Below are 72,089 nucleotides of genomic sequence, written 5' to 3'. Positions count from 1 at the left end.
TGCTCTTATCGAGAGCTGGCACGGGTATGATGGGCCAAATGGCCTCCTTCTGTGCTGTAGCCGGCCCTGGCAACTGTGGCCACAGATAGATTTTTAAAAAGCACAAACCTCAATATGGTGGCCCCCTCGCAGCCTCCATCCTGTCGCGGCAGCGCCCATGTCTGCCATTGGGGCCACTCTCCTTCCAAACCTGCAGGCCCTATGATTGGGCCTGAAGACTCGGGAACTCAGCTGCTATACCTAATTGGATGGCAGACCCGGAGGCAGCCTCCTAATTGGCCACCTCTGGGAAGATGTCCCAGGCGGGACCCTGATAGCAAGTGTGGGGTCGATACCCGGAAATAGTCCCGAGGCACGATTATTTTTAAAGGGCTTAAAATTTCACCCTCTGTCTAACTCTCTGTCTCTCACTCTCTCTGTCTCTCTCACTCTCTCTGTCTCTCTCACTCTCTCTGTCTCTCACTCTCTCTGTCTCTCTCACTCTCTCTGTCTCTCTCACTCTCTCTGTCTCTCTCTATCACTTTCTCACATTCAGTCAACTCCAGGTTCTCTGTCTTATGATTTCCCAATGAACTGCAGTAGATTTCTTTCAGTGACCAGCATTGCACAGTCTGCTCTCGTAGTTCATTCATTATTTAATTACTGCTGATGACCAGAAGAATATTGAGTACAATGTTGATTTTCTCAGTGTTTGCCTGTTCGACTGAAGCACAGAAATCCACTGTGGCTCTGTTTGATGGACTCTGTCTCTAAGCCAGATGGGTTCAGGTCCTGCTCTAAAGTCTCAAGCACAAAAAAAAATCAAGGCTGGCACTCCTGTGCAGTACTGAGGGAGTGCTGGTCTTCCTTCTAAATGCCCTGTCTCTATCTTCTCACTAGTAGCTATCGACCATGTCAATCCTTACAGGCATTGCCTGTTCATATTAATTGGAAAGTAAACTTTCTTGACCGTCAAGCAAACAGCCTTTTCTCCAGGTGTTGTCTTTCAGATGAGGTGTTAAGCTAAGGCTCCACCTGCCTTCTCAGGTGGGCAATAATGAACCCATGGCACTATTTGAAGAAGAACAGGGGAGTTCTCCCCAATGCCCTGGCCAATATTTATCCCTCAACCAACATCATAAAACAGATTATCTTGTCATTATCACATTGCTCTTTGTGGGAGCTTGCTGTGTGCAAACTGGCTGCCATGTTTCCCACATTGCAACAGTAACTACACCTCAGAAGCACTTCATTGGCTGTAAAGCGCTTTGAGATATTTGGTGGTCATAAAAGGTGCTATATAGAAGCCAGTCTTGCTTTCTAAATGGTAAACCTGGGTTAGAATGGGTCAGATTAAATATTATTTACTCGGTTCTCCAGGATAAGCAGGCAAACTGTGCCGAGCAGAGCTAGGAGAGGGTCCAGGGTCTGTGCAGGCAGGGAGCACACTCTCTGCAACATAATCTCAGCTCATGGCATTGTTTTACTCTGAGAAAGTGTTGCCAGTTCTTGGGTTACCCAACACAAGATAAAAGAAAGAAAAAATTCGCATTTCTATAGCATCTTTCACATCCTCAGGATGTTGCAAAGTGCTTTACAACCAATGAAGTACTTTTGAAATGTAGTCACTGCTGTAATGTAGGAAGTATGGCAGTTATTTTGTGCACAGCAAGCTCCCACAAACAGCAATATGATAGTGACCAGATAATCGGCTTTAGTGATGGCAATTGAACGATGAATATTGACTGGGACACCAGAATGAACTCCCTGCTCTTCTTTGAGTGGCTTTGGGATCTTTTATGTCAACCTGAGAGGGCAATGGCACCTCAATTTAATGTGTCATCCAAATGACACACCTCTGAGAGTGCAGCACTCCCTCAGTACTGCACTGGAACGTCAGCCTGGAATTTGTGTTAAAGTCAGTGTGGAATGGGATTTGAACTCATCACCTTTTAACTCAGAGACAAGATAGCTTTACAGCCTCACATGACAAACATCACACAAAAAGGTAATTCCCTCCCTCTGTCTCTCTGCACTCACTCTTCCCTTCTCTCTCTCTCTATCCACCTCTGTTTCTCTCTCCCCTCCTACATAGAGTCATGGAGTCATTACGACATAGTAGGAGGCCTTTCGGCCCATCATCTCCTTGCCAGTTCTCAGTAGAGCAATCCAATCAGTCCCATCCCACCATTCTTTCCCTATAGCACTGCAAGTTTATTTTCCTCAAGTCCCCACCCAATCGCTGCGTAAAAAAGTTTTTTCTCACATTCCCCCTGCATCTCTTTTCCAAAACCTTAAATCTGTGTCCCCTCGTCCTTGTACCATCAGCTAATAGGAGCAGCTTTTCTTTGTATAACTTCTCTAAACCTGTCAGAATCTTGCACTCCTCTATTAAATCTTCCCTCAATCTCCTTTGCTCCAAGGGGAACAACCCCAGCTTCTCCAACCTAACTTTGTAGGTAAAATCCCTCATCCCTGGAACCTCTCCTCCTCTCTCCTCTTTCTCGCCCAGTCTCTCTCACACACTCTCTCTCTCCCTCCTCTCTCTCTCTCACTCTCTCTGTCTCTCCTTTACTCTGTCTCCCTCACTCTCTTTCTACCCTCTCTCGGTCTCTCTTCCCCTCTCTCCCTCTCCTTCACACTGTGTCAATCTACCTCTCAGCTGTCCGCTGTCTTGTTATGTATTTCCAGCTGTGGGCATCATCCTTAGCCAGTGTAAAACCGAACATGGGTGTTGTCTTCATCTTTGAAACAAGCTGTGCACGTGGGCATTAAACTCAACCCTACATGTAAGCACTCGGCATTTTTAAAGACAGAAATTCAAAAACAGGGTCACAATGTAGAAATATCTGGGTCAGACACCTCCTGAATCCTGAAATCAAATTGTCAGATCCTCATAGGCTGTGGGAGATGGACTGTCTCCTGCAATTCCGAGGAGCTGTCCAGCATTCCTAGTTTCCCATAATGTCTGTGGAGCTCTGGGACACCTGAGCGCCTTTGGGAAGGATTAACCAGAATGATGAAGACTTCAGTTACATGAAGAGACTGGAGGAGCTGGGATTTTTCTCCTTAGAGCAGAGAAGGTTAAGGGAACATTTAATAGAGGTGTTCAAAATCATGAGGGATTTTGATAGAATAAATAAGGGGAAACTATTTCCACTGGCAGGAGGGTCAATAACCAGATCGCAGATTTAAGATCATTGGCAGAAGAACCAGAGGCAACTTGAGGAAGCATTTTCTTTAACATAGCACGTTTTTATAATCTGGAACTCACGGCCTGAAAGGGCGGTGGAAGCAGATTCAATAGCAACTTTCAAAAGGGAATTGAATAAACTCATGAAGTGGAAACATTTGCAGGGCTATGGGGAAAGAGCAGGGGCTGTGGGACCAATGGGATAGCTCATTCAAAGAGTTGGCACAGACACGATGGGCCAAATGGCTTCTTTCTGTGCTGTCAGATTCTATGAATCTATATCTGTTAAATCACATACATTGAGATGATTTGGGACTGGGGAGTATCCTGGAATCACCAGAACGTGAAGATGAATATTCAGGAAATTGCTGTGAGAAAAACCATAGGGAAAAATCATAGGAAGCATTAAATAAAGTTATGTCTGTTTCATTTTCTTCAAACACTTTCATTTGTTAGTTTAAAAAATATTGGAAATGGGGACTAAAGGCTAACAGCCAAGATTAATCCAATTGGACAACAAGTACTCTGTTGCCTTTCCAATTGGCTGTAGGAGAGCAGAGTGTCTGGAGGGTGGACCAATAGCTGGAGTATGAGGGCGGGGCAGCTCGAGGTGGGAGGTCATGTGATGAAACCTCCATGAATTTTCCCAACCAGATGTTGGCAACTCTACCCGGGGGTCTGCAAAAACAGCAAGGAAGGTCATTGAGCTGACAACGTTAGCTCTCCACAGACACTACCTGAGCTACCGATTTCTCCCAGATTTTCTGTTTATATTTCAGATTTCCAGCACCCAAAACATTTTACTTTTATTTGAGCAAGGAGAGATTGAATGAGAGATAGAGAGAGTGAGTGAGAGAGAAAGAGAGGTAGGATAGATAGAGATTGGGATTGATAGAGAGGGACAGATACAGAAAGATACAGATAGAGAGGGAGAGAGATGAGTGTGATTGAGGTTGCAGGTTTGGGAGGTGCTGTCGGATGGGACAGGTGAGGAGGGTAAAAAGGGTCACTGGTTCTTTCCGCTGTGCTCACAGTATGCTTGTGTCCCTGCTCCCCCCACCCGCCATTTTAACAGCTCTGATTTTGGTCTTGGGGAAAAGCACCCACCACAGAGGAAGGGTCTTCATTAAAGTATACAGGGCACAGTGAGTGACAGAGAAAGAGAAATAATGGGAAATAGAGATAGAAATAGAGAGAGATAGGGATAGATAGAGAGGAAGAGAGAGGGAGGTAGAGTGCAAGAGAGACAGAAAGAGATATAAAGTGAAAAAACAGTTTGAGTTGGAGCCAAGCCGTTTGTGAATTCATTCTTTCCCCTACATTTTATCAGTTGGAGCAACTGGAATTCTCCCGACCATTTAAAGTGTTCATTGAAACCTCAACCTCATTTTTTGATGCCCTGTATCGGGTGACTCTATCTGGGGGGGAATAGTCGTGTTGATTCCAGGTCAGCTTCCAAACACACTCTGTAAGAGGTTTCATGTCAGCTTCAAAGAAGGTTCTTTATCTCCTTCCCTGAGCCCCGCAAAACTGGAAGCTACAGACAGGCGGGAATTTATTCATTCTGGGGATGTGGGCATCTGTGGCAAGGCCTGCATTTGTTGCCCATCTCCCCAGTTACAACGAGTCTCCAGCACAGAAACAGGCCATTCGACCAACTGGTCTGTGCCAGTATTCATCTTCACACGAGACTCCCCCACCCCTCTTCATCTCACCCTAACACCATATCATTCTTTTCCTTTCTCCTTCATCTGCTTATACAGCTTCCTCTTAAATGCATCAAAAACTATTCACATGAACTATTCCCTGTGGTAGTGAGTTCCACATTCTCACCACTCTCTGGGTAAAGAAGTTTCTCCTGAATTCCCGATTATATTTATGGCCCTAGTTTTCACTCCCTCACAAGTCGAAACATCTTCTCTACGTCTACCCTATTGAATTCCTTTATAATTTCTAAGGCCTCTATTCGGTCACCCCTCAGTCTTCTGTTTTCTAGAGAAAGGAGCTCCAGCCTGTTCAGCCTTTGCTGATAAGTATATTCTCTCAGCTCTGGTATCATCCTTGTGAGTCTTCTTAGCACCTTCTCCAGTGCCTATATATTCCTTTTATAAAATGACCAGAACTGTTTGCAGTACTCTATGTGTGGTCTAACCAAGGTTCCATATCAGCTTAACATAACTTCTCTGCTTTTCAAATCTATTCCTCAAGAAATTAACTCCATGCATGACTTGGAGTTCCTTTATTAACATGTGGTGTAGGTACACCCACAGTGCTGTTAGGGAGGGAGTTCCAGGATTTTGACCCAGTGACAGTGAAGGAACGGCGATATAGTTCCAAGTCAGGATGGTGTGTGACTTGGATGGGAACTTGCAGGTGGTGGTGTTCCCATGCACCTGCTACCCTTGTCCTTCTAGGTGCTAGAGGTCGCAGGTTTGGGAGGTGCTGTCGGATGGGACAGGTGAGGAGGGTAAAAAGGGTCACTGGTTCTTTCCGCTGTGCTTACTGTATGCTTGTGTCCCTGCTCCCCCCGCCCGCCATTTTAACAGCTCTGATTTCGGTCTTGGGAAAAGCACCCACCACAGAGGAAGGGTCTTCATTAAAGTATACAGGTCACAGTCAAATGACATCATTCAGATCCCCCACTCAATTGTAACCCGAGTGCTGCGTACAGTTTAGGCAATAGTGGAGCCAGGAGTGATTCAGGCAGATTTGATTTATTTCATTTGTTTAAGGTTTTCTTTTGCATGCTGAGAGGGGTTGGAGTGTCTGGGAGACCACATGGGAAATGTGAGGCGGCCTCACGTGCCTTAGGTTTCTCTCACCCTCTTCCTGACACCGCCCCCACCCCGCAACAGCCACCCTGTGTGATCCAACCTCCCCCAACCACTTACGTTAGGTGTTAACTGTGTCACAATCAGAAGGTTGTGAATTTAAGTCCCACTCCAGGGACTTGGGCTCACAATCTAGGCTGACACACCCAGTACTGTACTGAGGGAGTGCTGTCGGAGGTGTCATTATTCAGATGAGGCGTTAAACCAAGGCCCTGTCTGCCCTCTCAGGTGGATGTAAAAGATCTCATGGCCACTATTTTGAAGAAGAGCAAGGGCCAACATTTATCCCTCAATCAACACCACTAAAACAGATAACTGGTTATTAACACATTGCTGTTTGTGGGAGCTTGCTATGCACAAATTAGCTCCATGTTTCTTACCTTACTACAGTGACTATACTTCAAAAAGTACTTTATTGGCACTTTGGGATAGCCTGAGGTTGTGAACAAAGAAAAAAAAAATTACAGCACAGGAACAGGCCCTTCGGCCCTCCAAGCCTGCGCCGATCCAGATCCTCTATCTAAACCTGTCGCCTATTTTCTAAGGGTCTGTATCTCTTTACTTCCTGCCCATTCATGTATCTGTCTAGATACATCTTAAAAGACGCTATCGTGCCCGCGTCTACCACCTCCGCTGGCAACGCGTTTAGGTGCTATCTAAATGCAAGTCCGTCTTGATCCCTCGGGCTCCTGCCACTTGGTGTCCCACTCACGCCCGCCCGCCACATAGTGATGCTTGTCGGGTTTTGGCGGGAGTCTGTCCTCCGCCATGGTGATGAGGCTCGTGAGTTAAAATCCCACCCAGGCCACACTGTGATGCCAATACAGATGAGTGAATACTGAGGCCAGTTAGACGGAGGGTTCAGATAATGTTTACTTTTATGCTGATGGCTGACTTGACATCACTGCTGGTTTCTCACTCTCTGGAACACACACACACACATCATATGAAATCATGCAACTGTGGATTGCCTGTATCCATATTCACAATCTGAGGCCAAGTTAGTATAAAATTATCAATTGCTGACAGCAAGGACACGGCAAATCCCCAAACTTTGCATATTTTTATAATTCGGAGAGACTCGCTGAGTGAGATACCCTCTCAGTGAGGCAGCTCTGCGAATCACAGGCCCAACATTAATCCTACTCAGCAGTGATGCTGGTCACTAAAGCCTCTGACTCAATAAGGAAGCCATTAAACTCTGTTAAAATACTAATGGATTTCAAACACACATTCCTGAATTCAATCAAGCTCCGTCAGGAAATCCCACTTCCTTAATTAAATCCCATTCATTCTGAGATTACAAGTCAATTTCCTGGTTTATTCCACTAGGACCCAAAGGACTTTGATGGATCGACTTTGATAGCTCTGAATGTAGAATTGGAGGGTGTGAACATTTACAAACCAAAATGTGCTGATTCCCCGGGAGATTTAGGCTCACCCCGGGTCCATTTCTTTCACTTATACCAGCTACTGGGGAGGGAGTTGCATTTTTAGTTCAAACGTCTGAATTCTCTTCACACGTATAAAATCCTCATTGAAAAAGATAATAAAACGAAGCACTCACCTAATAGTCCTGATGGTGTTGGATGGGTGACCCGGGATTAGAGGCGAGCCCACAATGTCTAGCCCGGGCTGACCCAGAATTAGAGACTAGCTCAGCTCACCCAGGATTATGTTTATGTTTAGAGATACAGCACTGAAACAGGCCCTTCAGCCCACCGAGTCTGTGCCGACCATCAACCACCCATTTATACTAATCCTACACTAATCCTATATTCCTACCACATCCCCACCTGTCCCTATATTTCCCTACCACCTACCTATACTAGGGGCAATTTATAATGGCCAATTTACCTATCAACCTGCAAGTCTTTTGGCTTGTGGGAGGAAACCGGAGCACCCGGAGGAAACCCACGCAGACACAGGGAGAACTTGCAAACTCCACACAGGCAGTACCCAGAATCGAACCCGGGTCGCTGGAGCTGTGAGGCTGCGGTGCTAACCACTGCGCCACTGTGCCGCCCGGTAGATTAGAATCTACCCCGCACTGTCCTGTTCTGTATCCTGGGACAGCCCTGACACTTCTGTTCTGACATTAACTGGCTGGTAACAGCTTGGTTGCTTCCCCTTCTTTACCGCCGTCAATGTGGCCGCTGCCATTTTGAAAGCCCCCAGCTACCGTGTGTCCAAAGTGTTTGCCTGTTTCAGGAAAATATGCGACATAAATAGATATAAGCTGCTATTTTAGGGTGGTGTTGCTTGGAGTCTGCTTGAGTCTGAAAAACAGACTTAACATTTCTATAGCACCTTTCACAACCATCAGACATCCCAAAGTACTTTGCAGCCAACGAAATACCTTTGAATTATTTCCACTGTTATAGGAAATGCAGCAGCCAATTTGTGCACAGCAAGCCCCCACAAACAGCAAAGTGATAATGATCAGATAATCTGTTTTTGTTATGTTGACTGGGGGATAAATATTGGCCAGAACACCTTGGCGAACTCCCCTGATCTTCTTCAAAGTAATGCCATTGGATCTTTTGCTTCCATTTGAGAGGGTGGACAGGTACTCAGTTTAACATCACATGCAAAAGGCAGCACCTATGACAGTGCAGCACTCCCTCAGTACTGCAGTGGGAGTGTCAGCCTAGATTATGGGCTCCAATCCTGCAGTGGGACTTGAACCCAAACCTCCTATCGCAGAGATGAGAGTGCTACCAACTGAGCCCAGCTGACACCCTTTGCCATGTTCTACCAGTACCTGCCAAATTGACCAATGCCCTGAGAGTATTTGCCTCAGGCTCCTGCCAAGGATCTGCAGGAGACATTTGCAATATCTCTCAGCTGGCTGCCCACAAATGATTCACGCGGGTGACCGATGCCATGGTTGCCAGGGCCAGCAGTTATGTAAACTTTGCCAGGGATGATGCCAGTCAGAATGACCAAGTGCCCAGGTTTGCATCTCTGGCTGGCTTTCCACGGGTGGGGGGAGGCATCATTGACTGCACGCATGTGGCAATCAAGACACCCACAGATCACCCAGGAGTGTTCGTCAACGACAAGGGCATCCACTCCATCAATGAGCAGCTAGTCTCGAACCTCAGAGCAATCATTATGCAGGTGTGTGTAAGATTCCTGGGAGCTGCCATGATGCCTTCATCCTGCACCAATCCACCCTCCCTGAACTCTTTGCATCTTGAAGCAGATTTAACTGGCTGGCTGCTCAGAGACAAGGGCTCCCTAATTATATCATGGCTGATGACACCCATGAGAAGCTCAAGCAATAAGGCCCAAAAGCGCTGTAACCAAAGTCATGTGACAAGCAGATGTATCATTGAGCAAGCAATCAGCATACTGAAGACGCACTTCAGGTGCCTCAGCAGATCTGGAGGCACCCAAACTAATCAGGGTCTCCAGAATGATTGTAGTGTGTTGAGCTCTGCCAGTACAGAGGGGGTGCTGCACTGTTGGAGGTGCTGTTTTATGGATGAGACATTAAACCGAGGGCCTATTTGCTTTCATGGGTGGATGTATAAGAGCTCATGGTACTATTCGGAGAAGAGCAGAGGAGTTTTCTGTAATGCTCTGTCCAATGTTTAACCCTCAACCAACTTGAATAAGAACAAATGATCACCTTGCTGTGGAGTTAACTCCCTGAGGTCTCCCCACACATGGACTGATCCCCCAACTTCAACAAAATGATTTGAAATTGCGTTGAAATTTCCTTCAGTTTTGTGTCTGTCGATCAAAGTCAGACAGCTAATTATATTAATGATTAGTTGGGAAGGTTCTTGTTGATTAGATTTGAAAGTGATTTCCAGCCCTGAGCCTGCCAGTTATGATTATACATATTCATAATGAATTAACTTTTGCTCGTAATTATGAGTTGGTTCTTGAGATTTGACAATGAAGTTTTAGTAAATGAAAAACAAGACAAAAATAATTAATGTAAAATACATGATGTTGTATTGAGCTGTTGGACAGGAAAACCAACTTTAATTTGTGTTAGGTTTGAGTTTTGAAAACATACTATTCTAAGTCATGCAGCTGACAACATCTCCTGTAAGCAATGTCCTTTAGGGTGTCCTTTACAATCTGAGCTCTGAGACTTTCACCTTCTAACCTTGGAGATAATGTAGCCAAAGACTAACAATTAGCCTTGATTATCATAAGCTGCACAATGGTATTTCATAGAATCATAGAATCATACAGCGCAGAAGCAGGCCATTCAGCCCATTGTGCCTGTTGGCTCTTAGAAAGAGCTATCCAATTAGTCCCACTTCCCATGCTCTCCCTCCCACCTTGTAAAATTTCTCCCCTTCAAGTATTTATCCAATTCCCTTTTGAAAGTTACTATTGAATCTGCTTCCACTGACCTTTCAGGCAGCACATTCCAGATCACAACAATTCACTGTGTAAAAAGTTCTCCCCATCCCAGCTCTGGCTCTTTTGCAAATTACCTTAAACTCATCTAGTTCCCTTTTACATGAGTTCCACATTCTAGCCACTCTTTTGAGTGTCGAAAGTTCTCCTTATTTCCCTACTGGATTTATTAATCACTATCTTGTATTTATGCCCCTAGTTTTGGATTCCCACATAATTCTTCTTCTTCTTCTTCTTCTTTGGCCTCCTTGTCTCGAGAGACAGTACAAGTGACCGTGAAGCCTTCAGAGTGGCATAAAAACTCAACTGATCTCCGTTAGGGAGGGAAACCTGGCGCCCTTGCTCAGTTTGGGCCTATAAGTGACTCCAGTCTCAGACCATCCCTCCTAAATGGTTGAATAAGTCAATCAGGGTAATTAGGGGATGAATAATAAATTGTCAGCGATGCCCATGCACTGTGAACGAATGAAATGAAACTCCTTTTAAATCACAATTTGAATGTAGTCCAGATATATGACAGGGTGTTAATGAACTGTCATTTAATTGAAATAAAACACAAGAGGTCTATAATTAAAATAGTTTCTAGCCCTTGGCTAGGAGATAGGAAAGGGTAACATTTAGATTCATGGACGTAACAAAGAGGCTGGAGCCTTCAGCACCTGCTCAATCTACAGTAACAAGCAGCCAAGACTTGAAGGAGGTGAAATATGTTTTGTGAGGCTTTCACCAAAATGAAGATAGGAGTTTACCAAATAGTAACCAGAGAATCACTTGCAATGGCTTCTATTCCAGCTCCCGTACCATTACCTCTGATGTCCCGCAAGGATCTATCCTTGGCTCACTCCTATTTCTCATCTACAGGCTGCTGCTCGGCGATATCATCTGAAAGCATAGCGTTAGTTTTCACTTCTACACTGACGACACCCAGCTCTACCTCACCACCACTTCTCTCGACTCCTCCACTGTTGCTAAATTATCAGACTGTTTATCCGACATCCAGTACTGGATGAGCAGAAATTTCCTCCAATTAAATATTGGGAAGACTGAAGCCATTGTTTTCGGTTCCCACTCCAAACTCCGTTCCCTACCAACTTCATCCCTCTCCATGACAACAGTCTGAGATTCAGCCAGTCTGTTTGCAACCTTGGTGTCACATTTGACCCCAAGATGAGTTTCTGACTCATATTCGCACCATCGCTAAGATCACCTATATCCATTTCCATAACATTGCCCAATTCCACACGTCTCAGCTCATCTGCTGCTGAAACCTTCATTCGTGTCTTCACTACCTCTAGACTTGACTATTCCAATGCACTCCTGGCTAGTCTCCCACATTCTACCCTCCGTAAGCTTGATGTCAAAACTCTGCTGCCTGTGTCTTAACTTTCACCCTCCTGTTCGCCTATCACACCCCTGTGCTCACTGACCTACATTGGCTCCCAGTCAAGCAATGTCTTGATTTTAAAATTCTCATCCTTGTTTTCAAATCCCTCCATGGCCTCGCCCCTCCCTACCTCTGTCATCTCATCCAGACCCACAACCCTCCGAGATATCTACACTCCTCTAATTGCAGTCTCTTGAGCATCCCTGATTTTAATCGCTCCACCATTGGTGGCTGTGCCTTCAGTTGCCGAGATCCTAAGCTCTGGTATTCCCTCCCTTCACCTCTCCGCCTCTCCAACTTGCTTTCCTCCTCTAAGACACTCCTTAAAACCTACCTCGTCGACCAAGCTTTTGGCCATCTGACCTAATATCTCTTTATGTAGCTCGGTGCCATATTTTGTTTTATAACGTTCCCGTGAAGTACCTTGGGACGTTTTATTATGTTAAAGGTGCTATATAAATGTATGTAGCTGCTGTTGTTGAATCAAACAAAACTACTTCAACAAGTCCATTTTCCAAACAGGAATTTCACAATCAGTTCAATGAGAAACATTTTTACTTCCATGGATCAACAAATTCAGATAAAGCAAAACAATCCTGTTGGACTTAAACTCTAAAGCATTAAGTCCAAGCTCTGATTATATGTCACTCATCTATCAATAATTTCCCTATATCCTCTATATCCCCATGAACAATGGAAGCACAGGCACAACTAACCAGTTTTCACCAGTTGAGTTGCAGGACTGACCAGCTCTGGAAGCTTATTCGTTATCTCTGTGTTTCTATCAAGTGATCCAAGGTACGTTCTTGTGAAAGAAGGAGTAGTCCGATTTCAAAATAGTGTCAGCCATGACACTGTGGGCAGTATCTCACCTCTGAAACAAAAAGTTGTGGGCTTGAATCTCACTTCAGAGACTTGAGCACAAAAATCTAGGCTGATGCTCCAGTGCAGTACTAAGAGAGTGCTATACTGTTGGAAATGTCGTCTTTCGGATGAGATGTTAAACTGAGGTCCCATCTGCCCTCTCAGGTGAACATGAAAGATCCCATGGCCAATATCTTGAAGAAGAGCAGAGAGTTCTCCCCAGTGTCCTGACCAATATTTATCCCTTAAGCGACATCCCAAAAACAGATTATCTGGTCATTATCACCTTGCTGTTTGTGGGAGCTTGCTGTGCACAAATTGGCTGCTGTGTTTCCCACGTTACAACAGCGACTATACTTTAACAGTACTTTAATGGCTGCAAAGTGCTTTGGGAAGTCTTGAGATTGTGAAAGTCAAGTCTTTCTTTATTTTAACAAACAGTTGTAAAAACATTAAGGTTTGTTTGAACAACCTTAAACCTACCATCTGTTCTAGATGAGATTGACCAGGAACAATAGTTAATGACCAATTCCATTTATATTATCTTTAAGAAGAAAGGACTTGCATTTATATAGCACCTTTCACATCCTCTAGAGCTTCACAGTCAATGAATTACTTCTGAAGAGTAGCCAGGCAAATGCAGTGGCCCATTTGCACACAGTGAGGTCCCATAACATTAGTGGTGTCAGTGCAGGAATAATTGTCGGCCAAAACACTAGAAGGAATCTTCCTACAGTTGTGCCATGTGATCATTTATGTCAACCTGTGAGTGCAGATGGAGCGTTGTTTTAATATCTTATCCGAAAGATGGTACCTCCAACGGTGCAGCATTCCCTCAGCACCGCATTGGGAGCATCAGCTTGATCGTGAACTCAAGCCTCTGGGAGTGAGGCTTGAAGCCACAATGTTCTGGCTCAGAAGAGTGCTGCCCACTGAGCCACGGCTTACCCTTGTAGGGGATTCAGTGTAGCCACCCAAAAAAAGAATATTGCAGCTCCAAACTCACTGCTCCAGCTGGTTTTCAGATTTGCAGAGCAGTGAGATTGAGAATGGCATCCCTGCAGTATTGCTCTGTCGTGGTGCATTCTGCACAGTACAGCACAGACTCAGACACTCCCAATCACAGGAACACGGCAGTGATGTGAAGCTGCTAGCAGACAGTTGTCAGTGCTTGACGGAAGAGTCTGTCGTAAGTCTCCTGGCTCAGCCAGCACCATCAAGTCAGAGTGTCGGGGCTGAAAATTGATTTGCTTATATTCTGTTCCTTCCCTCGCCATCTCGACTCAAGACTCATTCTTCACAAATTCATTTGGGTGTAACTCTGAGTTTCAACTCGCTGCCTAAGAAATATCTTGGAGTGTGAAGCAGAAGATTAATTTTTATTAAGTGTGTGTGTGTGTGTGTATGTAGCATATTCCAGGATAGTTATTTGTTTGGAGTTGAAAGGGTTCCTGGGGGGATCTGTAAACAGGCTGGGCCAGAGGGGAATATCGCTCACATTCCATCAGGGCTCAAGTGGAGGGATAATTAAAGTCTGAGTCACCAAATCCATCAGTTACACCACTGGAGAGGGAACAGCAGGGATAGCTTATCAAAATATTTCATGTGCCAAGTCTCTGCTGCTTTACTTTGATAACTAAAATGTTTATTTAATACTCCAGGAATTTATATAGGTATATGTATAATTATTAAAAATGCTTGTATTTCTAGACATTTCCTGTCATCCTGAGAATGTGGAATTAGGTATTTATAATAAACACTCAACAGGTCAGGCTGCAACTGTGGCGAAAGAAACAGAGTTAATGTTTCAGGTTAATAAAAGCAAAATACTGCAGATGCTGGAAATCTGAAATAAAAACAGAAAGTGCTGGAAATACTCTGCAGGTCTGGCAGCATCTGTGGAGAGAGAAAGAGAGTTAATGTTTCAGGTCTGTGACCTTTCATCAGAACTGGCAAAGCTTAGAAAAGAATTAGGTTTTAAGCAAGTGAGGGGAATGGTGAGAGGTTTGGTGGGGAAGAGAACAAAAGGGAAGATGTGTGATAGGGCAGAGGGCAGGAGAGATTAAATAACAAAGATGTCCTGGGACAAAGGCGCAGAGTGTGTTAATGCTTGTGGTGAAAGACAAAGCATTAGTCCAGAGAGAGTGTTAATAGCAGAGTAATGAGCAACTCTGTTCACATGAAAAACAGGCACATGGTTAAAAAATACAATAAAATAAAATAATTTTAAAAATAGGAAAAAAGGTCAGTCGTTGCTCTGAAATTGTTGAATTCAATGTTGAGTCCACGAGGTTGTAGAGTGCCTAATTGAAAGATCAGGTTCTGCTCCTCAAGCTTGTGTTGATGTTCACTGGAACACGGCAGCAGGCCAAGGACATAAATGTGGGCATGAGAGCAGGGTGGGGTTAAAATGGCAAGCAACCGGAAGCTCAGGGTCATGTTTTCAGACTGAGCGGAGGTGTTCCACAAAGCAGTCACCCAATCTGCGTTTGGTCTCCCCAATGTAGAGGCGACTGCATTCTGAGCAGCGAATACAGTATACTAAATTGAAAGAAGTACAAGTAAATCACTGCTTCACCTGAAAGGAGTGTTTGGGGCCTTGGATAGTGAAGAGAGAAGAGGTAAAAGGGCAGGTATTACACCTCCTGCAATTGCATGGGAAGGTGCCATGGGAAGTTGAGAAGCTATTTTGCTTTTGTATTTATCATGGGATCAGTCTATGTAAACGCGTCACAATGTAATTATCCCATCCTCCTCTATGAAGGGTCTGTACTCCCCCACTGGTGGGAGGGTACAATTACAGTGTTGGCACAACAACATCTTGCTTTTATCTAACTAGATAACTTCGTCCGTATCCTTGTCTCCTCCTTATCTCTGTATCACCCTTAGGCCCTATAGCCCACTGAGATTGCTACACTCTGACATATAATGCCTTTACTGCAGTATAATGTCCCAAGGCTCTTCACAGGTATGATTATTAAACATAATTTGACACTCAGCCATATAAAGAGATATTACATCAGGTTCTTGGTCACAGAGGTAGTATTTAAGGAGTGCCTAAAAGAGGAGAGGGAGGTAGACAAGCAGGTTTAGGGAGAGAATTCCAGAGCTTAGGGCTTCAGCAGTTGAAGGCACATCCGCCAATGGACGAGCGATTAAAATTGGGGATGCGTACGAGGCCGGAAGTTGATGAGTGTAGAGCTCTCAAAGGGTTGTGAGGCTGGAGGAGGTTGCCAAGATAGGGAGGGGCAAGGCCATGGAGGGATTTGAACATGAAGACGTTGACGGACTGGCAGCCAGTCTAGGTTAGTGAGCACAGAGAGTGATGGGCTAATGGGACTTGGTGTGCGGCGGGAACACTAACATTGAATCAAAGGCTCGCTCCCTGGGAGACATTAGACCTGTGGAAACCCGGAAGACCAGATAGGTTCTACCCTATCTTCCTCCTCTCCCTCACTAGAACTCTGGGCTCATACTGAACTGCACACTGCACATTGCACAGAAAAACTACCTCCCAGTAGCAGCAGTCAAGGATTAGCAAGTGACAGCAACTTACCATGAAACGAGTAACGGGTGTTGCTATGGGAATATCATGCTATCCAATCTAAGTTTAATTATTTATAAGATGTTGCAGACATGGATAATTATGTGTTGGAGGATTTTTACTATCACATCGGCAACTGTGTAATTCGAATTTATTGTAATTAAAACACTGCTTCCATGAAACGTAATAGCTACAGTCACAACATGATGGAACACATGGTGGAAAAATGTTTTAACTCAGCTAATTATCTCGGTTTCTTTCCAGCTTTTATCCAGCAATGGCAAAATGCAAATGATGCGAAACCTTCTAATTACTGCAGAATTTTATCCCCAATTGCAAAGGATGTTCTTCAAAATTATTGCGCATGAATTCTTAATTGTGCTACTGATTAGAGTGAGAGCTTTGAATAAGCTTGTGCTACAACAACAATTTGCATTTATATAGTAACTTTAACAGAGTAAAATGTCCCAAGACACTTCACAGGAGCATTATCAAATAAACTTGGCACCGAGCCACATTAGGAGATATTAGGACAGATGACCAAAAGCTTGGTCAAAGACACAGGTTTTAAGGAGCATCTTAAAGGAGGAGAGAGGTTCAGGGAGAGAATTACATATGGACATACGAGTTAGGGGCAAGAGGATGCCCGGGGTCCATATCTCTCTATTCCCATCCTATTCATGTGTTTGTCAAGATGTCTCTTAAACGTCACTGTCGTTCCTGCTTCCACCACCTCCCCCAGCAGCAAATTCCAGGCACTCACCACCCTCTGTGTAAAAAACTTGCCTCGCACATCCCCTCTAAGCTTTGCCCCTCTCACCTTAAACCTATGTCCCCTAGTAACTGACTCTTCCACCCTGGGAAAAAGCCTCTGACTATCCACTCTGTCCATGCCGTTCATAACTTTGTAAACCTCTATCATGTCACCCCTCCACCTCCGTCGTTCCATTGAAAACAATCCGAGTTTATCCAACTCTCCTCATAGCTAATATCCTCCAGACCAGGCAACATCCTGGTAAACCTCTTCTGTACCCTCTCCAAAGCCTCCACATCCTTCTGGTAGTGTGGATACCAGAATTGTACACAATATTCCAAGTGCGGCCTAACTAAGATTCTGTACAGCTGCAGCATGACTTGCCAATTTTTATACTCTATGCCCCGACCGTTGAAGGCAAGCATGTTGTATGCCTTCTTGACTACCTTGTCCACCTGCGTTGCCACTTTCAGTGATCTGTGGACTTGTACGCCCAGATCTCTCTGCCTGTCAGTACTCCTAAGGGTTCTGCCATTTACTGTATGCTTCCCACCTGTATTAGATCTTCCAAAATGCATTACCTTACATTTGTCCGGATTAAATTCCATCTGCTATTTCTCCACCCAAGTCTCCAACCGATCTATATCCTGCTGTATCCTCTGACAATCCTCATCACTATCCGCAACTCCACCAACCTTTGTGTCGTCCGCAAACTTACTAATCAGAGCAGCTACATTTTCCTCCAAATCATTTATATATACTACAAAGAGCAAAGGTCCCAGCACTGATCCCTGCGGAATACCACTAGTCACAGCCCTCCATTCAGAAAAGCACCCTTCTACTGCTACCCTCTGTCTTCTATGACCGAGCCACTTCTGTATCCATCTTGCCAGCTCACCTCTGATCCCGTGTGACTTCACCTTTTGTACCAGTCTGCCATGAGGGACCTTGTTAAAGGCTTTACTGAAGTCCATGTAGACAACATCCATCTTACTCTTCTAAATTCCAGTCTAGCTTGTCCAATCTTTCCTCACAAGGCAGCCCAGCCATTCCAGGTATCAGTCTAGTAAACCTTCTTTGATCTGCCTCCAACGTATTTATATCCTTCCTTAAATAAGGAGACCAATACTGTACACAGTACTCCAGATGTGCTCTCACCAATGCCCTGTATAGCTGAAGCATAACCTCCCTACTTTTGTATTCAATTCCTCTCGCGATAAACAATAACATTTTATTAGCTTTCCTAATTACGTGCTGTACCTGCATACTAACCTTTTGCAATTCATGCACTAGGACACCCAGATCCCTCTGCATCTCAGAGCTCTGCAATCTCTCACCATTTAGATAATATGCTTCTTTTTTATTCTTCCTGTCAAAGTGGACAATTTCACACTTTCCCACATTATACTCCATTTGCCAGGTCTTTGCCCACACACTTAACCTATCTATATCCCTTTGTAGCCCCTTATGTCCTCTTCACAAGTTACATTCCTACCTATCTTTGTGTCATCAGCAAATTTAGCAACCATACCTTCGGTGTCTTCATCTAAGTCATTTATATAAATTGTGAAAAGTTGAGGCCCCAGCACAGATCCCTGCCAACCAGAAAATGACCCATATATGCCTACTGTTTCCTGTTAGCTAACCAATCTTCTATCCATACCAATATGTTACCCCCTACACCATGAGCTTTTATTTTCTGCAATAACCTTTGATGTGGCACCTTATCAAATGCCTTCTGGAAATTTGAGTACAATACATCCACCGGTTCCCCTTTATCCACAGCACATGTAACTCCCTCAAAGAGTTCGAGAGTTTAGGGTCTAGATGACTGAAAACATGGCCACCAATGATGGAGTGATTAAAATTGGGGATGTACAAGAGGCCAGAATTGGAGGAATGCAGAGATCTAAGAGGGTTGTAGGACTGGAGGAGGTTACAGAGATATGGAGCAGTCAGGCCTTGGAGGGATCTTTATCAATAAGGCTCTTGGACTGTGTCCTGCTCTAGTTTATTCTTTACTTCACACTCTGCAATTTGACTTTATTGATTGAAAATGATAAGTGATGTATAACGGGCGGCTGAATCGAAATCATCCATATTACACTATAGCCCCAAATCAGCCGGAGCTCAGAGGGTAGCACTCTCACCTCTGAGTCAGAAGTTGGGGCATCCGTCCCACGCCAGAGACTTTAGAACAAAAGCCCTGATTGACACTCCAGCACAGTACAGAGGGAGTGTTGTACCTGTCCTGGGAGTGTTTGATGGGGATAGTGTAGAGTGAGCTTTACACTGTATCTAACCCCCCGTGCTGTACCTGTCCTGGGAGTGTTTGATGGGGACAGTGCAGAGGGAGCTTTACACTGTATCGAACCCTGTGCCGTACCTGATTTCACTTGTAGCCTCATGAAAGATGCAAGATAGGAAATAATTTAACGTTTAGCAAAACATAAAAGTGTAATGAGTTCTTTTTATGTTGTCTGATGCAATGCAAATGAAATGTGTAGACTCCAGTCGGTTGAAGATCTCAAAACAGGTTTATTAAACGACTAAACTACTAGATACATTACAGCACTAACTATTTACAGAACCTGCCTCTAGGTGTTACAGCAGCAGAGTGACTCAGGCTTGTAGTCACATGACTGCATCCTGGTTCAAGGCTCATTAGCATACTAAGATCTTAAAGGGACATCACTATTAAAGGCAATCGCACAACAAAAAGTAACAGAAAAATTGAGAAAGAAAATGAAAAATCAAAAGAAACTGCTAATGTGGCAAAGGTTGGTGAGATGACGAGCCCTTTCTGTGCTTTGTTCAATAAGCTCCTTGAACCTTGCAACTGTTTTTAATTGAATTCTAAAGAACACAGAAATCTAGCAACAGTCAGCTGACAACAGGGAAGAGTTTCCAAGAAAACAATCCAATCCAAAAGGGGTGTCCAGTAAGGAGATCGGGGGAGTTCTCCCCACTGTTCTGGCTAGTGTTTATCGCTCAACCAACAGTGTTAAAAGCAGATTACCTGTACATTGATGTCATTGTTGTTTGCGGGAGCTTGCTGTGCACAAATTGGAAGCTGTGTTCCTCTACATTATAACCGTGACGACACTTCAAAAATCCTTCAAAGTGCTGTAAAGCACTTTGGGACATCCTGAGATTGTGAAATATGCTGTAGAAATCTTTCTTGCTTTCCCTGAGCACTGCACTGAATTTACAGCCTAAATTGTGTCGTCATATCCTAGAATGGGGAATCAATGTGTAATTGTTTGGCTAAGAGTTGAAAGTTTGACCAACAGAGTCAAGCTGGCAGTGGGAACACAGCAAGTCTGAACTGCGGAGTGAAATTTCCTCAGTATTTAGCTAGGTACAGCACCCATAAATACTCTTTCAACCATCTATTTTTGCATAGTTTTGCTGAATTACTTTAAACTTAATTTTACATAATGAAAAAAATTATTCAAATCTCAAAATTTCACAGAGCAGAAAATAAAAGCATCTTTAATTATCTGCAGATTTCGTACAAAGCTTCATATAACACTCATCAAATCTGCTACCAGTTTGGAGACTTTGAGTCAGTGGACAGAATTTCATTTTAATAAATTTAATTTCTTACATTAGAATTTGTCATGAAATTCAATACTATCAGTTTGGGGGAATTTTAAACGGCTCAGACTTGATCATTCACCAAACTCATACTTAGTTGTCACATATTGTGATTTATCATCTTCATTTTAACTCACTAATGATATTATTGTTTATTTTCCACTCCCAGTGTAAGCAGTAACATCTCCTCAGACCCACTCCAGGAGGGACATTGTACAATAATTAGATCACACTTCTCTAATCCACCTTCAGTTAAGTAATAATTCCCAGACTTCATTTCTTTTCCGATATTTCTTCTGTCAATTAAAGCTGAGCTATTTCGCTTGATTAATAAAGGACTCGGTCCATCGACTTTCCACTCATGCAGCAAGTGAAGTTCAGGCAGACTCAAGTTTGAAATATCGCTGTAAGCACTGAAGAAAGAGAGGAAAGATAGAACTTGCATTTATATAGCACCTTTCACAACCTCAGGACATCCCAAAGCTCTTCACAGCCAAGTACAGTCATTGTACGGATGTAGGAAAAGCAGCAGCCAACTTGTGCACAGAAAGCTCCCACAAACAGCCACAAGATATTAACAAGATAATACATTTTCAGTGAAATTGGTTGTGAAATAAATGTTGGCCAGGACACTGTGAGAACTCTCCTGTTCTTCTTTGAATAGTGCCATGGAATTTTCACATCCACCTGAGAGCACAGGTAGAACCTTAGTTTAACATCTTATCTAAATGACGGCACATCTGACAGTGCAGCACTCCTTTGGTACTGCACAGCAGTGTCAGCCTGGATCATGCGTTTGAGTCTATGATACCCACTAAGCCACTGCTGCCACCATGGGTCATTACCTTCTTTGCACCATTTTGATCATGGAATGTCACATACACTGTCTCATTCAAGTGATATGGAGATTGGTTTCCACGGGCTAAAAGGCTGCTAATGGTTTTCAGCCAGTGGGTCAAATGTTAATGTCAGTTTTGGGTGGGCAGCTCTGTTAAATCTAAACCACACTGCATTTGTTGACTGCAGTTGAATGCCATTACATGGCATGCAGGTCGAAGTCACGTGTGACTCAGGACTAAATTGGACATAAGATTCACTTAACATGGTGGTAGGTTAATAGCTGAGTGGCATTTGCTCCTACTGTGATGACCATCATTCTTTGGAGGTGAGTTGGAGAATTAGGGACCATGAGATCAGGTAAGGAAATCTCTCATTTTAAAACATGAAACTTAACAATTCGCAGTTATGCAAGACCTTGAACATAGAGAAAAAGATGTCCTAAATCGCTCACAGAGGAACGCAGAAAAATGGATGCTGCGCCAAAGAAAGAGAAATTACAAGGGGTAACCAAAAAACCTTGGTTGAAAAGCTGGGTGTTGAGGAAGGTCTTAAAGGAGAAGAACGAGATAAGAGGTGGAAGGAGGGAGTTCCAGTGTGGTCGATAGAAAGTCAGAGGCTAACACAGCCACCAAAGCCCATTGCAGCTTTGGTCGTCTCTAGACTCAATTTCTCAAATATCCCTTTTGCCGTGTCTCACTTGTCACCCTCTATAATGTCACAAATATCCTGTCCCACACTAATCCTAAACACCCTCCCCTCCTCATGGGCCTAGATTGCCATCTTCCAATCTTAAATCCTCATTCTTCTTTTTCATTCCCTCAATGATCTTCAACTTCCTCCTGCCTCCACCTCAGTCTGTGCCTATTCGTTTTCCCTTCACCCACCATTGACAACCGTGCCTTCAGCTGCATGATCCCACTCTCTGCCTATATCCCTGTATATCTCCTCTCTCTACCTTCACAAACCTTCTCAAAATCTATCTCTTTGACCAATGTTTAAGTCCAGGCTCTCAGCCCTTCCATCACAACCAAGAAACTGCACCTTTAGTCTTTTTCTGTGCATTGTTTACCTCCTCTGCCTGTGAGCACATCGAGATGTTTCCTACATGAAGGATGTTATAATATTTAAATCTATTTGAGGGGGAATTGCATCATTTCACGATGATCTAACCGTCCTTCCCCACTCACACCTCCAGGAGGCAGCATTTGAAGGCAGGCACTATTTATATGCAGTTTCACATTTCCTCTGTACAGTCAGTATTTCACAACCCCGCTGTTCTCACCTTTTTCAAAAAAAAACAAATCTTTTCTAAATTTGTTTAAACGCAATTCGGTAATGCTTCATTATTCAGTGACTGTGGGTGTCAAAGCAGTTTCACTTGTAGCATCATTTAATCCATCTGCACTTTCAGTTTCATTACAACAACAACTTGCACTTATATAGCACCTTAAATGCAGTAAAAGATCTAGAGATTTCACGGGAACATTATCAGATATAATTTGGCACCGAGCCACATATTAAGACAGGTGACTAAAAGCTTGGCCAAAGAGGTAAATTTAAAAGAACATCGTAAAGGGGGAGGGAGAGGTAGAGAAGTGAGAGGTTTAGGGAGGGAATTCCAGAGCTTGGGGCCCCAGGCAACTGAAGGCACGGCCGTCAATGGTGGAGTGACTAAAACTGGGGATATGCAAAAGGCCAGACTTAGAGGAGCGAAGAGATCTTTGTGTGAAGGAATCTGGCCATAATGAGGATTTATAAGGTTAAAGGAATTCTGTTCCTATGAATATGGGGTTAAAAATTTTAAAAAGGTTCATCTTCCTAAAAGGTTAAATGGTATTGGTTTGACATGCCTCTGTGTTGAAGGGCTTGCCTCATCTTGGAACTTGGCAGCTTCTGATAAGAGGGATCCGCTCCTAATGTAACAAACCTCAACACACGGTAAAACATTGATAACATAGTTTTGCAAACTGTCACAAAAGCTACCACAGTGTAATAAGTTGATAAATTTGTTTTATGCTGACAGCCCCAAACCACAGTCAACTAAATTTTTCACAAAACTAACCAAAACCAAAAACTGAACATAACTTGAAACACAGTTAGATGACTAATCAAACATTGACCATCATGACACTCACAGTTAGAAATTAACCTTTCTTAGCAATCAAAGAGGGGGAATCTTAAGTAGAAATTAACAGTTACAACCTTATTTGGGAAATAAAGGGGGACAAACTTACTTGCTGTTCAGGTAACATCCCCATGCATAAGAAATTAGTTATGCGACTTGAAAAACAGTACAAATATTGGAAGCACACTGGATTTTTAGATTTATTGGATAAGGTCTAACATCTCTCAGGGTAACGGTACGGCTATCAGAGTGAGGTGATGATAATTCTCCCCTTAACTGGGACAGAAGCATCTCGCTAACTCTGCAGTCTTCTATTCGGGAATTTAAGGTAAATGTTACTTTAATAATTGATGGATATCCGACTTCAATATTTTACTGTAACAATATTTAGATTAAAAAATTGGCTTCTCTACTAGAAGCAAGATTATACTTTTCTCTTTTCCTAGAACTATTAATGTTGCAATTGACCGTCTCACCAACTGCGAATTGCATGTTCCGTTCACTAATAAACTTTTATACAATTTAGAAATTATACTTCCTCATGTAGTCTTCTGTATCACTAACTCCTGAACCCGTCTCTGTACACTCTTTGGTGGGGAGGTATATTACTGAGGAGAGATTCCCAGACCCTTATTATTGTTATAATCTGGTTGAAATCTGTTAAAAAGGCTATCTGGAGGATGGTAATATCCTTAGCTGGTTCCTTTCCTTTAGGGAGAGTTAGATCCATCCTTCAGACCCATTCAAGTGTCTTTAGGATCTGTCTTTCTCAACCTTAAGTGAGTGTGATCCTCTGAGAAGTGCGCCTGAACTGGGATAACCCTTAAAAGGGGCTAGGATTATAATCCACTCTATGAGAGGTTGTAGGGCTGGAGGATGTTACAGAGATAGGGAGCGATGAGCAATGGAGGGATTTGAAAACAAGGATGGGAATTTAAAAGGCATTTCTGGATAGTAGTCGTGACTGCACCTTAAGTAATTAGGGCTTCACAAGTATTTCCTCCATTCAGTTCACATCCCCAAAGTCAGGCCCCAAAGGTGGCCAGATCACATCTAGTGTGTTCATTCAGTTTTGGACATTGCACCTCATGAGGATATCGTGGCCTTGGAGAGCGTACAGTAAAGATTCAGCAAAATAATACCAGGATTTAGAGCATTAAATTATGAGGGCAATTTACACCAACTTGTCTTACATTCCCTTGTGTTTAGAAGATTGAAGGGTAGTGTGATCAAGGTGTTTAAAAAGGATTTGATAGGGTAGATGTGGAGAAGCTTGGTGGGGGAATCAAGAACAAGGGGCCATAACCTTAAAATTGGTGCTAGGCTGTTTACGAGTAAACAGGAAGCACTTTTTCATACAAAGGGTAGTGGAAATTGGGAATATCTCTCCCTCAAAAAACTGCTAATACTGGGGGTCAATTGACAATGTCAAAACTGAGATGGATGGATGTTTATTAGATACGGGTATTAAGGATTACAGAACCAAGGCAGGTAGCAGGACTATAGATACAGATCGGCCGTGACCTAACTGAATGGCAAAACAAGCTGGAGGAGTTGAATAGCCTCCTCTTGTTCCAAGGGGCATTGACTGAGACAAGTTAAATGTACCTTTAATTGTTCCAGGTTTCTGACAAGCAGATTTCCGTACAAAATTCTTGGCAGTGCCTCATTTCTTGCTGATCTGTCTAATAAAATAAGATTAGTTTGTCAACAAGATCACAGCCATTGATTTGCTGTCACACAAGCCTTCGCGTTAGTTGACAAGATCATGGGCCTCACCATCTCATTTCAATGCTTGGTGACAGCAAATTGGTGAAATATTGCTGATAGACCAATCTTAAAAAAAGCAGGACAAACGGTGGCAATGGGCATTTGTCGATCATTCGCCCTCCTTTGAACCTGTTTGATTCACGCACTGGATGATGACAGCCCTGGCTCAGCTCCCACAGGCTCCGCCTATCGAGACCCAGGCAACGTGTGACCAGCCACCATGGGAAAAAAAATCACACAGAGAAAAAAAAATCAAGGGGTTGATTTTAACCCTTGCCTGCCTGGTACCCTGGGCAGTTGAAAACGAGCTGATTACTTTGTGGTTCGGGTATCCTGACCATTTCCATTATTAAACCATGATTTACAGGCAGGTGTGGCTCCTGCCTAAATCTGGCTGCATCTCATAAAATTGAGTCCCCACACCCTTTCCACCATCTACAAGGCACAAGTCAGGAGTGTGATGGAATACTCTCCACTTGCCTGGATTAGTGCAGCTCCAACACACTCAAGAAGCTCGACACTATCCAGGAAGAAAACTGCACACTTGATTGGCACCCCATCCACCACGTTAAACATTCACTCCCTCCACCACCGACGCACAGTGGCAGCAGTGTGTCCCATTTACAAGATGTATTGCAGTAGCTCACCAAGCCTCCATTGACAGCACCTTCAAAATCCATGACCTCTACCACCTAGAAGGACAAGGGCAGCAGATACATTGGAACACCAGCACCTGCAAGGGGAAGATGGTGGCGTAGTGGTAATGTCACTGAACTGGTAATCCAGAAGAAGGGTCACTGATCCAAAACGTTAACTCTGCTTCTCTTTCCACAGATGCTGCCAGACCTGCTGAGTGGTTCCAGCATTTCTTGTTTTTATTTCAGATTTCCAGCATCCGCAGTATTTTGCTTTTATTATAGTAATCCAGAAGCCCAGGCTAATCTGCTGGGGACATATGTTCAAATCCCACCACGGCAGCTGGTAGAATTTAAATTCAATTAATTAATAAAAACCTTGGAATGGAAAGCGAGTCTCAGTAATGGTGCCATGAAACAACAATCAGATCATTGATTGTTGTAAAAACCCATCTGGTTCACTAATGTCCTTTCGGGAAGGAAATCTGCTGTCCTTACCTGGGAAATCTGCCATCCTTACCTGATCTGGCCTACATGTGACTCCAGACCCACAGCAATGTGGTTGACTCTTAGCTGCTCTCTGAATTGGGCGAGCAAGTCACACAGTTGTCACAGACAATTAAGGATGGGAAACAAATTCTGGCCTTGCCAGCGGCACCCACTTTCAATGAAGGAATAAAAAAAAAAGTTCCCTGTCAAGTCACACACCATCCTGACTTGGAAATATATCACCATTCCACTGTTGCTGGACTAAATCCTGTAGCCCTCCTTCCGAACAGCACTGTGGGTGTACCTATATCACACGGACTGCAGAGGTTCAAGAAGGTGGCTCACCATCACCTTCTCAAGGGCAGTTATAAATGCTGGCTTTGCCATGTCCCATGAACGAATAAAAAGATGTATCATGTTGATGTGAGCTCCAATGATGGACATATGGCTGATTTTAGTGTTCCCTCTGCTTGTAACAGGCATCTGCATCTATCACAGTTGCTGGATTATGTCAGTTGTCCCTGCGATCATACACTCTCCTGCCAGCCAGTCATTCCACCTACAGGTGGTAGGGAAAATACTGCTCATGGGGGATCAGTGGGGACAAGTCTTTGATGGTGAAATGCCATTTCAAAATTCCCGTCACTGTGGCACACTTTTTACTTTTATCCTGTTACAGGTTGACTGATGTGAGATTTCCATTTACTCCATCATCTGTGCAGTCCAGCACTACGTTTACTTATCTGATTCCCACTCTCTCTGCAGGGCCTGATGAGATAAAATAGCATTCGCAACACTTTACTTTCAGCTTAACCATTCGTCAAGGCTTTGGGAAAATTAAATTTGCTGATGGAGCTGCATCAACATCGACCTCTGTCATATTTAGTTTTACTCAACACTTATCTCATTTCAGAACCTTCCACAGTGTTTCACTCACAGAAAGTGCAAAAAAGATTTACAAGGATGATGCCAGAACTGAGAAGTTATAACTATCAGGAAGGATTAAACAGGCTGCGGCTTGTTTCTCTGGAGAAGACGAGGCTGAAGGGTGACCCAATAGAGGTCATTAAAATTAGGAAGGAGTTTGATAGGGTAGACAGAGAGATGTTTCCACTCGTGGGCAAGACCAAAACTGGAGGCCATAAATATAAGATAGTCACTAATAAATCCCATAGGGAATTCAGGAGAAATGTCTTTAACCAGAGAGTGGTGAGAATGTGGAATTTGTTACCACAAGGGGGTAGTTGAGGGAAATAGCAGAGATACATTTAAAGAGAAGTTAGATAAACACATGAGGGAGAAAGGAATAGAAGTATACGCTGATAGGGTGAGATGAAGAGAAGTGGGAGGAGGCTGGTGCGGAGCATAAACACCAGCAAAGACCATTTTCTGTGCTGTACATTCTATGTAATTCCACGAATTTGTTTGACATTTCTTTATCTGCTTATTTAAAGGAGGCAACAGCAATTTCATCCTGAACAGGACTAACAGTTCTGTTAACAGAGGTTGCAAAGGAATGTTGTGCAAATGTATTAAAAGAACAAAGAACAAAGAACAGTACAGCACAGGAACAGGCCATTCGGCCCTCCAAGCCTGCGCCGGTCTTGATGCCTGTCTAAACTAAACCTTCTGCACTTCCGGGGTCCGTATCCCTCTATTCCCATCCTATTCATGCATTTGTCAAGATGCCTCTTAAACGTCATCAAACTTAAAAGGTTAAGTAAACAACGCTGACAGCAATCTCTACACTATGCAAGCTTGGCAGACTGCTCAAGAAATACATATTCTCTTATTAGTTAGCACATTGTATCCTCAGTAGAGATAATTAGAAATTGCATTGGAGACCTTGGATTGTCAGAGATTCCATCATGGTAAAATCTTATCCTCCATCTTGCTGCTTAAGTCTTAATTGATCACTGATTGAGGTTGGGAAAGCCTCAAGTGGAAAAGAAAAAGAAAGACTTGCATTTATATAGCACCTTTCATGACCACCAGGTGGCCTTTCCAGCCAATGAAGTTCTTTTGAAGTATAGTCACTGTTGTGAGAATCGCAGCAATTTGCACACGACAAATTCCCACAAACTAATGATATACACGGCCAGATAATCTGATTTTCAGGTGTTGGTTGAGGAGTAAGTATTGGCAAGGACTCCTCTGCTCTTCTTTCCTATAGCGCCATGGGATATTTTACATTCACCTGCGAAGGCAAATGGAGTCTTGGTTTAATGTCTCATCTTAAAGATATCGCCTCTGACAGTTCAGCACTCCCTCCGTACTGCACTGGGAGTGCCAACCTGGATTTTGTACTCTGGAGTGGAACTTGAACCCACATCTTGAACCTAGACTGGCCATCTGCAAGCCAGTTAGGGTGGGCAGGCGGCCTCTTCACTGGGATCAAGACAGCTGCAGAAAGGGAGGTCGTCGAGGAGGGTTTGTCTACTGAGTCAGTATGGGTGGAAGTCAGAAACAGGAAAGGAGCAGTCACTTTATTGGGAGTTTTCTATAGACCCCCCAATAGCAACAGAGACATGGAGGAACAGATTGGGAGGCAGATTTTGGAAAGGTGCAGAAGTAACAGGGTTGTTGCCATGGGTGACTTCAACTTCCCTAATATTGATTGGAACCTCCTTCGTGCAAATAGTTTGGATGGAGCAGTTTTTGTCAGGTGTGTCCAGGAAGGTTTCCTGACTCAATATGTAGATAGGCCGACTAGAGGGGAGGCTATGTTGGACTTGGTGCTTGGCAACGAACCAGGCCAGGTGGCAGATCTCTCGGTGGGAGAGCATTTCGGTGATAGTGATCACAACTCCCTGACCTTTACTATAGTCATGGAGAGGGACAGGAGCAGACGGGATGGGAAAATATTTAATTGGGGGAGGGGGAATTACAATGCTATTAGGCAGGAACTGAGGAGCATTAATTGGGAACAGATGTTCTCAGGGAAATGCACGACAGAAATGTGGAGGTTGTTTAGGGAGCACTTGCTGCGACTGCTGGATAGGTTTGTCCCGATGAGGCAAGGAAGGGATGGTAGGGTGAAGGAACCTTGGATGACAAGAGATGTGGAACAGCTAGTCAAGAGGAAGAAGGAAGCTTACTTAAGGTTGAGGAAGCAAGGATCAGACAGGGCTCTAGAGGGTTACAAGGTAGCCAGGAAGGAACTGAAGAATGGACTTAGGAGAGCTAGAAGGGGACATGAAAAAGTCTTGGCGGGCAGGATTAAGGAAAATCCCAAGGCGTTCTACACTTATGTGAGGAACAAGAGGATGGCCAGAGTGAGGGTAGGGCCAATCAGGGATAGTGGAGGGAACTTGTGCCCTGAGTCGGAGGAGGTAGGGGAGGTCCTTAATGAATACTTTGCTTCAGTATTCACTAGTGAGAGGGACCTGGTCATTTGTGAGGACAGCGTGGAACAGGCTGATATGCTCGAACAGGTTGAGGTTAAGAGGGAGGATGTGCTGGAAATTTTGAATGATATGAGGACAGATAAGTCCCTGGGGCCAGAAGGGATATACCCAAGGATATTACGGGAAGCGAGAGAAGAGATTGCCGCGCCTTTGGCGATGATCTTTGCGTCCTCACTTTCCACTGGAGTAGTACCGGATGATTGGTGGGTGGCAAATGTTATTCCTTTGTTCAAGAAAGGGAATAGGGATAACCCTGGGAATTATAGACCAGTCTTGCGTCGGTAGTGGGAAAATTATTGGAGAGGATTCCGAGAGACAGGATTTATGATTATTTGGAAAAGCATGGTTTGATTAGAGACAGTCAGCATGGCTTTGTGAGGGGCAGGTCATGCCTCACAAGCCTTATTGAATTCTTTGAAGATGTGACAAAACACATTGATGAAGGAAGAGCAGTGGATGTGGTGTATATGGATTTTAGCAAGGCGTTTGATAAGGTTCCCCATGGTAGGCTCATTCAGAAAGTAAGGAGGCATGGGATACAGGTAAAGTTGGCTGTCTGGATACAAAATTCGCTGGCCCATAGAAGACAGAGGGTGGTAGTAGATGGAAAGTATTCAGCATGGAGCTCAGTGACCAGTGGTGTTCCGCAGGGATCTGTTCTGGGACCTCTGCTTTTTGTGATTTTTATAAATAACTTGGGTGAGGAAGTGGAAGGCTGGGTTAGCAAGTTTGCCGATGACACGAAGGTTGCTGGAGTTGTGGATAGTGTGGAAGGCTGTTGTAGGTTGCAACGGGACATTGACAGGATGCAGAGCTGGGCTGAGAAGTGGCAGATGGAGTTCAACCTGGAAAAGTGTGAAGTGATTCATTTTGGAAGGTCGAATTTGAATGCGGAATACAGGCTTAAAGACAGGATTCTTGGCAGTTTGGAGGAACAGAGGGATCTTGGGGTCCATGTCCATAGATCACTCAAAGTTGCCACCCAAGTTGATAGGGTTGTTAAGAAGGCGTATGGTGTGTTGGCTTTCATTAACAAGGGGATTGAGTTTAAGAGCCACGAGGTTATGCTGCAGCTCTATAAGGCCCTGGTTCGACCACACTTGGAATATTGTGTTCCGTTCTGGTCGCCTCATTATAGGAAGGATGTGGAAGCTTTAGAGAGGGTGCAGAGGAGATTTACCAGGATGCTGCCTGGACTGGAGGGCATGTCTTACGAAGAAAGATTGAGGGAGCTAGGGCTTTTCTCATTGGAGCGAAGAATGATGAGAGGTGACTTGATAGAGGGGTACAAGATGATGAGAGGCATAGATAGGTGGATAGCCAGAGACTTTTTCCCAGGACAGAAAGGGCTATCACCAGGGGGCATAATTTTAAGGTGATTGGAGGAAGGTTTCGGGGAGATGTCAGAGGTAGGTTCTTTACACAGAGAGTGGTGGGTGCGTGGAATGCGCTGCCAGCGGTGGTAGTAGAAGCAGATACATTAGGGACATTTAAGCGACTCTTGGATAGGTACATGGATGATAGTAGAATGAAGGGTATGTAGGTAGTTTGATCTTAGAGTAGGTTAAAGGTTCGGCACAACATCGTGGGCCGAAGGGCCTGTACTGTGCTGTACTGTTCTATGTTCTATGTTCTATGTTCTAAGACTATTGGGATGTGAGATTTGGTCCAAGGAACCTTCATGTCTTGATATCTGCCAGCAGGCTAAACACTGAGAGCAAATGTTCAGCTAGACAGCACTGGTCAATAACATGCTCATTACTTACCATAATGAAATAGAGCTTGAAAGGACCTCTCTGGGGTCTGAACATAACAATCCAATTAGAGCAGAAATTTTGTTTATTTTCTTATAAAATTAATTTCAGATTTCCCCAAATGGTTGACAAGTAGCTGGAATGTAATTGACTCCACTTCATTGAACTGGATTGTATAGGCTTCATTAATTTTCCGTATATACCTAAAAAAAAATTGTTCATGGGACATGGGCATCGCTGGCCAGGCCAGCATTTGTTGCCCATCCCTAATTGCCCTTGAGAAGGTGGTGGTGAGCTGCCTTCTTGAACTGCTGCAGTCCATCTTGTGTAGGTACACCCACAGTGCCGTTAGGAAGGGAGTTCCAGGATCTTGACCCAGCGACAGTGAAGGAACGGCGATATAGTTCCAAGTCAGGATGGTGTGGGGTTTGGAGGGGAACTTGCGGTGTTCCCAAGCATCTGCTGCCCTTGTCCTTCTAGGTGGAAGAGATCGCGGGTTTGGAAGCTGCTGTCGAAGGAGCCTTGGTGAGTTGCTGCAGTGCATCTTGTAGATGGTACACACTACTGTCACTGTGCGCTGGTGGTGGAGGGAGTGAATCTTGAAGGTGGTGGATGGGGTGATAATCAAGCGGGCTGCTTTGTCCTGGATAGTGTAGAGCTTCTTGAGTGTTGTTGGAGCTGCACTCATTCAGTAAAGTTGAGAGTAATCCATCACACTCCTGACTTGTGTCTTGTAGTTGGTGGAAAGGCTTTGGGGAGGCAGGAAGTGAGGTACTCACCACAGAATTCCCTGCTCTTGTAGCCACAGCACTAATATTGCTGGTTCAGTTCAATTTCTGGACAATGGTGACCCCCAGGATGTTGATAGTGTGGGATTCAGTGATAGTAATATCATTGAACATCAAGGGGAGATGGTTAAATTCTCTCTTGTTTGAGATGGTCATTGCCTGGCACTTGTGTGGTGTGAATGTTATTTGCCACTTTTCAGCCCAAGCTTGAATGTTGTCCAGGTCTTGCTGTATATCGACACGGACTGCTTCAGTATCTGAGGAGTTGTGAATGGTACTGCACTTCATGCAATCATCAGCGAACATCCCCACTTCTGACTATATGGTGGAGGGCAGGTCATTGATGAAGCAGCTGAAGATCGTTGGGCCTAGAACATTACCCCGAGGAACTCCTGCAGTGATGTCCTGACTGAGATGATTGATCTTCAACAACCACAACCATCTTCCTTTGTGCGAGGTATAGCTCCTACCAGTGGAGAGTTTTCCCCGTTATCCCCATTGTCTTTAATTTGGCATCCCACTCACCCAGTCACACATCCCACTCACCCAGTCCAATATCCCACTCACCCAGTCCAACATCCCACTCACCCAGTCACACATCCCACTCACCCAGTCACACATCCCACTCACCCAGTCACACATCCCACTCACCCAGTCACACATCCCACTCACCCAGTCCAACATCCCACTCACCCAGTCACACATCCCACTCACCCAGTCACACATCCCACTCACCCAGTCCAATATCCCACTCACCCAGTCCAATATCCCACTCACCCAGTCACACATCCCACTCACCCAGTCACACATCCCACTCACCCAGTCACACATCCCACTCACCCAGTCCATATCCCACTCACCCAGTCACACATCCCACTCACCCAGTCACACATCCCACTCACCCAGTCCAATATCCCACTCACCCAGTCCAATATCCCACTCACCCAGTCACACATCCCACTCACCCAGTCACACATCCCACTCACCCAGTCACACATCCCACTCACCCAGTCCAACATCCCACTCACCCAGTCACACATCCCACTCACCCAGTCACACATCCCACTCACCCAGTCCAATATCCCACTCACCCAGTCCAATATCCCACTCACCCAGTCACACATCCCACTCACCCAGTCACACATCCCACTCACCCAGTCACACATCCCACTCACCCAGTCCATATCCCACTCACCCAGTCACACATCCCACTCACCCAGTCACACATCCCACTCACCCAGTCCAATATCCCACTCACCCAGTCCAATATCCCACTCACCCAGTCCAATATCCCACTCACCCAGTCACACATCCCACTCACCCAGTCACACATCCCACTCACCCAGTCCAACATCCCACTCACCCAGTCACACATCCCACTCACCCAGTCACACATCCCACTCACCCAGTCCAATATCCCACTCACCCAGTCCAATATCCCACTCACCCAGTCACACATCCCACTCACCCAGTCACACATCCCACTCACCCAGTCACACATCCCACTCACCCAGTCCATATCCCACTCACCCAGTCCAATATCCCACTCACCCAGTCCAATATCCCACTCACCCAGTCCAATATCCCACTCACCCAGTCACACATCCCACTCACCCAGTCCAATATCCCACTCACCCAGTCCAATATCCCACTCACCCAGTCACACATCCCACTCACCCAGTCCAATATCCCACTCACCCAGTCCAATATCCCACTCACCCAGTCACACATCCCACTCACCCAGTCCAATATCCCACTCACCCAGTCCAATATCCCACTCACCCAGTCACACATCCCACTCACCCAGTCACACATCCCACTCACCCAGTCCAATATCCCACTCACCCAGTCCAATATCCCACTCACCCAGTCCAATATCCCACTCACCCAGTCACACATCCCACTCACCCAGTCACACATCCCACTCACCCAGTCACACATCCCACTCACCCAGTCCAATATCCCACTCACCCAGTCCAATATCCCACTCACCCAGTCACACATCCCACTCACCCAGTCACACATCCCACTCACCCAGTCCAATATCCCACTCACCCAGTCCAATATCCCACTCACCCAGTCCAATATCCCACTCACCCAGTCACACATCCCACTCACCCAGTCACACATCCCACTCACCCAGTCCAATATCCCACTCACCCAGTCCAATATCCCACTCACCCAGTCCAACATCCCACTCACCCAGTCCAATATCCCACTCACCCAGTCCAATATCCCACTCACCCAGTCACACATCCCACTCACCCAGTCACACATCCCACTCACCCAGTCCAATATCCCACTCACCCAGTCCAATATCCCACTCACCCAGTCACACATCCCACTCACCCAGTCACACATCCCACTCACCCAGTCCAATATCCCACTCACCCAGTCCAATATCCCACTCACCCAGTCCAATATCCCACTCACCCAGTCACACATCCCACTCACCCAGTCACACATCCCACTCACCCAGTCCAATATCCCACTCACCCAGTCCAATATCCCACTCACCCAGTCACACATCCCACTCACCCAGTCACACATCCCACTCACCCAGTCCAATATCCCACTCACCCAGTCCAATATCCCACTCACCCAGTCCAATATCCCACTCACCCAGTCACACATCCCACTCACCCAGTCACACATCCCACTCACCCAGTCACACATCCCACTCACCCAGTCCAATAACCCACTCACCCAGTCACACATCCCACTCACCCAGTCACACATCCCACTCACCCAGTCACACATCCCACTCACCCAGTCACACATCCCACTCACCCAGTCACACATCCCACTCACCCAGTCCAATAACCCACTCACCCAGTCACACATCCCACTCACCCAGTCCAACATCCCACTCACCCAGTCCAATATCCCACTCACCCAGTCACACATCCCACTCACCCAGTCCAATATCCCACTCACCCAGTCCAACATCCCACTCACCCAGTCACACATCCCACTCACCCAGTCACACATCCCACTCACCCAGTCACACATCCCACTCACCCAGTCCAATATCCCACTCACCCAGTCCAATATCCCACTCACCCAGTCACACATCCCACTCACCCAGTCCAATATCCCACTCACCCAGTCCAACATCCCACTCACCCAGTCACACATCCCACTCACCCAGTCACACATCCCACTCACCCAGTCACACATCCCACTCACCCAGTCACACATCCCACTCACCCAGTCCAATATCCCACTCACCCAGTCCAATATCCCACTCACCCAGTCACACATCCCACTCACCCAGTCACACATCCCACTCACCCAGTCCAATATCCCACTCACCCAGTCACACATCCCACTCACCCAGTCCAATATCCCACTCACCCAGTCCAACATCCCACTCACCCAGTCACACATCCCACTCACCCAGTCACACATCCCACTCACCCAGTCACACATCCCACTCACCCAGTCCAATATCCCACTCACCCAGTCCAATATCCCACTCACCCAGTCACACATCCCACTCACCCAGTCCAATATCCCACTCACCCAGTCCAACATCCCACTCACCCAGTCACACATCCCACTCACCCAGTCACACATCCCACTCACCCAGTCACACATCCCACTCACCCAGTCCAATATCCCACTCACCCAGTCCAACATCCCACTCACCCAGTTCAATAACCCACACATCCAGTCCAATATCCCACTCACCCAGTCCAATATCCCACTCACCCAGTTCAATAACCCACACATCCAGTCCTTCGGTCTCCATGGTGCTGCACCAAAAGCATGATGGGATAGCCCACAACTAAGCCCAGTTTCCTTAATAGTGACTGCTCCAATATCAGGGCAGAATCATCTCAATAAAATCCAAACACAGACACACAGGCACAGACCCGCATATCATTCTGATAGATTGAGGGACGCGTTAAAGCTTGGGGTTGCTGCCACAAAGGCTCAGTGGGGAAAAGCCACTGTGTAAGGCCCTCCCGGAACCCGTGTAAAACCCCTCAGGCTGTATGCACCAAAATATGTTTTTGCTGTGTAATGCAAATGCACATAAAATCGAATGGCAAGAGTTGGGAGGCAACTCATGTTCGAAGGAATCTGATTGCGATTGGACTTTCCGAAATGCCAAATTTGAAATGCTTTGAACTGTTTTGTAATGTCATTATTTTTCACAAATTTTTGTGAATAAAGTATATTTTTGTGAGAAAACAATTCTGGTAGGTTGAATGGTGTCACTGACATGTTGTCCTTTTTTGGGGTGGGGGGGTGGTGATCCTTTAACCAGTCTCCTCATAAAATCTGGTGAAAGAATCATTGCTCGGCCCCGCTGTTCCTTGAGTCTGGAAGGATATCCTGTACACTCTTATAAATCTCCTTCTTCATTATGCTTTGTAATTATAATAATGAGACTGTTTTAATTTACTTTCAGCATTGAGTAGATAAGCCTTATTCGACCAAATTCTTTTGTTGTTCTAAAGCCACTCTCTAAGCCTGAGTGGAAGTTCACAGAGTGTTAATGCAGTTTCAGCTTGGGGGCATGAAAAGCTTTGGGATCAGTGTATGCGGAGAGGTAATGGGAATAATGAGTTCAGACAATAGTCTGATCACTGTCCCATTCAACTCAATTCAGTCAAGGAATTACTCCCCCTGGGGTTGATTACAATTGTACCGTTGGATGAAAGGCTTCTGAATCATAGTTATGCCAAAATACAGTAACATAGGTTGGAAAAGTTTTGTGCGTGGGTAGTAAACATATTTAGCAAATTGTTCTTACCCTTCATGAGAAATCAGTCGGCTATTAATGAAACTTAGTTTTAAATCAGAGGGAAGCAGTTTTACCACCTGAGAGGGTCACATGTCCTAGAGGCACCATTACTCTCCAAATCAGCCACACCTTGCACCCTCCCTAAACTTGAGCTTATCCAAAATTCTGCTGCCTGTATCCTAACTCGCACCAAATCCTGTTCACCCATCGCTGACCTACATTGGCTTTATAAAAGTCTTGACATTAAAATTCCTTGTTTTTAAATCTCTCCATGGTCTTACCCCTCCCTATCTCTGTAACATCCTCCAACCCAACTACCCTCTGACATCCCTGTAATCCTCTAATTCTGACCCTTGTGCATCCCCAATTTAAATCACTCCTCCATTGGTGGTCATGCCTTCAGCTGCCTGGTCCCTAAACTCTGGAATTCCCTGCTGAACCTTCTCTACCTCTTACTCCTCCTTTAATGCTCTTCTTAAAACCTACCTTTTTGGCCAAGGTTTTGGTCATCTATCTTAATATCTCCTTCTTAAGTGTCAAACTTTGTTTGCTAACACTCCTGTGAATTGCCTTCTGATGTTCTACTACATTAAAGGCGCTACATAAATGCATGTTGCCGTTGTTGGTGAACTTCCCCATCCACCAGCTCTTTGAATATTAGTATAGAGCTTCTTTGGGGGACAGTTTCTTGAGAATACAGGTCAGAGCGTGTTTCTCTGAAGGAGCTTGCTTCAATTTTCAATCCATAGTTCAGGCCTGGACCTCCCAAGCTGGGGTCCAATTCCTCCAATCGACAGGGGTCTCTAGATAGATCAGGGGGAGGGTCCTTGCCTGATTATGTCCCCACCCCATCCCTCCTTCTTACCTCAGGTATGAGGAGGCCAACTGTGGCCCTCAGAGGGATTGTTTTCAGGCAATATGGAACATGAAGATCAAGAGAGGTGAAGTCCCAGCCTTCCTGCGCATAACTTGTTGGCAGATCTTAGGAAAGGAAGTGATCCAGCAAGGAAAGCTCAGGAATCAGCACATTTTGCCCTTGAAACTGAAGCAAGTAATTGCGGGCGTGAAAGCAACTTAAAATTGGGTCTCAAATGCATCTCTGGTGTTTCAAGTTCTTCCCACACAATCTTTCGCACAGTACGGAAATAAATGGTGGTTGTAAGTTATTTACAATGTATCGAGATTAAAGTTGCAAACTCTGGCTGGACGTATTCCTGGAGATTTCGTCACGTGACCTCCTGCCTCCAACTGCCCTGCGCCCTGCTCCCACACTGCTGCCATTAGTCGTCCACCCCCTCCATACTCCCGTTGCTTTAGTTACATGATTGGATGATACTTGTCTATCAGGACTACTAGCATGCCAAACAGCTTAAGCAGCATCTAATGCAATCGCACAACCAACAGATCAGATCTAAGCTCTGCAGTCCTGCCGTATTCAGTCGTGAATGATGGTGGACAACCATTAAACAACTAACTGGAGGAGGAGGCTCTACAAATATCTCCATCCTCAATGATGGGGGAGCCCAGCACATCAGTGCAAAAGACAAGGCTGAAGCATTTGCATCCATCATCAGCCAGAAGTGCTGAGTGGATGATCCATCTCGGCCTCCTCCTAAGGTCCTCAGCATCACAGATGCCAGTCTTCTTCAACCAATCCGATTCACACCACGTGATATCAAGAAATGACTGAAGGCACTGGATACTGCAAAGGCTATGGACACTGACAATATTCCAGCAATAGTACTGAAGACCTGTGCTCCAGAACTTGCCGTGCCCCTAGCCAAGCTGTTCCAGTACAGCTACAACACTGGCATCTACCCGGCAATGTAGAAAATTGCCCAGGTATGTCCTGTACACAAACAACAGGACAAATCCAACCCGGCTAATTACCGCCCCATCAGTCTACTCTCAATCATCAGCAAAGTGATGGCTGGGGTCGTCGACAGTGCTATCAAGCGGCACTTGCTTAGCAAAAATCTGTTCACTGACGCCCAGTTTGGGTTCCACCAGGACCACTCAGATCCTGACCTCATTACAGCCTTGGTTCAAACATGGACAAAAGAGCTGAAATATAGAGGTGAGGTGAGAGTGACTGCCTTTGGCACTGAGGCAGCATTTGACCGAGTATGGCATCAAGGAGCCCTAGCAAAACTGAAGTCAATGGGAGAAAACTCTCCGCTGGTTGGAGTCATACCCAGTAGAAAGGAACATGGTTGTGGTTTTTGGAGGTCAATCATCTCAGTCCCAGGACATCACTGCATGAGTTCCTCAGGGTAGTGTCCCAGGCCCAACCATCTTCAGCTGCTTCATCAATGACCTTCCTTCCAACATAAGGTCATAAGTGGGGATGTTCGCTGATGATTGTACAATGTTCAGCACCATTGCAACTCTTCAGATACTGAAGCAGCCCATGACCGTATGCAGCAAGACCAGGACAACATCCAGGCTTGGGCTGATAAGTGGCAAGTAACATTCGTGCCAGATAATGACCATCTCAAACAAGAGAGAATCTAACCATCTCCCCTTGACATTCAATGATATTACCATCGCTAAATTCCCCACTATCAACATCCTGGGAGTCATCATTGACCAGAAACTGAACTGGACCAGCCACATAAATGCTGTGCTACAAAAGCAGGACAGAGACTGGGAACTCTGTGGCGAGTAACTCACTTCCTGTCTCCCTAATGCTTGTCCACCACCCACAAGGCACAAGTCAGGAGTGTGATGGAATACTCTCCACTTGACTGGATGGGTGCAGCTCCAACAACACTCAGGAAGCTCAACCCCATCCAGGACAAAGCAGCCCACTTGATCAGCACCCCATCCACCACCTTCTACATTCACTCCCTCCACCACCGATGCACAGTGGCAGCAATGTGTACCATCTACAAGATGCACTAAGGTTCCTTCGACAGCACCTTCCAAACCCATGACCTCTACCACCTAGAAGGACAAGGGCAGCAGATGCATGGGAACACCACCACATGTAAGTTCTCCTCCAATCCACACACCATCCTGACTTGGAACTATATCGCCGTTCCTTCACTGTCGCTCGGTCAAAATCCTGGAACTCCCTTCCTAACAGCACTGTGGGAGTACCTACCCCACATGGACTGCAGCGGTTCAAGAAGGCAGCTCACCACCACCTTCTCAAGGACAATTTGGGATGGGCAATAATTGCTGGCCTAGCCAGTGATGCCCTCATCCCAGAAATGAATAAATAAAAAAAAAGTCAAGCAACCTTTTCTTTCCCAGCTCCAACATTTTTATAACTAATGCACAAAAATATAGTGATAATTGTTCTTTTTGAATGCTGTCTGTGACTTTTCTCCGGTTTTGCTCCAAGCAGTACCCTAGGGATTAATCTCCTGGAAATGCCATGCCAATCCTGGAGGGTTTGGCAACCCTAAGCAAGATCCTTGTCTAAATCTGACAAGAGACACATTTCACTTCCTGTGTCATGGAGTCCAGCCTTTCTCGAGCGAATCACTTTCATTATTCAAGGTCGAGAGCTCTTGGTGCCTGTTTACAAGAAGATTAGTATCCAATTTTATTTAATGCGTTCTCTGTTTACATCACTAAAAGGGATATCATTAAATTAGAGTGTAATAATCTCAGAAAAGGACCTCAACATGAAATATCTGCTCCAATCAGCTTCTCTCTATGACCTTTGAAAATCTTGACCCCCAGGGAGAGGTGTTAACTAGAACTTTTAAAAAGCAATAGTTGCATTTCTGCAGCACCTTCAAGGCCAGTGAAGTACTTTTTGAAGTGTAGTCACTGTTGTAATGTAGGAAATGTGACAGCCAATTTGCGCATAGCAACTCCCACAAAAAGCAATGTGATCATGATCAGATAATCTGTTTTGGTGATATTGTGTGAGGATTAAATGTTGGCAATGCTTAGTTAACCCATCACCCATTCTGCCTCTTTCTTGTCAATGTGTGGTCATTTTGCACCCATGTTGCCTGAGATACCAATTCCCTGGAGATTAAGGTAGGGTTGACATGTCACAGAGCTCATTCTCTCAGGGTTTCTCATTTGATCAGCTAAGAGAAAACACTCAGTTCTCACATGCCGACGAATATAAATGGTGCATTTTCCATCACAGTCCAAACTCAGATTGTCATTGTTCTGGTGACTATGTGTAACTATCTAAGTGCTGGAGCAAACTGTAAACCACACAGTAAAGAGGCACAGCTTTAAACATCAGCCTCACTGGAAATAAACTCTAACTCTTCGCTCTTGTTCAAAGCCTCCTGTTCTGATGCACTTAATAGTTGTCACCAGTTTCAATACAGAATTACCCAATCATTCTTTAGCGATTTCAAAGCTGTATCCATCATTAGGTCTCAACCCGCTGATTCCAGATATCCCACCAGCTGTAAAGTGTACAAACAGGAGAGAGTGACAGACAGTTACTGTAAACAGGAGTGAATGCAACACAGCCAGAAATCTCCACACTGAGCCTCTTCTTGGCCCAGCAGTGTGTAAATGGTATGAGCACCCACCCAAAATATTTAACTGTCCAATCCAGGGATGCTGGACAGGGTCAGGAGTGCAATTAGAGGGCAGATGGAACTCCTGGCCCTCCATGCTTATGGGGGATAGAGCAGTATCTGATGAAATCTGGGACCCAGCACAATATATATGTACACCACTGTGTGGGGCTGTGGGCCCCACTTGGAATGGGGGCCTGTGGTTAATGGACCTGTTGGGAAGATGCTGCATGAGGAGCTGAATGTTCTCCTTGAATCACCGCACATTCCTATACCCGGGCTCGGCCTCACTCTGGGATGTAAGCCACTTCAGAGCACTGCAGGTTAAATATTCACTTTTCACAATCAGTGGTGCTGAAGGACAGGACACACATGGAGCAACGATACCTGCACAGGGGACTCAGGAGTCACAACTACGATTCACATGTACCACTTAAGACTTGCTGTGCCAAAACATACAGCCTGCGTGCTAGGTTGTTCACATCATTGCAAACACAGGACCATGAGTAACAGAACCTTTCCCATATAACACCTCCCACTCCACTTTTAATCACCTGCCTTTATTGGATAGTCTATGCATTACCTAGAACAGGAGGAGGCCATTCAGCCCCTCTAGCTTATTTCATCATTCAATTAGATCCTGGCTAATCTATATCTCAACCCCATCTACCTGCCTTTAACTCCATATTCCTTGACACCCAACTAGAATCTGTCAATGTTATACCTCATATCTGGGTAGTTGTGCTGAATGTAGCTCATTTACACATTAAATTCACTCATAACACCATAATTACATCATGTATGATCAACCAGACTGGAATACCTACACTCCAAGCATCCAGCCACACATACCCTCTGGTTTCTCATCAATTTCTTACTCTTCATTTAACTATTGTACTTTGCACAAGTCATTGAACACCATCTTTATCCATGGCCCCAGTTGGCCACAAACACATGCCTCATCGTTTTGGTTAATTTACATCAGGCATGTTAACTCTTGCTATGTGGGTTTATGTCATACTCAAGAGATTTGAACACAAAATCCAGGCTGGCGCTCCCAGTGCAGTACCGAGGGAGTGTTGCACTGTCAGAGGTGCCGTCATTCAGGTGAGGTATTAAACCAAGGCCCCATCTTCCCTCTCAGGTGGATGCAAAAGATCCCATGGCACTATTTGGAAGAAGAGTAAGGGGGTTCTCCCTGGTATCCTGGGAAATATTTGTCCCTCAACCAACATCACGAAAAACAGATTATCTGGGAGCTTGCTGTGCGCTAAGTAGTTGCTGCATTTCCAACATTACAACTACACTTCAAAAGTACTTTATTGGCAGCAAAGCGCTTTGGAATGTCATGGGATTATGAAAGACGCTATATAAATAGAAGTCTTTCTTCTTAACAAATTGTGACACAGTGATTCTTGTTGGAGAAAATGATGACAGAATGTCATCTAGCTAGACTAGCACTGACACTTCCACTGTTACCGGCCCACAGTGCTCTCCTTTGATACTGTAGATCCTCCATGTTCCTTATTGGATAATGTTTGTCCCATTGCACATTCCTGAATAAAAGTCGTTTCTAGTTGAACATTCTTTGGTGGTTTTTTTACAGACTATCCAACTCACTCCTGCTACCAGTGAGTGTCTACAGTAAAAGTTCCTTCTTTCCAAAGGTTGAAACATGTATTTAACCAGCCGTAGCGCGTACCATGGAATAAATGATAGTCATCGCACAGTAATCGAATTGGGGAAGGAGTTACTAGGGAAGTACTTTGAGGCTCCACTTTGATGGATGGGTATCATTATTAACTTATTAGCATCACTTACGCACATAAACTCCCATTACGCAGCACACCAAGTGTAAAACCTGCAACATTAACGGCATCCCAAAGCTGGTGGGAACAGCTGCAGCAATCTGCAGGGAGAACGTAGAGTTTGCAGTCAGAACAAAGGCAGAGACAGAAATCAAATCTTCAGTTCCAGTGGGATGGAAATTTAATGAGTGTTAATTTGTCATTATAATAAACATTGCTTTATGAGGTGTTGTATTCTCTCTGTCTCTCAATGTCTGTCTCGTTCTGTCAATCTCTATTTGATCTCTGTCTCACACTGACACTTTCATTGTCATTTGTCTCTCTCTATCTCTCTTGCTGTTTCTCTATATCTCTCTTCCATCGCGCTGTCTCTTTCTCTCATTCTCTCCTGCTTGTTTGCTCACTCACTCTATCTTCTGCTGTGTCTCTCCCTAGCTCTCTCATTCATGTTGTGTCTCTCATTCACTGACCCTCTCACTTTCTCTCCCCATCACCCTCTTCCTCTGTCTTGCTCATTCTCTTCTGCCATCTCTCCCTATCTCTCATTTACCCTTTCTCCCCCATTAGCTCCATCTCTGCTTCTACCCCTCACTGTCTTTCATGCCTGCTCTTTCTTCATTCCCTCTCTCTATGTCTACTTTATAAAATTGATCTTCGATGCGCCCATTTTACAGACCAATGTTGGGGTACAACATCCAGCAATTCAAAAAGGCCTGAAAAACACTCCACACCATTGTCCAGGGGCCCAGCGCGGCTCCCCAACAGGCACAATGCCCCCTTCCAATGCTAACGAGGGTCGAGTCCCAGAGGAAAGTTCCTGGGGGCATTGGGTAGGGTTTGTGACTGGGATTATTGGGGGAATGATAGGGGCTGACGGTGACTTGTAGTTGTCTTGTGGATCCAGAAGGAGGCACTCTTACTGCGGGCCCTTTTCTCATGTAGTTCCCTCTAAGAACCTGCAGGATTTTACTGTTCAATGTTCGTCGCAGGTACTGACTCGGGCAAACCAATTTACCAATCCTGCTCTGAACCTTTCAGTATTAAAAAGTCCTTATAAATTTAGCAGCAACTCCTGTGCAGGTCTCTGCTCTGCTGAGCAGCTTCGCATACCCCCCTGTTTTATGCCCATAAAACGGGCACAACAATGTTATGTTTAGACCCTATTGTTTTTGCCCCCCCCGCTGAGCAGGTTAAGTTTTCTAACATCCTTTTGAAGGTAACATTCCTTTAAGGGATTAAATATTGGCCTGACTCTCAGAGATTTCTTTCCTTGAACGTGTTAAACTGGCAGCGTGGCTGCCTCATCAAACCGTGCTGGTCAAACCAAATAAATTACAAAATAACTTGATTCAACCTTGTGGATAAAGATTGCCTCTGCTTGCAAAAGTGATTGATATTTAGCAGGTGGGGCAGGTTAAATTGGAGTAGAGGCGTGGATCCAAGATCGATAGAGTTAACAATGGCTACTACAGAGCAGGACTTCTAAATATTGAATGGCATTTAGTTTTAAGAGACTTTATTGATCCTGAATGTTTTAGCTCCAACAGAGAACTGATAAAGTATTGAGTTTGGAGCAAAATGCGCTCATTGGTCTGACTTAAGCACACAAGAAAAAAAAGATAAATTTATATAGCACCTTTCACATCCTCAGGATATCAACAGTACTTCACTTCAGTCGATGAGAGATACACAATCCATCTCAGTCCAACTTCATACACTGATGGAATGTTTGTCCTCACTGCCTGGGTGGTAATCCAGTGGGGGAGATTTAACAACATTTTATTGAATGTTTGTTCCATTGATTCAACCCCAAAGACACCTTTTAAAACCTTTAACAACCAGAGGGTTGAATATCGTTCTCTATAACCTGGTTTAATTATTTATGTTCTATTTTTATCTTTATTTTATTATTATTGCAGACACGAGGAAAGAGTAAAAGTCCCACAGTGCAGGGCACCACGAGGAAGGACACCTCCGTGCAGGAGTTAGAGTTAAAAATACTCCTTAAAATGTACTTCTTTGACAAGCTTTTGATCACCTGTTTTAATATCTCCTAATATGACTCTGTGTCAATTTGTTTTCTGATAATGCTGCTTTAAAGAACCTTGGGATGTTTACTATGTTAAAAGTGTTATGTAAACACAACTTCTTGTTGTTCAAGGTTTTACCGAAAAGGTGCAGTTTTATTGGATTTTATGATAATTAAACTTCTTGACTCGTTCACATCAGCATTGGTGACTCTCAGGCTGTTAGGCCTTTCAATAGTTTATAAGAATCCAACGTGATCATTATCACATCAATCTGCAAGGTAATGTTTGCAACCAAGACAAAATGTTCCTGCTGTTCAAACTCGTTTTGCCAAATGCTCCTCTACTTTATTTGTCGTTCATTAGTGGGACTTTGTTCTGATCAATAGAACTCCATCTCTTCATCTTCAAAGGTTTGGATGATGTGATTCAAGTGAGCCCAGACCATGTTCTGAAGCATACGGTCCTTAGCTCTCTCCTCTATAATGACTGCTTCTTCTGATATCTCTAAACTTTGGTGCTGCTCTCTGTACAATTAGTGAACTTCTTCTTAAGGAACATCTGGATGCTATAATGGGGAGGCAGTGAGGTTGGTGTTCTGGAAGAATTAAATGAAATTAGGATGGCTCTATTTTTATCTTTATTTTATTATTATTGCAGACACAAGGAAAGAGTAAGAGTAAAAGTAAAAGAAATTGGACATGCACTTCAAGGGGATTAATATGCCGGGTTTATGCGGAAAATGCTGGGGTGTGGGACTAAATTGGGCAGCTCTTTCAAAGAGCCAGCACAGACGTGATGGGCCGAGTGAACTCCTTCTGTGCTGTATGATTCCATGATTCGATGTAATGGGCCTCTTCAACCCAACCTATCTTCTGATCATTGGAGCTCAATGAATGCATATTGCAGGCGTGGGTTAGATGCGGTGTGAGAACTCCCTCCATACTGCCCCAGCATTGAATCATAGCCCCAACTTCAGGAAAGTACTGCCCTCCCCCTGCCACCCCCACTTCCCCCCCTCCACCCCACCCCCATCAGGCACCAGTGTGAATTTTTCCATGGTCTCTTTCTGAATGAGATTGACAATCTAGTGCAAATCTATTTTGATCTCAGAGTGGATTTGATGATAAGTATCCGCTGCCCAGTAAGAATCAAATTGAGGAAGTCCAGCTTCATTTCATCAAAGTCCTTCAGAACTATCAGAAAGAAAAAAAAACAATTCCATTTTGGCAGATGTTATAGCTTCTGGTTCAATACTGAGTTCAACAACTTTCGATCATAACCACAGTTCCCATTTTATCGGACAGCATGTCTGGTAATGGTTTTGTTGTAACCTTTAACACCTCCTCTAGACCGTCTTTTGTTTGTTTACTTGTTCAATTACCATTTCGTTTTGCCTTTGCATCATCATCCCTTTTGTTATTTAGTCACTCCTTCCCTCCACCCTATCCCAATTACTCGTACTTCATATGAGGAATTCTTGCTGAAGTTGACATTGTTGATGGGTCTGGGTTTTCCAATGGGGAATCCTTGGATTCACTGGCATGAAGTGCACATCTAGGATCAGAAAATGGTCTTGGATCAGACAATGATCTCGGATCAGAAAATGATCTGGCCCTCTTTAGTGCCTGCCCATTTTCTGCTGTTATTTCAGTCGGACAACGGAAGCGGTTACTGCTTTTTGAGTGGGCATGTGCAACTTGCCTGGTGAAGCCATATCCTTTATTGACATTTTCACCACATTTGTGCTGATGCCAGTTATTTCCCATAATAAGCTGCTCACTTGGCATTGATCAAAAGGAGCCCATAGAATTATTAAAATAACAGGCCCATCCTCCCTGGTGTCCTGGGCCAATACTTGGAGGATTACCTCAAACTTTACTTCTGATTCAATTTGCTCAGCCATTGGTCCAGCTACACCTCGATTATAAAGTTCTCATCCTCGTATTTAAATTCCTCCATGGAATCACTGCTCCCTACCCCTGTAACCTCCTCCAGCTCTCCAACATCTCTGCGCTCCTCCAATTCTGGCCACTTCACCATCGGTAGCTGTGTCTTCAGCTGCCTAAGCACCTAAGCTCTGAAATTCCCTCCTTAAATCTCTCTGTCACTCTCCTGCTCTCTCCTTCTTTAAGGCCCTTCTTAAAAACGACCTCTCTGACTAGGCTTTTGGTCACCTATCCCGTTATCTCTTTATGTGGCTCGATGTCAAATGTCTGATAGAGAGTTCCTGTGAAGTGCAATATAAATACAAATTGTTGTTCATTACAGACCACCAGTTAAACAAGTTTTTCAATTTTTAATTCAGAACATTGCTGTCTTCATACAGTAAGCCATAGAAAGGTATTGTAAGAATATTTTTACAGATATATTGCAATCTTGTACGGCTAGTGGTGACCAACAAGACTTGATTCTTACTAGAGGATGTCCTGGACTCAAATTAGAGTGATTGTACATCCTGGCGGAGTTTCACATTACATAATTTCTCAAAGTGGAACAACTTCTGGCTGATGCTGAATGTTTGGACAATATCTTTCCACATTAGGCATCTCGTTGAATCCAGTTACATAACAAGGTGAGAGTGTCCAACCTAATTGCCATAAAGCGCACTAAAATGAAATGAATCTAGGTCAGTTTTCTGATTCCAGTAACCATGGTGCACAGAATTACCCAAGATGCAGTACTAATCGGATATCATCATCACAGGTTAGAAAGTGCTGGAAAGTGAAGCACAACATCAGTGGAGTGAAAAAAACAGCTGTTTAATCTGGGTTGAAGCACGTCACTGGAGCAACATAAAGGTGTGTCCCATATCTAACTCATGCCCTATCTGTTCTAAGAATACAATGCCGACCCAGAGAAGATATGTTGTATTTCCAATCAAATGGAACTCTCAACCATATGGAGTAATTGAGGTGAATAGCATAGCTGCATTTAATGGGAAGCCAGATAAGTCCAGGAAGGAGAAAGGAATAGAAGGTTCTGTTGATAGGATGAGGTGATGTCAATTGGGAGGAGGCTTGTGTGGAGCATAAACACCAACACAGACCAGTTGGGCCAAATGGCCTGTTACTGTGCTGTAAAATTCTCTGTAAAATTCCAAATTAACACAAAATTCCCACAATGGTAAGTTCAGTGGGGCAGGAGCAGGCTGAAACGATGGGTCTGCCGGGACAGTCCTGTTTGTGCTTTTTAGGAAGGAGGTAGAAGCGGGTTGTCCGGGGTTGCGGGACTATGAAGTTGGAAGCTGCAGAGGGAAGGTCTCCAGAGGAGATGAGGTCAGTGACAGTCCTGGAGACAGTGGCTTGATGTTCGGTGGTGGGGGTCATAGTCCAGGGAGTATTGTTCTGGTTATGTTATTGGACTAGTAATCCAGAGGCCTGGATGAATAAAAAGCTAGCATCAGTAAAAGGATCATGAAGCTGTTGGATTGTCATAAAAACCCAGTTGGTTCACCAATGCCCTTTAGGAAAATAAATCTGCTGTGCTTATCCGATCTGGGCATATATGTGACTCCAGTCTCACATCGATGTGGTTGTCTCTTAACTTCCCTCTGAAGAAGCTTAGCAAGCTGCTCAGTTGAATTAAAATGCTATTGGCTCAACAATTTGATAATTACTTGAAGTGGAAGAATGTGCAGGACTATTGGGGAAGAGCGGGTGAGTGGAACTAACTGGGTAGCTTTATCAAAGAGCATGGTGGGCCAAATATGCTGCATTATACGATGATTCTATATGGATGTGTTTCTTCCTGACTCATTTCAGCAGTTTTCCATCAGACACAATTTGAAACAAACTGCAGGAAGACAATTTAGGGTTGCGTTGCCTAACCATCACTCCCGAATTTATTTCACTTTCTGCGCTACTCTTTTGAATGCGTCAGATCCTGCACTAGGGGGCCCTGCATCAAGGGGCCCTGCACCGTGGGGCCCTGCACCATGGGGCCCTGCTCTGTGGGGCTGTGCAACATATGGCTTTGCATCATGGGGCCCTGCATTGTGTGCCTCTTCACCTTGGAGCCCTGCAATGAGGGGCCCTGCACCATGGAGCCCTGCACTGTGAGGCCCTGCACCGTCGGACCCTGCACCAGGGGCCCTGCACTGTGGGGCCCTGCACTATGGGGCTCTGCACCGTGGGGCCCTGCACTGTGGAGCCCTGCACTGTGAGGCCCTGCACCGTCGGACCCTGCACCATGGGGCCCTGCAATGTGGGGCCCTGCACTGTGGGGCCCTGCACTGTGAGGCCCTGCACCGTCGGACCCTGCACCATGGGGCCCTGCATTGTGGGGCCCTGCACCGTGGGGCCCTGCACCATGGGGCTCTGGCCCTAACTCTATGAAATTTTTGAAGACTCCCAGAAGCCTATTTCAGTAGATCAGACTATGCAACCTCAAGAAATGGCAGTTCTCTGGGAGCCCTTTTTAAAAATCTATTTGCAGGAGAGGTGTTTTTGTAGAATTCTAGTATCCTTTGCGATAGTCAAACTATATTGGAAGATCAGAGGTTCAGTGTGTGTCTCACCATCGACATTACTGCCCTCGTGTGTGTGTATTCCTCAAATGGTTGTAACATGGGAATGAGAGGAGGCCATTCAGCCCCTCGACATTTCGCCATTCAGTTAGATCTTGGCTGATCTGTATCTTCACACCATCTACCTGCCTTAGTTCCATACCCTTTAATACCCTTATCCAACAAAACTCTATCAACCTCAGTGTTGAAATTTTCAATTGACCCCCAGCCTCAACAGCTTTTTGGAGGAGGGAGTTCTAGATTTTCCCTCCCCTTTGTGTGAAGCAGTGCTTTCCGACATCACCCCTGAATGACCTAGCTCTCATTTTAAGGTAACAATAAAATATTGCTAGAGGGCAACAGCAAACATATCTTCCTTCCAAATGTTATAATTTGGAACTGCGATGATTCCATTTGACTGCATTGTGAGAAATCTACATTTTGTTCATTTATATAATTAACAGGATTTAAAATGGACACAGAAATAATCCAATTTGGCAACCAGCTGCACTTATGACAAAAGAACTTTCATCAGCAAACTTTGGATATATTAAAGGTGATGGGTCAGTGTGAGAGCGACAAACTGTGGCCAGAATCTATTGAACCTCAACTGGAATAAAAGCCAACAGGAGCTGATTGGTCCAGAAGTATTGGTTCCCAATTTCTTGTCACTTATTGTGAACCTATTTTAACTCCTGTCATTACCACAACTATCAGTTCTGGGGGAAAAGAAATTCTAAAAACAAGTGAAAGATACAAGTGAAATGCTTTCCACCCTGGTCTGCATTTACACAACCCTTGTCCAATCTTCTCTCTCAGATTTAATATCTTTCCTTAGTCTGTTTACTTATTACCCTATCATGGACTCTACCCAGCCATTTAATCTCCTCCACAACCCATAAACAATCTCCTCTTTCATGCACTCCAGTCCCATCTCCACTATTCAACCCTGTCCTGCAGAACTCCATGGACAACCTTTCCCATTCCCCAAGGCAGAGGAACCATCAGGTCTCATCTTCCTAGTTAGCCTCAAAGCATTGGTTAGAATTTAGAGCGCTTAAAAATCTGAATGTGGAGAATAAGATACTCACGTCAGATATTGCTTTCAATGATGCTTTCGTACAAGCATTTGACATGTCAAAATCCTTTTGTCTCTGTTTTAATGATGCCCCATTAAAATAGTAAAGAGGAATTTGATTTAAGTGTGCAGGTGTTTGTACAAGGCATCATCAATAATAATCCCAGCCCTTTAAAAATAGAACCAAACATAAGATTTCAGGCTGTGAATTATTCCTGTGTTGGAACAAACAAAAACTTGCATTTATATAGCACCTTTAACATAGGAAAACATCCCCAAGAGGTTTCATAGGAGCATTATCAGACAGAATTTGACACCGAGCCACAAAAAGAGATATTAGACCAGATGACCAAAAGCTTGGTCAAAATAGTTGGTTTTGAGGAGCATCTTAGAGGAGGGGAAAGAGGTAGTGAGGCGGAGAGGTTTAGGGAGGGAATTCCAGAGCTTCAGGCCCAGGTAGCTGATTAGTTAGAATTGGTTAAAATCATAAAGGGGGGAACAGGACATTGTATCATCTGGAGTAAAGGAACTTAATTCACTTGGGCTGCGCTTCTTTGCATTTCTGCAGCACATGCATTGGTTCAGTCGGGGTTAAAGTAAAGCCACAATGTTGGTGCAAATTCTAATCCATATGCTGGCAGCTTTCCATCTCTTTCGATTTGTGCTTGGTGCTCAACTCTGTGTTAAACATCGCCTGGTGTGGCTCAGGGGCCACACTCTGTCATCGCAGTCTCTGCTGCACTTGCTGCAGATGAAGGCACCTGGCTGAAGAGGTACAGGATTCACTGGCTTCTGTTTTCTCTGGGCCCTCTTCCCAGCCAGCTGAGCTTTCCCTTTCTCCTCGCCTCTTCCATTGCCCCTCTGAACAGACAGCCTCCAGAGACCTGGCTGTCGGCAGCTGTCTCCCAGCTGTCTGTGTCGATGTCCACCATCTTCATATCTTGCTTGCAGGTGTCCTTGCAGCGGAGGTATGGATATCCAGCAGGTCATGGCCCAGTGGCCAGTTCACCTCACAAAAGATCTTTGAGTATACGGCCGTCATCCATCCGATGAAGGTGGCCGAACCATCACAGATGATGTTGGATTAGTAATGAGTGTATGCTGACGGAATTAGCAAGTTCCAGGACCTCTGAGTTGATGACCCTGTCCTGCCAAGAGATGCTGAGGATTTGTCTGAGACAGTGAAGCTGGAAACTGTTCAGCCTTTTCTCCTGCCTAGCATATGTATCGCACTTATTTTATCCAAAGCCAAGAGATCATTCATCATAAGAAGTGGGTTTTTAATCAAGAAATTACACTCTGACTAATAAATTTTCCACTGTTAAAATGATGTGACAGTTCATATTTTGTAGTTCATGAGATTCCTGATTAGCCGATTTAGTGTCAGGTCATTCACACACAGCACGAAGGTTATTAAACATTTTATGGGCAGATTAGTCTCCTGTGATTGGGTCTGTCTTTGAATCAGTGATCAGATTCCTGGGCCCGGTGTTCCTGTTAATTTTGATGCTGTGCATAACCTGTCACATTATTATGGTGATTCCATATTTGAATTGTTAGACCTTATAAATAAAAAAAAATAGATAAGTGAGCCAGGAGCTACTGACTCAACATAATACACAGACAAAACAAGATGGATTCAACATAGAACCTTCTGGATTCTGTATGCAGGATTCATTGACCTATTCCTGTTGGAGTTGAAAAGACTCAGAGGTCTGAGCTCAGGAATTGAGTCCGGAATTACTGTGCCTGCCTCAACACTTTTGTCTTTAGTACACTAAAATGTTTCCAACTATTTGGTAATTCAAAATAAACAAAGTAAACAGCAGACAAGTGGGAATTTGGTTCTTGAAGAAGTCAATTATCAAAACAATTAAAATTACATAGTGAGTTGTTGTGATCTGGAATGCACTGCCTGAAAGGGCAGTGGAAGTAGATTCAATTGTAACTTTCAAAAGGGAACTGGATAAATACTTGAAAAGGAAAGAATTACAGGGTTATGGAGAAAGAGCTGGGGACTTATTGGATAGCTCGTTCAAAGAGTCAACATAGGCTGAATGGCCTCTTCCTGAAACGTTTTATGATTTTGTGATTAAACTACTCAGTATTGAGAAGGGTAGAGGTTGGGTGGTTGGAAGCAATTATTGGGGATCCCGAGGTCATGTTGTGAGATCTAAATGCGAAAGTAAAGGGAACAAACTTTTCACAACCGCAAGATTTTTAACAAATTAATTCTCGGGGTGTGAGCATCGCTGGCAAGGCTGGTGTTTATTACCTATCCTTGATTGCCCTTGAGAAGATGGTGGTGGGTTGCCTTCTTCTGAACCACTGCAGTCCGTGTGGTGAAAGTGCTCCCACAGTCTTGTTAGGGAGGGAATAGAAAAGAACTTCCATTTGTATAGCGCCTTTCAAAATCTCAGGACATCTCAATGTGCTTTACAGCCTTGTCCCAAACAACAATGTGCTAACGACCAGATAATCTGTTTCTTCGTGATGTTGGTTGAGGGATAAATATTGGCCCCAGGACACTGGGGAGAACTCCCCTGCTCTTCTTCGAAATAGTGCCCTGGGATCATTTATGTCCACCTGAGAGATCAGACTGGGCCTCGTTTTTTACGGCAATCCAGCTGAAAGAATGCATTTCTAAAATGCCTTTCACAAACTCAGGATGACCCAAAGCGCTTCACAGGCAATGAGGTACTTTTTGAAGTGTAGTCACTGCTGTAATGTAGGAAATACGGCATTCAATTTGCACACAGCAAGCTCCCACAAACAGCTAGAAGTAAATTGCCAATCACCTGTTGGTTTTACCGATAGGCTGCATTTGCTGACAACACAACCACTAGGTGGCGCTGTACTGGCACATGCGCAAATGCAGCCTGTTCCACTTAAACGTCACTGTCTGCGACGTTCAGGCAGCTGCCAGGAGTAAAGATGGCGTTGCTCAAATAATCACAGAATGACAAAGTAAGCCTATGGCAGCACGCAATGGAAATCTAAATTACAGCACCTCTGACAGTGCTGCACAATTCTAATTGTTTTCAGTGCAATTCTGCTCTGGCCGCTCGCTCCCTGCCCCCTGCTTCCTTCCCGCACCACGCTGCCCTAAGAAAGAAGGCGTTGTAGGAGCACGTGGCAGAGAGGAGGGAAGCGGCGCAGCCTCGTGCTAGCGTCTGGAGGGATGGGGGAGAGAGCGGGTGGCGGGGGGGGGGAAGAAAGCGGGTGGTGGAGGGGAGAGCGCGGGTGGCGGGTGAGAGAGGCGGGGTGTGGGACGGAGCGGAGCGGCTGGAGAGAGTTGGGGGTGGGGGGAGTCGAGCCGACCAGGCGCGTTGCACCAAGATGTACACATTACGTGATGCCGCTGTCGGCGCATGCGCTAACCAGTCCTGGCAAATTGGAACGCCACGCACGCGCAGAGAGCAGGAGCCCGTCTGCACATGTGCACATCTTGACGCAGCCTGATGACGTCAGCGGCCGGCTGCGTTGTCAGGAATCACTTTGTTACCGATATTGGCTAAGACACCAGGGAGAACTCCCCTGCTTCTCTTTGTAATTGTGCCAAGGGATATTTTACATCCGCCTAACAGGACAGAAAGGACCTTAGTTTAACGTCTCATCTGAAACACAGCACCTTTGATAGTGCAGCACTCCATCAGCATTGAGACATCAGCCTGGATTATGGGGTTAAATCTCTTGAGTGGCGCTTAAATCCACAACCTTCTGACTCAAGGGAGAAGAGTGTAATCCATTGAGTCAAGGCTGACAGCTTCATGGTCATTTGCAATGCTACTGGGTTTTAACTTCCAGATTTTTTAAAAATTGAAATCAAATTCTCATGGTAATATTTGAACTCACATTCATCTAAACCAGGGGTGTTCAACCTTTTCGTGTGAGGAGCCACATAATATTTTTTGTCCTACATAGGGAGCAGGTGAGCAAATTTCGGAAGGATGAAGGCATTAGAAACTTATTTTGCTATTAATCAAAACAACAAAATATGTGCAGTTTTGTGAACAAGCTTTAAATGAGAAGACTAATTTATTAACTTACTTTCTCATCACTATGTCAAACAGTGATTTAATGAGATACCTGGCATTGTTTTTCCTTGCAGAAGTAGACAATGTCTGCTCGCACGCTTGATGTTGTGATGCAGAGTATTCCAGATGTCCATCTGTCAGGAGTAATCGTGATCGCTCTCTCTCCCCCCTCTCTCCTTGTCTGTCTCTCTGCCTCTGTATCTCTCTCCCTCTGTCTATCTCTGTCTCTCTGTCTGTCTCTGCCTCTGTGTCTGTCTCTCATTCTGTCTGGGTCTCTGTGTCTCTCTGTCTCTGTCTCTCTGTGTGTCTCTCTCTGTCTCTTGTTCTCTCTCTATATTTGTGTGCGTCTCTCTCTCTGTTTCTGTGTCTCTTTCTGTGTCTCAGTATCTCTCCCCCATCTTTGTGTGGCTCTCTCTCTCTCTCTCTCTGTCTCTCTGTGTCTCAGTGTTTCTCCCTCTCTGTCTCTGTGTTTCTGTGTTTCTCCCTCTCTGTCTCTCTGTGTCTCAGTATCTCTCTCTCTCTGTCGCTGTGTCTCAGTGTTTCTCCCTCTCTGTCTCTGTGTGGCTCTGTCTCTCTCTCTCTCTGTCTCTCTGTGTCTCAGTATCACTCTCTCTCTGTCGCTGTGTCTCAGTGTTTCTCCCTCTCTGTCTCTGTGTGGCTCTGTCTCTCTCTCTCTCTGTCTCTCTGTGTCTCAGTCTCTCTCTCTCTGTCGCTGTGTCTCAGTGTTTCTCCCTCTCTGTCTCTGTGTGGCTCTGTCTCTCTCTCTCTCTCTCTCTCTCTCTGTGTCTCAGTATCTCTCTCTCTCTGTCACTGTGTCTCAGTGTTTCTCCCTCTCTGTCTCTGTGTGGCTCTGTCTCTCTGTTTCTTTCTCTCTGTCTCTGTGTTTTTCTTTCTGTCCCCCTCCCTCTGTAACGACCCCACCCAGCCACCTCCCAGGGCCTGGTTTTCCCGGCATGCTGCTCCTGGGGCCCGGGTTTACCCCAGTACCCTGCTCCCTGGGCCTGGTTACCCCAGCATACCGCTTTTGGGGCCCGGGCTTGTATCCTGTCACCTCCTCAGGTGGTTCCACCGCAGTAACAGTGGCAGAGATGAAGAGCCCAGGGCCCAAGGCCCAGGCCAGGTCCAGACAAAGGCATAGCCAGTGCTGGCCCTGGGGCCCAAGCTCAAGGCTGGGAAGGCCGTACTGGGAATGGAGTTCGGTCAGGAGGCGCCAGCAGACATGCAGCCCGTCCTGGGTGATGCCATCTTACTAAAGGAGCAAGAACATCAGGTACTGAAGGGCATCCGCCATCTTGGTAAAGAATGACACGAGCAGTGAGGCATCTCCATCATGTCAGTAAAGGAGCTGCAGCCGTTGTCAGTCACAGAAAGTTTTCGCGGGCCAGAAGGAGCCAATGGTGGATTTCCAGCTGAAATTTCTCATCCTTGGCGGGCCAGATGGAAACATTTGGCGGCCCTTACTCTGGCCTGCGGGCCATATGTTGGACAACCCTGATCTAAACTATTAGTCCAGGCCTTTGGTTTACTAGTCGAGCAGCATAACCAGTACACACCTGTACAGTCTTCGTGATCCATTACTCCTTGAGGCATGGGCCCACATGTGCCATACCGCCTCACTAACATGGGTTATCTTCACCTATGAGACTGAACAGTGAGTGCTGGAGGGGTATGTAACTGTTGAGTGTCCTCACGTATACACTGTAGGTTGAACCTGAATATGGAAACTCTTTCCTCTGGTGGGGGGAGTCCAGAGCAAGGAGACGTAACCTTAAACTTCGAGCCAGGTCATTCAGGGGTGATGTCAGGAAGCACTTCTTCACACAAAGGGCAGTGAAAATCTCCCCAAAAAATTGTTGTGACTGGGGATCAACTGAAAATTTCAAAACTGAGATTGATAGATTTTTGTAGGACGAGTGCGTTAGGGCTATGGAACCAAGGCAGGCAAATGAAGTTACGATACAGATCAGCCATGATTTAATTGAATGGCGGAACAGGCTCAAGGGGCTGAATGGCCTCCTCCTGCTCCTGTCATCCTAGATCAGTGCAATCCTGTCCTCGGCCAGTTTCCACACGCATGTACATTCAGTAGAAGTCACTGGATCATGAAGAACAACAGGTTTTCTGCTTGTCCTTCACATACTTTGGACAGTGCAAGCAAGTCACTCAGCGGTTTTCTTTCCAGTAAAGCAGGAATCACTGTCATCCAACCTCCATATCAGCTTGCATCCACAACTCTTATTTTTACACAATAAATGTGATATTTGACATCTGTGCATCATTAATCTTCAGAAAAATCTGAAACCGACTGCAGTAAGTGCCTGTGGAGAAAGGCTAACAATCGATGTCAGCTGCATTCTCCCCAACGATAAGTGTTTAATATTCAGGTACTAATGGACCCTGTGAGTCAATGAAAAGGAAATAAAATTAGATTATTTAATGCTCATCGAGTTAAACAAAATAATCTCTGATACAGCAGTGCAATGGCAACTGGGATCCCTTCTAATGAATCTGCAATACGTGAAGTTATTCTGAAGGAAAAGCTAGTCATTTATCTCTGTTTTATTTTATTTATTCATTCATCAAGCTCTGGGCATCTCGGGCACATTTATTGCCCATCCCTAGTTGCCCTGACAACAGTGGCTTGCTCGGCAAACTTCAGCAAGTAGTTAAGAGTCAGCAGGGGGGAGATTCTGACCTTGTGTGATAAATGTAAAACAGGTGACAGTGAGTTGGGAACCCGTTTGTACATCTCTTATCAAAGTCAATGGAAATAAAAGTTGGGAGAGATTTAAAACTTCCCTAAAGGCCAGCAGTGAATCAGCTGGGTTTTTATGACAATCTGACAGCTTCACTGTCACTCTTTTACTGATACTGGCTCTTTATTTCCAGATTTAAAAAAAACGAAACTCAAATTCTCAAACTGCCCTGATTGGGGCATGAACTCCCATAGCTATGTTTAGCTAGTCTGTTAACATAACCATACACCACCATCTGTTATAATCCAGTACCCTAATGACTTGTTCTACAATTGACAAAGAATGTTCAAGTTTCATGCGGACACTTTTGAAGGTGAAACCTTCACACAGAATCATAGAACAAGGTCATTTGGCCCATTGCTCCTGTGCTAGCTCTTTGAACGAGCTATCCCACTCCCCTGCTCTTTCCTGGTAGTCCTGGAAATTTTTTCCACTTCAAGCATTTATCCAATTCCATTTTGAAAGTTACTATTGAATCTGCTTCCACCGCCCTTTCAGGCAGCGCGTTCCAGATCACAACAACTCACTGCCTGAAAATATTCTCCTCATTTTGCCTCTGGTTTGTTTGCCGAATACACAGGATGGCACAGGTAGGTGTCTGGGAGGGTGGGAAAGGTGGGCAGGTGGGGTGTCAGAGACATACACAGACCAGGTACTTAACCTCACAATGCCACCTGCTTATCGACACCAGTGCTGGGCAATTTTGGTCCGGTGTAGTCAGGAGAGAACATTGGACAGAGAATATAATTGATATAATTGAGTGTCTGGGTACACATTAGTGGTAACCCGCGGTGAGGATTTTGCAGTGATCCATGTCACTTTAATGGAAGAGCTGGAGAAGCCATAAGAACATAAGAAATAGGAGCAGGAGTAGGCCATTCGGGCCCTTGAACCTGCCCTGCCATTCAATTAGATCATGGCCGATCTTCAACCTTCACTCCTCTTGCCTGCACTATCCCTATATGCCTTAATTCCCTTCATATCCCAAAATCTATCAACCTCTGTCTTAAATATACTCGGCTGAGCATCCACAGCTCTCTGGGGTAGAAAATTCCAAAGATTCACAACCCTCTGACTGAAGACATTTCTCCTCATCTCAGTCCTAAATGATCAACCCCTTATTCTGAGACTGTGCCCCCAACCCCCAACAACCTGCTTCCCGCGCACCCCCCCCCCCCCACCCCCCGCACCTCCCCAACCATGTTCCAGATTCCCCAGCCAGAGAAACCATTTTCTCAGCATCTACTCTATCAAGCTCCTTAAGAATTTTAAATGTTTCACCTCTCATTCTTCTAAACTCCAGGGAATATAGGCCTAGTCTACTCAATCGCTCCTCATAGGACAATCCCCTCCTCTTGACATCCAGTCTAATGAACCTTCGTTTTATTCCCTCTGGGGCGCAAGTCTATCCTTCCTTAAGTAAGGAGACCAAAACTGGACACAGTACTCCCACTGTGGCTTCACCAACGCCCTGTATAATTGTAGTAACGATAGTGTGAAGCTGATGGTGGACATACGTTGCCTTAGTAAGCTGTAATGAGAGGAAAAGGCTGGGGTTGTTTTCTTTTGAGCAGAGAAGGCTGAGGGGGGACATGATTGAGGTATACAAAATTATGAGGGGTATTGATAGGTTAGATAGGAAGAAACTTTTTCCCTTCGCGGAGGGGTCAATAACCAGGGGGGCATAGATTTAAGGTAAGGGGCAGGAGGTTTAGAGGGGATTTTAGGAAAAACTTTTTCACCCAGAGGGTGGTTGGAATCTGGAACACACTGCCTGAAGAGGTGGTAGAGGCAGAAACCCTCACAACATTTAAGAAGTATTTAGATGAGCACTTGAAACGCCAGAGCATACAAGGCTATGGGACAAGTGCTGGAAAATGGGATTAGAATAGTTAGGTTCTTGATGGCCAGCACAGACGTGATGGGCTGAAGGGCCTGTTTCTGTGCTATATAACTCTATGACTCGATGAGATATAATATTCCGTGATTGTGGAAAAGATTTGAAAAATATTAAACTGATCTGTTTGTTCATTATAAGTCACATGGCAGCTTTGCCCTCTTGTGACACTGGCTTAATTACACAAATGACCTTAAGATCCCAAAGCACAGTCTGAGCAGCGGAACTCACAATTTATACCATGGCTAATGCCCAGCTCATCAATCACCAGGGACAAATTGGATATTAAACTTTTCTTGATAATGTAAATTCTATTTGTGGAACAGGTGTGAGGATAATTTAATTTAAAATACAATAATTAACTTGGGTTATATTTAGTTTTGTTTTAATAGGGATTATTAAAAAGCACGGTGCACATTTTAAATACTTTAATTACACTATGCAGTTAGCCTCTCCTCTCTCTGTCCATCTGCCTGTCTGTCACTCTCTTTGTGTCTCTCTGCATCTCTCTCTGTATCTCCGAACATCTCCATTTCCCTCTGTCTGTTTATTGTTGTCTATTTCTCTCTGTATCACTCGCTCTCTCTTTCCCTGTCTCAGTCTCTCTCTTTCTGTGTTTTCTCTTTCTCTTCCTGCTTTTAGGTCTCACCTCTAAGTCATAAGATTATGGGTTCATATCCCCATTTCAAACCTTGAGAATGTAACATAGACTGAGACCTGAGTGCAGTACTGCAGGAGTGCTGCAGTGTTGGAGATGTCATCTTTCAGCTGAGATGCTAATCTGAAGCCCCATCTGCCATCTCAAATGGATATAAAGGATCCCAAGCCATTATTTGAAAGAAGAGCAGGGGAGTTCTCCCTGGCCAATATTAACCACTCAAAGCAGATTACCTGATAATTTTTTTTCACTGTAGTTTCAGAGACCTTGCTGTGTGCACAGTGACTACACTTCAAAAGTATGTCATTGGCTGTTAAGCACTTTGGGATGTCTTGAACTTGTGAAAGACACTACAGAAATGCAAGTCCTTTCTTTTTTTCTGCCTCTTAATCTTTTCCTTTTTCTTTCTCTGCATTTATCTCTTACCATCCTTGTAAGGCATTTGGATATCTCTCGTATTTCTGTTATGCTGTAAGGCATTTTCAATATCTCTTGCGTTTTCTGTTTATAAGTAAAATGTAACCAGTTGTGGTGTGGAGCAGTGTGTGGAGCTCACTGGGTGGTAAGAGCATGGAGTGTGGAGGACATCGGGATGAAGGGAGAAGAATTCTGACATCATCGCTGGGGCTCATACTGAACTTTTTAAAAAATAAAGACAGTTTAACTGAACAAGGACCCACACATATGCACAGACGTGTCAGGACTTGCCAACTGAGGTGGTAGCCCCAGACTATTACAATATCAAACACTCTGTCTGCAAGAACTCTCAGACAATGGCTGCTTGGAATATGTGTGAATGGTTTCCTTCTTGCCTTATCAAGATGCAAATATCACATCCATTGCTGGTATGCACCTAAGATCCCCCTTGCTGACAGCAGGATATGACCACATGCAGGCGGTCTTGCATAGCCAGGGTGGGATTAATAAGGCACTGACACCCAATCAGTTGACCCTATTTGAGATATTACCTTATATGTCAAGGGACAAGGGTCAGAAAGGGATATAAAGCCACAGCTCACAAAGACATTGTTGCTGCAGCTGGGAAGTGTGACTCAGTCAGTCACAGGACATCGTTTGGAAGATATTGTTCAGTGGACTAACCACCCCAGGAACAAGCTCCTGTACACGGGTCTAAGCGAGCAACTGGTGTTGTAAGTATATCCTATTGCTTAGTGAGATAATAAAGGTTTTCCACATAAAGTGGGAATTGTATCCAGAATTTGTTTTGTGTCATTGATACTCAGTACGGGGTCAGGATCTTAGAGGGAAGTGAGACCTCCTGTTTAAGAGTCTTACATCCTGAAAGTTCTCTTTCTGGTGATGGTGGTGTTCTACACGTGGGTCTATTTTGGTCCCAGATACAATTTATTTTCTGAAGCTGGTGTGAATCCTGAGTTCAGCAGTTCAAAACATCACCAGAATATTCAAAAATTCCACATTTTGATGGGATAGATTGATAGGAAGAAACTATTTTCTGTGGCAGGAGGGTTGGTAACTGGAGGACACATATTTAATGTAATTGGTAAAAGGACCACAGGAGAGAAGAGGAGAATGTTTAAAACTCAGAGAGCTATTATGATCTAGAATGCGCTGCCTGAATGGGATTAATTGAATATCTATTTTCTAGTGCTGGCACAAGCACGATGGGACGAATGGCCTCCTTCTGCACTATAAGGTTCTGTGAGTCTATGAAATGAAATGAGATGGAGGAGCTGAGCAAAGAACACAGACCATAGATTGAATGAAGCATTTCCCACCGTGTGATCTCCTGATCAGCAATGGGTTGGTTTATCAGACTGAGACACAGGAAATAAACCAGTCATGTTTCAGCACTGAAAAAGTAAATGATCAGTCAATATCAACAAGTTATTGATAGTAACTCCAAACTTTACTATTCAACTGTTAATCCAACAATGCTGCTCTGTGCTAACTCCCAATGTAAATTGAACTTGAAACATGGTCAGGGACACCATGCGTTACAAGGATACCATGCGTTGCCAAGAAACCCATAGGTTACTCTCTGTTGATGCCAGCTTGAGAAGCACTTGCTGCACCCAACTGGCAGCTGCCTGTCAAAGGACTACAATGAATGGTCATCCTGCACCTCCCACTGACCTGACTCCAGCCTTCACCTCAGATATGGTTGCCAATCAAACCTATTGGTTTAACAAACGATCTCCAGGATAGTGACCTCAGGCGATGTTTGAATTGAACAGTTTGACCCTTTCTGCAGAAAAGCATTGATCAGCTCTGCGCAACTTGAGATGGCAGGAAGTTAGTGCTTATCTAGTCAGTAATCACTGCTATTCTGGACTGAAATGAGTTGAGACTCTGCGTTTAACAGACGTTACTATATACCTTTTGTCCAAAAGGGAAAGGAGCAGATATTATATTAATGGCTTTGGTAGGTCACACCATGAGAAATATTCCTTACACCTTCATGAAACAGCTAGCAACAATTAATTGTAACCCCGAGTGTACTGACAACCTAAAAAATATCTCAAATATCACACCACAGACAAAAAAGCTTTACTTTTGACAAATGGAAACTTTGAATAGCTGTTGTGGAGTGTTTGATGATAGGCAGGTCCAAAGGTGACTTGGGTGTCCGGGTATGTAGATTATAGAGAGATACAACACTGAAACAGGCCCTTCAGCCCACTGAGTCTGTGCTGACCATCAACCACCCATTTATACTAATCCTACATTAATCCCATATTCCCTACCACATCCCCTCCTACATTAATCCCATATTCCCTACCATTCTCCTACCTACATTAAGGGCGATTTACAATGGCCAATTTACCTATCAACCCGCAAGTCTTTGGCAGTGGGAGGAAACCAGAGCACCCGACAGAAACCCACGCGATCACAGGGAGAACTTGCAAACTCCGCACAGGCAGTACCCAGAACTGAACGCGGGTCGCTGGAGCTGTGAGGCTGCGGTGCTAACCACTGCGCCGCTGCGCCGCCCGGCATTAAAATGTCATGAATAGGTACAGAAAATAATCAAAGAGGCTAATGGAATGCTGGCTTTTATATCCAAAGGAAATAACAGGGGTTAGAAGTCATGCTTCAGCTGTACAAAGCCCTGGTTAGACCCCACCTGGAGTTACTGTGAGCAATTCTGGGCCCCACACCTTAGGAAGGATACGTTGGCCTTGGAGAGAGTGCAGTGTAGGTTTATCAGAATGACTCCAAGGGTTAAATTATGAGGGGAGATTAAACAAACAAGGGTTGTATTCCCTGGAATTTAGAAGATCAAGGGGTGATTTGATTGAAGTTTCCAAGATATTAAGGGCAACAGATAGAGTAGATAGAGAGAAACTATTCCCACTGGTTGGGGAGTCTAGGTGTAGTCTAAAAATAAGAGCCAGATCATTCGGGAGTGAAATTCGGAAACACTTCTTCATGCAAAGAATGGTAACAGCTTGGAACTCACTTCCGCAAACGGCAATTGATGCTAGATCAATTGTTAATCTTTTATTTATTTTTATCTAGAGATACAGCACTGAAACAGGCCCTTCGACCCACCAAGTCTGTGCCGAAAAACAACCACCCATTTATACTAATCCTACATTAATCCCATATTCCCTACCACATCCCCACCATTCCCCTACTGACACTTAAAACTGAGATTGTTAAATTTTTGTTAACCAAAGGTATTGAACGATATGGGGCAAAGGCGGGTATGTGAAGTTAGGTCACAAATCAGCCATAATCTCATTGAATGGTGGAACAGACTCCAGGGGCTAAATGACCTCCTCCTGTTCCGAGGTTCCTATGACTGGCATTAGGCCAATAACGTACTTATCCCAGACACCACCCCCCCCCCACCCCTCCCACCAGATCTTTGCCCTCCCTTCTCCAACTGTTGGACTTCAAGGTTCAGTTTAAAGTGGAGCTCATGATAGAGGAGCTACAATCTTCTTTTTCTGGTCACTGATAGCCAAATGGACCCCCAACATTTCACATCTTCATTGGAACAGGAGGAGGCCATTCAGCCCCTCGAGCCTGTTGCACCATTCAATTAGATCATGGTTGATCTGTATCTTAACTTCATTTGCCAACCTGGGGGTCCATATATTTAATACCCGAACAGAAATCTATCTCAGGTTTGGAATTTTCAATTAACCCCCATCCTCAACAGCTTCTTGGGGGAGAGAGTTCCAGAATTCCACTACCTTATGTGTGAAAAAAATACTTCCTGACATCACCTCTGAACAGGCTATCTCTAATTTTAAGGTTATGACCCCTTGTTTTGGTCTCCCCCAGCAGAGGAAATGGTTTCCACTTTCGGATCCAACTCACATAGACATGTGAGGACACTCAGCAATTCCTAATGAGTTGTAAATGGATGGTTTACTTTCCTTCTTTCCTTCTAGATTGTGCTGTGGATGGATTATACAGCGGAGGCTGCTTCTGGATGGTTAGCAAGCTTCTGTGTGGATATCTGGGCTTGTCTCTTTTGCACAAGTTATGAGAGAAGCAGGTATACAAAATGCACTCGACAGTTTATTCTAACTCGCACCAAGTCCTGCTGAGCGTGAGATACCTTCAGTCATTGGACCCACCACATTTACTTTAGCTCATCCAAAACTTAGCATTAGGAGGAGGCCATTCAGCCCATAGAAACTATTCTGCCATTCATCATATCATGGCTGATTTGCACCTGGACTCCAGTCACCCATCTCCATTCCATATTTTTTATACTCTTTCCTAATGAAAGTCTATCTAAGCTCCCATTGACCCCAGTATCCATTGATCTAGACTCACCCACCAGAGGAGTCATAGAGTTATACAGCACTGAAACAGGCCCTTCGTCACATCGTGTTTGTGACGGCCATCAAGCACTATCTGTTCTAATCCCATTTTCCAGCACTTGGCCTGTAGCCTTGTATGCTATGGCGTTTCAAGTGCTCATCTAAATACTTCTTAAATGTGGCGAGGGTTCCTGCCTCTTCCACCCCTTCAGGCAGTGTGTTCCAGATTCCAACCACCCTCTGGGTGAAAATATTTTCCCTCAAATCCCCTCTAAATCTCCTGCCGCTTACCTTAAATCAATGCCCCCTGGTTATTGACACCTCCACGAAGGGAAAAAGTTTCTTCCTATCAATCCTATCAATGCCCCTCATAATTTTGTATACCTCAATCAGGTCCCCCCTCAGCCTTCTCTGCTCTGAGGATAATAACCCTAGCCTCTCCAGTCTCTCTTCCTAGCTAGAATACTGTAGCCCAGGCAAGATCCTGGTGAATCTCCTCTGCACCCTCTCCATTGGAATCACATCCTTCCTACAGTGCGGTGACCAGAACAGTACACAGTACTCCAGCAGTGGCCTAACTAGCGAGGAAATAGTTTCTAGCTATCTGATAAAATTCTTTTCTCATTTTAAACATCTTACACAGCCCTCTGACTGTGAGACAAGAATGCTACCCCCGAGCAACAGCTGATCTAATGGCAATAGAACTCCAAGAGAAGGAACATCAGATCTGCTGCAACAATTAGTTGGTTGGTGATTGCGGTGAATCGAAAACCAGAAAAAACAGCTGAGGTTGCTGCAGGGTCAAAGAAATTGTACAACAAAATGTGGCACATTCAACATATTATTCTGTGTTAAATCTTCCAAATTTATAGAATTAAAGAGGGTAATCCCACAGAATATTGCTCTCACAAACTTCAATGAAGAATTAAATCATGCTGGAGTGAAACCAGTGTTGCATTCAGTTTCCCGGTGGGCGAGTTAGGTTAAAATTGCTTTCAAAGCCTTAAACTTATTCTCCGTGCCCCTTTCCCATTGCTCCACTCGGCAGCCATGCCTTCAGCAGCTCCACCTCTCTCCTCCTTTGGTCAGCCTTAACACCCTCTCCTTGACCAAGCTTTAGCCCACTCCCCCAGCTATCTCCTTTGGGCTGAATTTCAGTACAAATAACCTGATGGGGTAGGTTCAGGTCAGAGGTTAAAATTTTAAAAATATGAACCCTGACCCCAACCCACCTCCAAGCGACACATTCCTGGGATTTATGGAGGCGGGACAAGGGGAGGGGAGCCAACCCGCTGCCAGGAGTGAGGTTGGCAATTTAAATATTTTAATGAGGCCGCAGCCTTTGAGTGAAGCTGCTTTGCCAGGGCTCAGAAACCCCGACGGCTAAAAGGAGGTGAGGACAGCTTTGGAGAGAAGGTAATTGTCTTTACGGCACTGATTGTGGGCCAGGAGGAGCAGGGGTGCTTGCCCCCCCAGGCTCCCAAGCCTCCAAACGTCCCCCCCCACATCAGACTCCATCCCCCACACAAAGAACCCTAGGGTCACCAATCGAAACCACCTCCCTTTTCCCCAGGGTTGTGAATTGGACCTACCTGGTCCTGTATCCTGCTCCGGAATCCTCACCGCCCGATTGGAAGCCAAGCCTGTCAATCAGGCTGACTTCTGGAAGGGAACCTGACAGGGCCCAACCTCCATAGCTAGCGAGGAAACTTTGATTCCTGGGTTCCGGTGTGAAACTCCCTCCCCCATCTCCCTCACTCCCTCTTCACTCCTAGGCTGCGGTCCTCCAGTGCAGACCTTCCCACCAGCCCACCTTTCAATGTGGATGTCTACCAAACAGGAAACAGCGAGAAACAATTGAAATGAGGTCCTGCTGTTAAATTCAGCAGGACCTCCGCGTTTTCCATACTTCCGAGTTTCCTGGACGTTGAGAATCTCTCCCCCTAAATGTTGGGGCTAATTTGGACAATTTTTGCAATGTGCTGCATAAATGCAAATTGATAGTGTGCGTGATATTAACAAACACACATTTGGGTGCATTTTAAAATACGTTGATTTTAAGTAGAGTTAGAGTTAGGATTTTTTTGATGCTGCTCCTGTAAAATGCTTTCAACTTTTATTGATATAATGTGCACTGTATGAATGCAAGTTGTTGTCAATGTAATAATTATTTAATCATATGATCAATTAATAAATGAATGAATTAATTATTTTTTAATATAATGATTAGTCAGCCATGATCTTATTGAATGGCGGGGGAGGCTTGAGGGGCTGAATGGCCTACTCCTGCTCCTATTTCTTATGTACTTATGTAATATTACTTGTTCCTTTGATAAGTGAACAATTGTAGGACTAACAGGAGTACAAGTAATAGCCAAAGAAAACTTATAACTGAACTGGAACATATATATATATATATATATGAACAGTTATTGCACAAGCACATCTGAACACATCTCACTCTGTCAGGCTACACCCACAACTTCCTGGTCATATGTGACATGGCATCACTTCCTCTGGTGATCTTCACTTATAGCTCTTAATGTGGTCCCACAACAGTTAACACCAATGAGAAAATAATGGAGGAAAGGCTGAGACAAGGGAACATTGTCTGGTATCACCACAGTAGTTCCTAGCCTTAAATCTCCGCACTTGTTCCTGAAGTGTCAAAGCAGGAAAGCTAGCTGGTGAATGCATGAGCTGGAGAGGCTGCTAGCAATGTATATTAATATTTCATTCCTTTTGCAATTAAAATTTTCTATTAAATATTTGAAAGGTAAATGAATGCATACAGATGCTACACAAATCCATCAATCAGTTTCCAATTCAATATTTATGTAACACATAAACACACAGTGGTCAATGTAAAATCAATTCTCGTTATGATTACCAATGAGAGGCTCTTACACAATGTGTGAGAGTGAAATTCTAAATTGTTGTGGAGGTAAAAAGACAAATAAATTCTCCACATGTAGTCAGGCAGCCACTGACTAAAGGCACAAATAGGACTCTTCATCTGAACTGACCCTTGGCTCAAAGAGAGGAAGTGATGGAGGGAGAGAGGGAGGGAGAGAGGAGGGGAGAAGGAGAGAGGGAGAGGGATGGAGGGAGGGAGTGGAAGGGAGGAAGGGAGAGAGTGACAGAGAAGGAGGGAGGGAGGAAATGAGAGAGGGAGGGAGGGAGGGTGTAAGGAAAAGAGAGGGAGAGGGGGGAAAGGGAGGGAGGAAGGAATAACATCCCAAAGCCAGTGAAACACTATTTGAAGTGTGATCGCTGCTGTAATGTACAAAAAGCAGCAGTCAATTTACACATAGCAAGCTCCCACAAACAGCAATGTAATAATGAGCAGATCAGCTGCTTTAGTGATGTTAGTTGAGGGATAACTGTAGATATCACTGATAGTGAACTGTTTGAAAGAAGCACTTGAGAACGAGAGCGGGGCAAGTTCTTTGCCAGTGGAGGGTCTTCCGATCGGCCGCCGTATAAGATTGGCAAAATTTCAGCGGCAACTGTTAAAGAGATTCCGCTCCTCTCTTCGGTGATTCTATGGTTACGTCATATCTGTCTAATCCCACCAGAATGAGTGAATGGGCGAAGAGACTTTGAGATCATGTTATTATATTCCCCCCCGTCCATATTTAAGAAATGTGTACAAACAGAGAAAGGTGAATAAACCCAGGACCAATCCCCAAAGATGAAGATATCTGTGGCTGTATTAATAATTCACAGGCTACACCAGCTCTGAATACCAAGTCAAGGGACTTGTCTCGCACAATAAGCCTGAAGGATGTTTCCTCAGAATGACTGGATAGAGATCATTCTTGAGTTTGCAGAGAGATACTGCGGTCTGATTCTATTCCAATATTTGTTCTCCGTCAGATGAAGTAAAAGATAAAGCTGCCTTCTATCTTTAAAAGGAAGGCTTCTTGAACGGCACATGCTTTATTCATCATCTACTGTGCTGGCCTCTGTCCAAGCAACACTCTGATGCTTACTATTGCTAATGGCTCACATTGCAAATCAACCAAGGCCAATCTAACCTCAAACTCATTAAAGCCTAGCATGACACTATTGGGAAGATGAGCCCCTGCAAGGGTTGAAGCAATCACAGCACAGTGCAGTAGTTAAGGGGCGATTAGAGGTAACTAGAGACATGCCAGCCTGTCACAAGCTGAGCTGAGTTCTGCCAAAGCTTGAAGAATGTTTATTGATATTTTTTAGGGTGCAGTGAGGTGAGTGATGACAGGACAGGGAATGGAACACAAACTGTCTGCGAGCTCAGTGTCAGCTCCCTGCTCACATTTAGCACAACATTTCCCAACAATGGACCCCTAACCCTGGTGCACCTGTGTCACAGTCAACAAGCCAATGAGATTGTCTGGGATGAGCAATGGGCAGTTTCATCGTGATATTGCGATGAACAGAAATTTCTAAAAGTTATTTCACAGAGAGACAAATAACAGAGAAAGTGAAAGAGACAGATGGCGATAGAGATAAAGACAAACACAGAGAGAAAGTGAATGGAATAAACTGAGAGAGAAACTGAGAGAGACAAACACAGAGAGAGGGAGTGAGAGAAACTGTGAGATAGAGAGACACAAAGAGAAAGGGAGCAAGAGGAACAGAGAATGTGTAAGACATGCAGAGAGAGATACAGAGAGAGAGAAGCAGAACGAGAGAGAGAGAGCAGCTTTCGAGATCAGACAACTGAATTACTGATTCTGTTTCACTGCTGAACCTTTTTTGTTTCTATACAGCATGAGATACAGAGATACAGATTGTGAGAGAGCATCAAAGAGAAAGGGGTGGAGACAGAGAAGAAACAAGGGATAGGGAGAATTCAGGAAGACAGACAGAGTGAAGGAAAGACAGTGTGGAAGATGAAGAGCAATGCAGATTAAAGGAATAGACAGTGTGAGAGAGTGAGAACTAATGAGAAAATGAGAGAAAATGAGAAACAAAGAGACAATGAGAGTAAGAGAGAAAAAGGCAAAGATTGCAAAAGAAAAGAATTACAATGAGAGAGTCAAGCACAGATTTGGGAGTGTTTTATGGGGACAGTGTAGAGGGAGCTTTACTCTGTATCTAACCCCCGTACTGTACTTGTCCTGGGAGTGTTTGATGGGGACAGTGTAGAGGGAGCTTTACTCTGTATCTAACCCCCGTACTGTACTTGTCCTGGGAGTGTTTGATGGGGACAGTGCAGAGGAAGCTTTACTCTGTATCCAACCCCGTGTTGTACTAGTCCTGGGAGTGTTTGATGGGGACAGTGCAGAGGGAGCTTTACTCTGTATCTAACCCCCGTACTGTACTTGTCCTGGGAGTGTTTGATGAGGACAGTGTAGAGGGAGCTTTACTCTGTATCTAACCCCCGTACTGTACTTGTCCTGGGAGTGTTTGATGAGGACAGTGTAGAGGGAGCTTTACTCTGTATCTAACCCCCCGTACTGTACTTGTCCTGGGAGTGTTTGATGGGGACAGTGTAGAGGGAGCTTTACTCTGTATCTAACCCCCGTACTGTACTTGTCCTGGGAGTGTTTGATGAGGACAGTGTAGAGGGAGCTTTACTCTGTATCTAACCCAAGTGTAGCTGCCCTGGGAATACCTATCACAGCCCTGCAAGATTTTGGCAAGTGTTAGTTAAAATAGTCCACTAGCCTGTGTCTGGTGTAATGGGACAGATTTATTAACAATAATACATGAGCAATAGCAAAGATCATCTAACAGATTATAACAACTCCCAGAGCTGTACCTACACCTCGTAGATAGAAAATAACAAATAACGTCACCCATCGTTAATTCTCTTGGTGATATACTGCACAGATAAATTATTCCAAAGTATATTTTCTAACTGCATGGAAGTTAAACTAGAAACATGGAAATCAAATATGTTTCTCTCACAACTGCACTTGGCACAGGAGTTATCTGTTGGTGAGTAGCTTAACTTTTCATCCTCTCTGAAGTTAAAACCTGAGATATCGGAAGACAAAAATGCCTTTCACAGTGGAAATAAAAGCAATCAATCGAATCGACTGTTCATCCATTTCCACATTCTTTAATTTGATAGATAAGAAGTCAGAGCTAGCGGACTGCACTAGGCGTTTTTTTAACCAGCCTTGCCATCAAAATACGTTTGATGCCTTTGCAGTGACCTTTTACACAGCGAGCAGAATCCTGTATCCCCTGCAGTCTAGAGAGAGGCAAGCTAGCAGCAGCCAAAAAAACAATATCAAGTGATAGTCAAATCTCCTCGAAAGATATTAAAAAATATGTATACTTTCCTTTGATATAAATTTTTTTCGTCAAGCTGACTGAAAACATTTGGTTAAAGTTTGACATCTATCTTTGTTGAAAGACTTTAATTTGTTTTCACTTCTTCAGATGCTGGCTGATCTACAATGTGCTCCCAGAATTTTTTGTTAATTAAAGCTTCCTAGTGCTCACAGTATTGTCTCTGTAAAACATCTCTTACATTTCTGCACAATTGTTCTTTAGGAACAAAAGAAGGCCATTCAGCCCCTTGTGACTATTCTGTCATTCAATCAGATCATGGCTGATCTGTACCTTAACTTCATTTACCTGCTTTGGTTCTATTTCCTTAATAACTTTACCCCAAAAATAATGTATTTCATGTATAATTTTATTTGCAGTGCCAAGAAGAATGGGCACAATGAATTGGGGAAGCATTTCCCATTTAGAACCACCATCTGGAGATTCATGCTCATAGTACCCGCACCCTTGCCCACACCCGCTACACAACCGCGCCCCCCCCACACCTCCCTCCTCCCCCCCTCCCCCCCCTCCCCACTCCCAGCCTGCCTGACTCAGCTCAGCAACTTTAAAAACTACCTAGCGATAAGAAGACTGGTATCAAATAACCTTTTGTATAATCCCCTATAGTTTCTATAGGTTCACATCAGGTATCAAACTAAGGTGGGTAAACGGTATTAAGGCATA

The sequence above is a fragment of the Heterodontus francisci genome, chromosome 25 (genome assembly GCF_036365525.1).
Source record: "Heterodontus francisci isolate sHetFra1 chromosome 25, sHetFra1.hap1, whole genome shotgun sequence".
Classification (NCBI taxonomy): Eukaryota; Metazoa; Chordata; class Chondrichthyes; order Heterodontiformes; family Heterodontidae; genus Heterodontus; species Heterodontus francisci.
Note: the sequence above shows the minus strand (reverse complement) of the source record.